General features: G+C 37.2%; 4 protein-coding genes across 4 annotated transcripts in view; 3 read left to right on the top strand and 1 right to left on the bottom strand.

Moving 5' to 3' along the window:
• Positions 1 to 776, top strand: part of LOC145574801 (receptor-like protein 6) — a 3,090-nt gene extending 2,314 nt beyond the window's left edge. Inside the window, exon 1 of the mRNA XM_081632664.1 lies at positions 1 to 776. This exon is cut by the window's left edge and continues 2,314 nt beyond it. Coding sequence (XP_081488790.1) covers positions 1 to 776 — 776 coding nt within the window.
• An 18,248-nt stretch (positions 777 to 19,024) lies between these two features.
• On the top strand, positions 19,025 to 21,015 carry LOC145574791 (receptor-like protein 7). Its single transcript, XM_081632654.1, has 3 exons — positions 19,025 to 20,214; positions 20,327 to 20,526; positions 20,600 to 21,015. The coding sequence occupies exons 1-3, from the start codon at positions 19,025 to 19,027 to the stop codon at positions 21,013 to 21,015; spliced, it is 1,806 nt and encodes a 601-aa protein (XP_081488780.1).
• Positions 21,016 to 23,778: 2,763 nt separating this feature from the next.
• LOC145586747 (uncharacterized) lies at positions 23,779 to 41,167 on the bottom strand. The gene is made up of 7 exons (XM_081643660.1): positions 40,688 to 41,167; positions 39,736 to 39,922; positions 39,406 to 39,656; positions 39,159 to 39,273; positions 38,537 to 38,629; positions 36,069 to 36,212; positions 23,779 to 24,532 (listed from the first exon to the last, which is right to left on the bottom strand). Exons 1-7 carry the CDS (start codon positions 41,074 to 41,076, stop codon positions 24,422 to 24,424), a joined length of 1,290 nt encoding a protein of 429 aa, XP_081499786.1. The 5' UTR covers positions 41,077 to 41,167; the 3' UTR covers positions 23,779 to 24,421.
• Positions 41,168 to 57,447: 16,280 nt separating this feature from the next.
• On the top strand, positions 57,448 to 64,739 carry LOC145574783 (uncharacterized). The gene is made up of 12 exons (XM_081632643.1): positions 57,448 to 57,700; positions 57,802 to 59,112; positions 59,159 to 61,094; positions 61,254 to 61,278; positions 63,035 to 63,296; positions 63,409 to 63,487; positions 63,578 to 63,705; positions 63,781 to 63,859; positions 63,938 to 64,049; positions 64,127 to 64,302; positions 64,376 to 64,490; positions 64,602 to 64,739. The coding sequence occupies exons 1-12, from the start codon at positions 57,448 to 57,450 to the stop codon at positions 64,737 to 64,739; spliced, it is 4,614 nt and encodes a 1,537-aa protein (XP_081488769.1).
• The last annotated feature ends 7,350 nt before the right edge of the window (positions 64,740 to 72,089 follow it).

The following is a 72,089-nucleotide window of genomic DNA, read 5'->3' as shown; positions in this document are numbered from 1 at the left end:
GTTATCTTCAAAGTTTGGTTGCAATGACAGTTTCAACTGAAAAGTTGTCAAACTCATCCAACTCTTTTTTTAGGTTTTATTTTAGGATTGGGTATAATGACTATGGGTTCTATGGTGAGAAATACAATTACGTTGTCACTATTACTAATAAGGGGAGTGAAACGTTTTACACAAAGATATTGACTGTATTGCGAGTGATTGATTTCTCAAGCAATAAGTTTACTGGTAGAATCCCTATGATAATTGGAAATCTTAGAGGACTTCAAGCACTAAATCTATCCAACAATAATCTTGTTGGTGGTATCCCATCTTCTCTAGCCAACATTAAAGACCTCGAGTCCTTAGACCTTTCTCAAAACAAGCTTTCAGGAGTGATCCCTAGGGAGTTGATAGTGCTTAACTTTCTTGAGGTCTTCAATGTATCACACAATCGTCTAGTTGGACCAATACCTGAAGGAGAACAATTTAATACTTTTGACAATAGTTTTTTTGTTGGAAACTTGGCATTGTGTGGAGCTCCATTGTCTCAGAAATGCAAGAAAGACTCCATTCCATCATCACCTCCACAAAAAGCAACAAATGATGAAGAGGATACTAATCTGATTGATTGGATCATCAGATCTTTGGGGTGTGTAAGTGGATTTATAATTGGCTATGTCATTGGGAAGATATATGTAGCTGATCGATATCATGATTGGTTTATGGAGACTTTTGGAAAGACAGCGAGGCCGAAAAAAAGAGTGAGGAGGTCAACACAAAGGGTCAGGAGAAATTGAAAAAGTTGTAGTTGCAAGGCTTCATACCTTTTTGTTTCATAGTACCTAGTATATTTTGCTTATGTCTATCTTGTGTATTATCCAGTCTTATGTCATGAAATATTTTGCTAGCTATATGAATAAGATAGCACCCTATGAGACTAGAGTATTGCTCATAGAGGTTTCCCTAGTGTTTTGCATGATGTGAGTTTTATATATTTCTCATTTGATCTTGAATATAAATCTGTGGACTTAAATTACAGTGAAGAGAAAATTAAATATGAAAGAGTAGTTTGCATGGTATGAGCTTTATATAGTTTTGTTTGCTAGTAGCTTGTAAATATTTCTTATGTCTTATCACTCTCATGTATAATCCTAGTATCATGTAATATTTTGCTAGCTATATGAATACGATAGCAACCTATGAGATTAGAGCGTTGCTTAATCTTCCATATAAATCTTTGGTCTTAAATAGTTATATTGAAGAGAAAATTATACATGATGAAAGAGTTTTCAGTTTCAATCGATCTTATGCATTTATACTGGTGCAGTGGTGCTAGTAGCTGATAGAGTTATGAGAAAAGCGAATGTTGGAAAGCTTAATTATATTGATGTGATTCCATGAGTATATATAGTACATGAGTAAGCAATATAATACGACTAGATACATTGGAGTACTTGTCTAGGAACATTAGCTAAGAATAAGGGATATCTTTGACTATCAATCTAAAGAGTAAATCAAGGGATTGCTAACTATAAACAATATCAATAAATATGATTTGATTAAATCCTTTACACGCCCCCGCAAGATGGACGGCCAAAGGGAAAGTACAATCTTGTAAAATGAATGTTCTTCTTGATTGTTGATTGCCACTTCAAGATGTTGGTGTTTCTTCAATTGAGAGGTGTACGTACCAAATTGAGAGTTAAGAGAGTTTTTTTTTTTTTTTTTTTTTTTTTGGAGGAGTTGCATGAAGAAGTAAAAAGATAGTATATAGAGAGAGAATAAGAAGTTGTTTAATGGGTGTTTTTCACGGTTTTTAAACACATGAACCATTGATTGTAAATATTTAAAAATAAATAAAAATTTGCTAGCGTATGCTTGCAACAAATGGGAGGGAAAAAAATATAGAGGTTCCGATCCTTCACCACCATTGAAGGCGAGATAGAAAATATTAATGGTGGTGATGGTGGTTTAGAACAGAATGTTATGTTTCTCCATAATGGTTTTGGAGAGAATTTCGTATATGGTAACACATGGTAGGTAAACTACGGGATATCGAAAAAGGTTTGTTTCTCCATGTAAGGGGTTTGGAGAAAAAAAAATATATCAATGGCATCTCTTGGTATATGAAATACGGGGTGCCAAAAAGAGTTGAGTGAAAAATGTGATTTTGGTTTGAAGCTTTCCGAGAAGAAAGTTTGATATGGTCACCATCATTTGTCGGCGTCAACAAAAGGTTTTGATAGTGTAACCATGGTAGTAGCGGAAGCAAGAAAAGATGGATCAAAAGCTCATGATACCATGATAAAGTTATGAGAAAAGCGAATGTTGGAAAGCTTAATTATATTGATGTGATTCCATGAGTATATATAGTACATGAGTAAGCAATATAATACGACTAGATACATTGGAGTACTTGTCTAGGAACATTAGCTAAGAATAAGGGATATCTTTGACTATCAATCTAAAGAGTAAATCAAGGGATTGCTAACTATAAACAATATCAATAAATATGATTTAAATCCTTTACAGTAGCACCATCCCACCCACCTCTAATTTTTTTTCTTTTTCTTTTTTACACCTCTATTATTGTTGGTTCCCAATAGATATGAAAAGGTTGTTAATTTGTTAAATGAAGTGAAGTCAAATACACGCTCATCTCTTCTTTAATGATCATTCACACAGATTATTTATGATTACTTGTGTTTGTTTTGTATTAGGATTTCCAGTCCTTTTAATGCAAACATTTACATGCAGTAACGCGGCACTAATTCTTAGCAGCAACTATGATTTTGTACATAAAGCCTAGAAAATTCGATAATTTTTTGAAATTTTTATTTTTTTTATTTTTTTTATTTTTTTGTTAATTTGATAATTCGGGGTGTTAATGTGTTATTGTGGATTTGGGTATTATTGATAATTTAATGATTTGATAATGTAGGGTAGGACTACTAATAAATTTGTTTTGATTTGTTTGCAAGTAGAAATAATGTACTACAGTACATAAAATGCATGAAGGAATCAATAATTTGGTACGTCAAGTTGTTAATAAATAATAACATAATGGACTCAACGCCTATAGTTTATTTAGCAATTTGGAATCATCAATTGTAATACCCTATAAATTTTTCTACTTTAAGTTTTGGGACGAAACTTGTTTTAAAGAGGGTAGATTGTAGTACCCTAAAATTTTCTATTTTAAGTTTCGGGGACGAAACTTGTTTTAAGGAGGGTAGATTGTAATACCCAAATATTTTATGATTTTATATATTATATTTTATAAAAAAAATTGTTATTTTTATTTATTAAATAACTTTTCTAATCTCATATTTTTTTTATTTTAGAGTTCGTAAAGTTTTAAAACCCTATCTTGTTTAAATAACACTGTACAATTCAAAACATATATAAACTATTTTAAACCCTAAAAATATTCTTAACTCTTAAAAGATATTTTATTAAAAAAAAAAAAAAAAAAAAAAAAAAAAAAAGGCTTGCCATACAATTTGGTTTGTGCAATTGTGTGTGACTTTCATAATCTAACCCCAATTTGATTCTTCTTAAAAGTTTCTTTCCTTTTCTAATCTCCATGATAACATTTGAGCAATCAATAATTACTTTCTCCCAACTTGCAATTAATGTGCGTGAATTGTGAAGGTGGAGTGCCTTGCCTAATTTTTGCCTAAGGTAATCACGTGATCTTAATTAATTTTTTTTTTATTTGTTTGATTATAAATTGTTAGCATTAATTCTACTCCGTATTGTTATGTGTAAATTTTATAAATTATGAATTAAATATGATCATGATTTATATGTATATGATTAGTGTGGTATTATATGATTTAATTGTCGCATTGATTGATTGTGTTATTTCTAGGGTTTTTAATGTTGTTGTTATAGGGAGTATTGTTTTATCGAGGTTTTAGGGTTGTTAATGAAGAGTATTATTTTTGGGTTGAGATATGATTATATTTGGGTTATTAGTATGTGTTTTAAGAGTTGAGATATTATGAATCGAATTGTCATGTTAATTGGGAACATGTGCCATTATTGAGATACTATTTATTGTTTATGAATAATTATTTGATCGGTGTATGAGATCAAAAGGTTGAGGATCATTATTTTGTTATTGGTTTGAGGCTCGGCGTTATAGACCTTAGTCCTTGGCATGTTGGTAATGAGATAATGATCATGAGTTAAGAATGAGGTACAATCTTTATTATTTATTTTTCTATGGTCCCCTACTGTGGGAATTGGCCCGTATGTGGTCTAGTTCAAGATGTTTTCCGGTTATTGGGAGTATTCAAGTTTTTATACTTGTTGGTTTTATTCGAATTACACATGTCCAAGGCTAGTTATAAAACAAATAGCATGGCACACTTATGGGTTATATGAGTTAATTGAGTAAAAGTTCGTATTATTATTAGAGGTTGAGTTGATAAAGGTTATTTTTCATAGTACAATGTGTAATGTAATTTCGAACTACATTGTTTAATTGAGCTAGTATTGTCTATTATTCAATTATACTCTATATTCTGATATGTGGTGATTACTTAGCTTTTGCTGATGCGTGTGTTATTTTGTTTTGCTACTTGTATTTGCGGCCATGTCTTTTTCTTATGGTGGCCCTGCGACGATCTATTTCAGGTTTATCAAATGACCGTAGCTAAGGAGCTCAAGTGTTTCGATTAGTTTGTTATAACGAGTTTATAAAGTTGTACAAATAGCTCACTTAGAGTTATTGGGTTGTAATTATTGGGATTTTTGTAAGTCTTAACACTTGACAGGTTGTTGAGTGTGGCGGTAATACCTCCGATTTAGGTGTATACTTACGCAATTTTATTTAAAGCTTGTTTATTTTTCCTTTAATTCTTATTTATTTTCAGTTAGTAAATCGGGGGTGTTACATCAATGTGATTTAAATCTAAGAAGAAGACCAGTATTATTCCTATAAATGAGCAATTATATTGTGCTCTGATGAAAGTCATACTCAGATAACTACTATTTTACCGTGCTTGACCTGCTAGTCTTTTGCCTGCCCCAACTTCAACGTTTCATATTTTTGACTTCACCTTACATTTCTTTGCTCATCTTTTCTTCTAATTATGTATTCTTTCTTGCTTCCCTTGGCTAATTATGTAGGAAGAAGTAGTTGACTGGTTTGGGGAAAAAAAAACTAAAGATGTCCTTGTTTTAAGGACATTGTAGCGAGTTTACTTCATACAAAAGAATTTTATGCCCCATCTTCCACGATTTTTTTGCCCTGCATGATCTTTTGTCTCCTTTGCTTATCTGATCCAAAGGCGCAATAAGGCGAAAGTGTTTGGATATTTATGCACTTTCACTTCACAAGTTGTAACAACTACTTTTTTCACCTTGATCATCTTCGACAGTTAGTTGGAAAAAGTTGGGAACTACTAATCAACTTGTTTTGCAAGTAGATATAATGTACGAAGGAATCAATAATTTGGTACGTCAAGTTTTTATTGAATTACAGCATACAAGTCCTATGAATTAATTTGCCTATTTGATTATAGACTATTTCTCCAACCCATATACAAATATCTGACAACGTAAGACAATTTTTTGTCCTGTTTTTCACATTCCTCTTGTCTCTGATGTTAATATTGGCTAATTACTAATTTACTATTGACTAAATTAATTATCTTTGGAAGCCATTATTTTTGGTTCTCGCGGCCCAATATGAAGTAATGTTGACTAGTTCATAACAAATTTAAACTCGCAACAAGTTACTGCAGTTAGGAAGCTATAGTTAATTGAACTCTACACCCCCATCAGATCAGCAGTATTACTTGATTTAATATGCACTAACCGGCTTTCAAAAAAAAAAAAAAAAAAAAAAAAAAAAAAAAGAATCAGATCAGCAATAGCAATTTTTGAGTTTTTCTTTGCTTAACATTTAACCATTGTCTCCGTTCCGAAATGAGACCTCTCATAACTTAGATTACGTGGGAAACATTGATGAACCAGCAATGCTACTAAGTATTCTTCTAAGGTCGCTCTCTATTTTACTGAAGAGGTTTGGAATTCTTACTATTAGATACTTGTATATCGCAATGCTCAAAAGTCAAGTTTAATATAGCAAAATAGAAACTTGATCACTTGGTTGCTCAAGCTAAACCAACTGAGTAGCTGACTACACACTGCTGAATTATGACTACTAAAGCTTTCTTGATAAAAAAAAAAAAAAAAAAAAGGTTCATGAATTTCTTGCATATCGTTCAGTTCATGTGTTTGGATATTCGTGAAACTCAGCTAACAGGATTAAACCTACGGTGTGAGAAATACTTTGCTCCAACTTGTAATATTGACACCTCCAAAGAGAAGTCAATTAAGTCTCTGTTTTGTTCTTTCCTTATCTTCTCTAGATGGTTTCGTTTTCAATGATTTGTGACAAATGCTATGCCTCGTCTTCCCCATTAGTAGACTTGTCGATTGTGATCCTTGGCTTCAAGTATCATTACCATATGTGAATTTGTGATCCTTAGCTTCAAGTATCATCACCACATATACATTCAACCAAGTGACTGTCTATGGCTATAAAAACCACTCATTCCTTAATGTGTTATTTGGCATTAATAAAAAAATTATTCACTCACAAAATCAGATATATCACAATGGGTTTGGGATGCTTTACATACATGCTTTTTTCAGTTTTTACTTTTTCAATACTTGTTTTTTTTTTTTTTTTTCCGTGCCTTCTAATTCTAACCAGCCTTCCTTGCAGCAATCGAAGCCACTGTGCCATGATCAAGAAAAGATTGCATTGCTTCATTTTAAGCAAAGCTTTCTTCTTGATTGTTCCACATCATTTTCTGATTTCACATATCCAAAGGTGAAATCATGGCATGATGAATTAGATATTCATCATGCGGAAAATGCCACTGTAAGTGGTGATTGTTGTAGGTGGTGTTTAGGGTAATTTTACCCTGCCACGTGGCCCAATCAGAGGATGACACGTGTCCGCCTCAGAATGGTCCAGAGTGGACCAATCCCTGCTTGACACATGTCACTCCAGAAATAAAGGGAAAAATGGCGGCCTTCAGGCCCAAATCCCGAGAACACCGCAAAATGCTCAGCCCACCAATGATTAGGGTTCAGTGACCTAATCAGGGGCACAATTTCCAAAGACCCTATAAATAGGGAGATGTCCCTCATTTTGAGGGCACGTTTTATCATTTATTACACATTTTCTCTTTGATAGAGACATCCTGAGCTTGGAATCCGAGCAGATCCCTACCTAAATTTCCGCACCTTTTTTGTCCCTTCAAGTTTCTAACTTGTGCGTCGGAGGCAGAGCACCACCCAACTGGTGTCTCCGTTTATTTTACAGGTACAGCTCACCCCGGATCAGTATTCGTGTTTTAACTCTCCCGAGGGACAAAAACACCCAAAACATTTGGCGCCGTCTGTGGGGAGAGTACCTCGAAGATGGTTCAAGAGTCTGTACCACCCCCTAACCGTCTGGGCGATGACCCAGAAGTTTTTACAGACCAGGAGGATGAGGATCCTCAGCTCGAAACCTTTACAGCCGAGGATGGCTCGCTCAGAATCAAGAGCATCCGGCCCAGAGATATTCTGGAGCGGGGTGCCACCCAGGCGGGTCCAAGCCGACCCACTGGGCAGCCGGAAGGGGAAACCCAAACGGCCGCTGGATCAGCCCCTGTCACCCGAGACGAACTCATGAGATTCATGACAAGTTTCAAGGGTGAAATTAAAGAGCTGATCACCAAAAGCCGGGCTGGCCCAAGTAAAGGTCAGTCGGCGAAGAAGACTCCTCCAGAGAAGGGGAAGTCAGTCAGAAACCGGCAGCCCACTCCTCATCCAAAGGAGAAGGCAGCCGGGACCATTGATTGGTCAAAAATTCTCCTTCCTAGGAAGAACACCAATAACACTCGCCGGACTCAGCAGCCGGTGAGAAGTAAAAAATCAACTCTTGATGCCCGAGAGATCATAAACCGGAAGAGAAACCAATCGTTGTCTGAGTCGGCTTCAACGTCGAACTTTCCAGACAGCTTCAACAACATTTCTGCAGGGAGTGCACCCTCCTTGCATGAGATCCAGACAGGCGGTAATACCGTCCATTCTGGCCCTCACATGATTGGAGCTGTACCGTATGTGCCTACTCAGGCTTACGGACAGTATCCCCCTCACTTCATGCAGCCGACCTTCTTTGGAGGTCAGGCGGCATATCCAAATGTCCAGCCATTGGACTGGCAGCTTCGTCTGCTGCGCCTGGGTGAACAGCCTTCTGCGTTCACCCGGGAGATAACCGAGGCGGCCCAGCCGGCCAAGGTTAAGAATGTATTGGTTGGTACCTATGATGGTACCACCAATCCGGAAGACCACCTCATAGCATACACCAACCTCATGTATCTGCAGGGGTTGGATGATGCCACTTGGTGTCGGTGCTTCCCGGCTACATTGAAGGGCATTGCCCAACAATGGTTTGGCAATTTGCCAGCCGGGTCCATCGATAGCTTCAGGAAGCTCGCCTTCCTGTTTGCTTCCAACTTCTCAATAAACATCCCTGCTAAGAAAACAAGCCTTGATTTGAGCACTGTTAAGCAGGGAGAGAGAGAAGGGCTACGCTCATATGTTAGGCGGTTCAATCTGATAAGAATTCAGATTCAGGGACTGTCTAACGAGGTAGCTTTTACAGACTTTTTCAAGGGTCTGAGAGACGGGTCGACCTTTAAGTTTGACCTAGTCAGAAAAGGGGCTTTCACCTTACAGGCGGCCCTGAGGGAGGCGGAAAGCTACATCCAAGCTACCGACCTCTGCTCGCCTGGTAACCAGTCGGACTCCAAGAAGTCCGACAAACAGAAAGACAGCCGGTCAGCTCAGCCGGCCAAAAACAAAGAAGAGAGCAAGAAAAGAAAAGAAGTCTGGGCGGTTACTAACTCTGACCAGCCGTCCCAGAAGAAAAAGAAAGAGTTTAAACTGTACGTCTCCAAGTACGAGTTTAATAAAGACTACAACTCCATCCTCATGGAGGTAAAGGACCGGCTGTCCATTGAGAAGCCGAATCCTATGAAGAGTTCTGTCCAGTCACGGAACAAAAATAAATTCAGTTAGTTCCATGAGGAGGTCGGCCATGACACCAACGACTGCTTCAGTCTTCAGCGGGCGTTGGACCGTCTGGCTGACAAAGGGTTGTTGAAGTCCTACATTTCTAAGTCCCCAGCCGGGGCAAAAAAGAAAAACAAGGGTCAGTCCTCCAAGACTACCCCCCAGCCTGCTAGTAGCTCGGATACCGATAAAGAGCCGGTCTACACAATAGCAGGCGGGTTCTCCTGTGGTGGCCCTACCATCTGGGGCACCAAGAGCCATCTTCGAAAGATGGACAAGGATGATGACGAGCAGGCGTCTGCAAGCACCTCCTTCCCAAACGTCTTGATTACTGAGAAGGATAGGGGCAGAGTCCGCCGTCCGCATGATGACCCGGTTGTCATTGAATGTAAGGTTGCCAACCAACTGGTTGGACAAATCCTTATTGACACCGGCAGCTCATCAGACATCATCAGCCTCCGGTGCTTGCAAAAGCTGAAATATAACGTCAGCAGCATGCATCCGGTCACCCACCTCTTGGTTGGTTTCGGGGGTGGGATGGTCTACCCAGCCGGAAGAATTGACTTACCCATCCGGCTGGGAGAGAAGGGCCAAGGACGACATATTGTCGTCAGATTCTTGGTCGTTGAGGAGTTGACCGCTTACAACATTATCCTTGGTCGGCCGACCCTCAACGTAGCCAAGGCAGTAATCATCCCATCTCTCATGCTCATCAAGTATGAGAGGGATGACGGCACTGTGGGTTCCCTGAATGGGGATCAGAAGACGGCCCGAGAGTGTTATCTCTCAGCCGTCAGAGACACTGTGGCCCCAGACGGCCAGGAACCAATAGACCTTGACAATGTCAAGGATGCCGACCCTGCGCCGGTCCCACCAGCAGCCGGGAAGAAAAGAAAGGCACCTCTGCTGGTGGAGGTGAAGAAAGAGAAAAAATAGCAATCACTTACTGGTGAACGGTCAGATGAGCTCCGCCCTCAACCGGCTGGTGAAAGTATTGATCTCGTTCTGGATGAAAGCCGTCCAGAACGTACTGTGAAGGTTGGGACGGTTGCTCATGCTACTTTGGGTGCAATTTTGCACCTTCTGCTGAAGGAATTCCAAGACATTTTTACCTTTGAAGTGGAAGAGATGCCAGGCGTCAGCCCGGATCTCGCTGTCCACAAACTCGCCGTGGACCCCAAAAAGAAGCCCATCCGGCAAAAGAAAAGAAACCACGGCGAGGAAAGAAGTCAGGCGGCAGCTGCCGAAGTCAAAAAGCTGCTAGACGCAAGGTTCATCCGGCCCTGTAATTTTCCCGACTGGATGGCCAATGTGGTCCTTGTTAAGAAGCCGAATGGGACCTGGCGCATGTGTGTTGATTACACAGACCTCAACAAGGCGTGTCCAAAGGACGGTTACCCGCTCCCAAAGATCGACAGTCTGGTCGACTCTACAGCCGGTCACGCCTTGATGAGCTTTATGGATGCCTACTCCGGCTTCCATCAGATACCCCTGTGGAAGAAAGATCAAGAGAAGACGGCCTTCGTCACTGATCAGGGGTTATTCTGTTATACTGTGATGCCGTTTGGCTTGAAAAAATGCGCCTGCCACTTTCCAACGGATGATTAATACGGTCTTCATTAATCAGATTGGGAGGAATGTGGAGGCGTACATTGATGACATGATAGTCAAATCCAAGCTATAGACGGATCACCTTGCTGATCTCCGAGAAACATTCACCACCCTCAGGCGGCATAGGGTTATGTTAAATCCTAAGAAATGTGTCTTTGGTATTGAGTCTGGGAAGTTTCTCGGATTCCTGATTGATCAAAGGGGGATAGAGGCTAACCCTGAAAAGATACAGGAGGTGATAGACATGAAGTCACCCCGTTCTGTCACGGAAGTGCAGAGACTCACCGGCTGTCTGGCCGCCCTGGGGAGGTTCCTCAGCCGGTCAGGCGACAAGTGCCTCTACTTCTTCCAAGCAATCAGGAAGAAGACCAGATTTGAATGGGGGGAGGATGCTGAGGCGGCATTCCAGAGGTTGAAAGAGCATTTACATTCTCTACCTAGGTTGGTCAGTCCTTTACCTAGGGAGACGTTGTACATGTACTTAGCCGTCTCAGATCATGCCCTCAGTGCCGTTCTCCTTGCTGAGCGAGACGGCGTGCAGCTCCCGGTTTACTTCATTAGCCATGTTCTTAAAAATGCTGAACTCCGGTATCCCATGGTTGAAAAATTTGGCCTTGCTCTGTATATGGCTTTCAAAAAATTGAAGCCCTACTTTCTGGCACACCCGGTGGTGATTTACACCGACCAGCCACTCAAGAGGCCAATGTCTACCTTGGACTCATCCGGGAGAATGTTGAAATGGGCTATTGAAATGCAAAGTCTTGAAATCACTTACAAACCAAGAAAGGCAGTGAAAGGTCAGGCGTTTGCCGACTTCATTGTTGAAATGACCCGTCCGGTGGCTCCGGATAACCTTGATCAGTTTTGGAAAGTGTATGTAGACGGGAGCTCTACTAAGAACGGCTTTGGTGCAGGCGTAATTTACGAGTCTCCTGAAGGGGACAGATTTGAGTATGCACTACGCTTCAAATTTCAAGCCTCTAACAATGAGGCGGAATATGAAGCCCTGCTAGCCGGCATTCGCATGTGTAAGGCGGTAGGGGCCATGAAAATTGACGCCTACTCTGATTCTCAATTGGTCGTTAGCCAGTATGAGGGAAGCTACGAGGCTACTCATCCGGCTATGATTAAATATCTTCAGGCAGTCAAAGAAGAGACCAAGGCACTTGAGGAATTCCGTCTGAGTCAAGTGCCTAGGTCGGAAAACAACCAGGCGGATGCATTGTCAAAGCTGGCATCTTCCACCTGCCATGATACGCCTCGGTCAGTCTTTTGGGAAGTTCTTGAAAAGAGAAGCATCTATGAGGATCCCATTGGAATTTTGGATCGAAGCTCTACCTGGATGGATGGCATCCGGGCCTACCTTTCAGACGGTACACTTCCTGATTCGCCACAGGAAGCAGCCGTCCTGAAAAAGCGAGCTGCAAGCTTCGAGTTGAAAAATGGAGAACTCTTCAAGGCGGGGTTTTTGAAGCCTTTGTTGAAGTGTGTCACCCCAGAAAAGGGGAAAGAAGTTCTCGAAGACTTGCACTCGGGATTCTGCGCCTCGCATATAGGCGGCAGGTCGCTAGCCGTCAGAGCTAGACGACATTATTTTTGGCCCACTCTTGAGGCAGACGCCAAGGAATTGGTGAAGAAATGTGACAAGTGCCAAAAATTTGGCAAACTCATTCACCGTCCGGCTACTGATCTGACGGCCATCCACAACCCAATCCCGTTTGCAAAATGGGGCATGGACATTCTAGGTCCTTACACGCCTGCTCCAGGCGGAAAGCGTTACATCTTGGTGGCTGTGGATTATTTCACCAAGTGGGTGGAGGCTGAGGCGGTTAAAAACATCAAGACCTCAGACGTAATTTCCTTCATTTGGAAGAACATTATCACCCGGTATGGGGTACCTATGTCTATGGTGTTTGATAATGGTCCTCAGTTTGAGACGCCTCAGCTAAAAACTTGGTTGGGAGATTAGGGGATCTCAAGCTATTTTGCATCTGTTGGCCGGCCCCAAGCAAACGGCCAAGTTGAAGCCTTCAACAAACTCATCTCAGACGGCATTAAGAAGAAAATAGAAAGAGCCGGTGGCCTATGGGCAGAAGAGTTAATCCATGTCCTATGGGCCATCCGGACAACAGCAAAAGGGGCAACCGGTGAAACCCCATTTCTCATGGTTTACGGTGCTGAAGCCGTCCTGCCCATCGAACATTACGAGCCGACTCTCAGAGTCATGCTATATGATGAAGAGGCAAACTGGGAAGCAATGCGCCTGGCATTAGACTCACTCCCGGAGCGCAGGGGCAATGCCGCCTTGCCTCATGAGATTTACCGTCTGAGAATGACGAGAGCCTACAACAAAAAAGTACACAAGCGTCCTTTGAAAGTTGACGACTTAGTGTTACGAAAAATGGAGGCAACCGGTAGGGCCAATGAGCTGGGGAAGCTAACCCCAAATTGGGAAGGCCCCTACCGGATCTATGAAGAAGTAAGGGATGGCACCTACCGCCTGGAAACTCCAAACGGCAGGCGTCTGCCTAGAACTTGGAATGTAGACAATCTAAAAAAGTACTACTTCTGAGAATGTAAACTTTTTGTAAACAATGAGTCAATTAATGAAGATTCAGACTTTGTTTGCAAAATTGAGTTATTGTTTGATTACCCATCCGGGTAATACCCAGACGGATTTTTCATTTACCTAACTAAGTTCGATACTTAGTAAAGGTTACATTTGTTTGACCGCCTGGGTAATACTCGGATATTCGGATCTCTTGTTTATTTAAGTTTGATACTTTGTTCATTTAACTAAGTTTGATTATCCGCCTGGGTAATACTCAGACGGATTTTTCTTTTACCTAACCAAGTTTGATACCTGGTAAGATTAAATAATTGCCTGTCCGTCTGGGTAATACCCAGACAGACTCGTTTGTTTAAACAACTAAGTTCGATACTTAGTGTAAATTCAATACTTCGACTACAAACTAAGCACAAAAACGTTTAGTGGATATGCAACCGGTCTCAAACAAGACCAGAGGTTAAAATGGCCGGATGGTTGCTCATTTATAAAATCGCCTGTCCCAACATGGACAAAGGCGTCCGGCGACACCCCTCCGGGTGCAATCGTCGCAGAGAACAGACTATTTGTCGGTTCTACGTACCCATGCAGACGGCAAAAATTGAACGACCAAATTGGTCAACTCATAGCCGTCTGACTGAAATAACCTATGAAGAACGAATAAGTTTCCAGATACCGGATGCCCATAGGCATCAGTCGGTCACCGGCTGAAGTTCTCACTTAGGTTATTTATTCCAAAATTGCACTTCCCACCCCAATTGGGGCAAAAGAGTTGTTCAATGGCTATGAAATCTCTACCAAGACGGACAAACGCCGTCTGTGTAGTGACTGAAACGCCTGTTGGTGTACGGTTGTGCACTTGGTTTGGGGCAATCACTACTGTGATTGATTGACTTACAAACATATCATGCTCTTTGCAGCATCAGACGTTTTCAAGTCAATCAACCAACTCCACTTGAAACCAATCACACAGCCGTCCAGGGGCAAGGACAGCCAGACTATTGACTAGTTAGGCAAAAAATCGCCGCATGCTTTTGATAAGTTAGGCAAAAATGAAAAATTAAAATTTGCACAAAATAAAAATTCAAATGCAAAATGATCAAAACCGACTCAGTCGGTGCATTTCATAAAAGTCCACCCAACCAAACGGTTGTAATGGATCAAATGTTAACCGGACCCCGTCCGGGAGAAAGAAATTGTTAATTAACCCGGCTCCTTAGCCGGTAAATACAAGGATACTCGGCACGCAGGCCGGAAAAAGCAAGTTTTGGCATACAGCCGCTGAATAAAAGAAAAAATAAAAAAGCTAAGATTGGCATACTGCCGCTGAATGGTCACTTCTGGCCTGCAGACGGTGCCTCCTGGTCCTTCTCCTTCTCCTCATCATCTGAGGGTATCTCCTGTGCTTCACCAGGACCAGGAAGCTCAGGCGCGGACGTCTCGTTGTTGGAGTTGACCCAGGCTTCGAAAGAGGCAGGCTCTGGCTCGCCTTGTTCTCTCAAGTACACCACGTACTCGGCATAGCTGTGCGCCAATGCCCAGATGCTGTAATCCGCGTCTGAGTACAAGGCAGCCCAGGCAATCTTCATACGGGTGTCATTGTCAGCGTCACTCTCAGCAACAAGGCGGTTTTGCTCCGCCTCTAGGGTTGCTGCAAAGTTTATCTGAGCCTGAGCAGCCTCCTTCTCCAGCCTCTGAACCTTGGTCTTCAGTTTGGTGTTCTCTTCGGAAATACCTTTAAGTGTGCCAAGGTCCGTCTGGGCCTTCTTGAGCGCCTCAGCAGCCTTTTTGGCACTCTCATCCGCCTTCTTCTAGGCCTCCTCCGCCTCCTTCTTAGCCGTCTCAGCATCCGTTGCCCGCTGCTTGGCCGTCTTCAGATCTGACTCCAGCTGCAGGATTCTAGACGCCTGTGTCATAATTATTGCTTTAGTTTCAAGTTCATTTACGATAGTCGAGTGTAAAGGAATATTATGAGCGTCTATGGCGGACTTATTGGCCCTTTTTACCTCTTCCCGTTTGCGGGAATAAGGACGTTTGAGGCAGTCCACCCGCAGCATGGCCTGCAAAAAGTCAGGCGGCATAAGTATTACAGGAGGGATAAAACACTTGGAAAAAATAAAATTGAATTGACAAGTTTCTTACCTCAGCCAGAAGGGATAGAATGCGTTCAATATTGAACGTCTCTATCCCAGGGATATTGTCCTTATCCTTCTTCCGGACGGCTTCCAGCATGGCCTTGGCATGCTTCTGGACGTCTGGCCAGCGGGGAGATTGATCTGCACCACAATCAATACGTGATGATTGAGAAACTAAGGCATCACCTATTTGTTGCCGACCGTCTGAGGATGATGTCTGTTGGGAGTGGGATTTCACCCGTAAAGGCCACCCCAGCTCTAGCGGGGACTCAAAAGGGTTCTTACCTTCAGAGCCGGCCAAGCGGGAACCGCTTGCAGGCGTGGTGAACCCCGCGGCTGCTGATAAGGGGTTGACGAGATTAAGGCACAAGCTGCCGCCTATCTACTCGTTTCGCCCCGCTATCCGCATCTGCTGATGCCCGGCTGAGGCGCCAGGAGTTGACGCAGAGGTGGCTTTTTTAATTTTGTTAAGAACGGCGGGGTTCTCCTCCCTAGCCCGTTTGAGTTGTTTCTCAAACGACTTTCCAACCTCTCCTCCCTGCAAAAATAACCAAAGTTAAGGTTAGCATCCGGGAAAAATGATTTTAAAGGATCAACTTATGAAAGGGTCAGGCGTTTGTTACCTTGGCTTTGACCTCAGCCGCAGCTTTCTCTGCAAGATCTTTGCGGATGGTTGCAGAAGACCGCTTGGGAGTTTTCTCCGACTACAACATGTTTAATGCTTCTTCTGCAAAAAAGAAAGAAATTGGTCAATATCATAAATCAATTTCGATAGAAAAATACTACAGACGGATATAAACTCAGGCGCATACGTTTTGTAAACATGTGCCCTAGCCCGCAGGCGGCTAGGAAACACTCATCCCTGAACCAGGCGCTCTTGGGGATCCAGTTCTTGGGGACTTTTATTGTTTCCCCGGTTGACAGAGTTGCGTCTGTGAGGCCGAAAAAGTCTACCTCAATTATCTTGTCAAAATCTTCCTCTGGGATCCGGGGAAGAGCGCACTTCCTGCCCAACAAGTCGGGCTTCTTATTGTACAGACGGAATTCATAATTCTCCCGTCTGGTTGGGGCTGACATCAGGTAGAACCTGTGCTTCCAGCCATCGAACTTTGAGACCTTGTCCAAGGTCATCATATACTGAGGCTGCGTGGTTAGAGTGTACCACGCCCTCCAGCCGCCTGGGCTTCTGCTAAGATAGTGCATACTAGCAAAAGCCTCCCAGCCGGGGTTAAGCCCCTGGAACTCACAGGCGGCAACATACCCCAGAATGTTTGTCCAAGAGTTGGGGGTAAGTTGCCAGATTCCGAGGCCGTAGCCTCTCAAAATTGCCTTCACCGCCTGGTGAAGGGGAAAGCGGAGACCAGCCTTGAACGCCGCCTCATAACAGCCAAAATAGTTGTTGGCGTTATGTTCATCGTTCTCCCAGGCGATGGTGTCATTCTCAGGCGGAACCCGGATCCTATACCCGTCTCCTAGCGGGTGCATTTGAGTAAAATTCTTTAAGTTTTCCTCCATTTGGATCCGGTCCTTGGAGGAGACGTGGATGTTGAAGGGATCATCCTTCTCGTTCCACTTTTTCTTTTCTTCCTCCTCGCTATCCGGAAGCGGGGGTAGATCGTCACTGCTCTCAGAGGTAGAGGCGGAGCTGTCACTCTCCGTCTCCTCCTCACTTTGATTCAAGGGGGCAGAGGCGGCCTCGTTGCCGCCTTGGTCGCATTCCTCCAAGAAGGAATCAGCAGGAGTTGAAGGGGCGCGCGGAGGGGATCTCTCCAGAGCCGTCTGGCCTCCCTGACTAGACGTTTCTCCCTCAGGCGTTTGGCCGCCTGAGCCTTCGCTTTTGTAATTTGGATCAGTTGACGTCTGCATTGTCCGAGCCATGGTGTCCTGCACAGACACATAACTGGTCGGAATCCAAGGCAAAGGGTGGTCCCAACACCCCGAGACGGCACTCCCAGTCCTAGACTCAGCCGTCCCTGGTGACCGGCTGGACTCTAACCTAGGTTGTGCCATGTGTGTTGGTGATGCATCCATTTATTGCAAGAAATATGTACAAGCGGTGAAAAAAGAAAAAGAGTTGAGAGAGACAGAGATGGTACCTTTGGATGTGATATCTGAAGGAAGGCGGATCCGGCTGGGTTGATGGAGAACAAACTTTCTTGCTTGCGCCTAACTCAAACGGATGACTTATGCTCTCTCAAAGTTTTCTCTCTAGAAATTTTTTGTAAACGTACAAAATCATGAGGGTAAAACAGCTATATATAGAGGGTAAATACGGGGGCATTTCCGTAATTTACTCGGAAGGTGAACGGTTACTCTTTAACGGTAAAATTATCGCCAACCGGAGCGTGACATGTGTCACAGATGCCACGTGGCGTGCCCCGTCACATCTGTGAGGGGCAAATGTTTAGGGTAATTTTACCCTGCCACGTGGCCCAATCAGAGGATGACACGTGTTCGCCTCAGAATGGTCCAGAGTGGACCAATCCCTACTTGACACGTGTCACTCCAGAAATAAAGGGAAAAATGGCGGCCTTCAGGCCCAAATCCCGATAACGCCGCAAAACGCTCAGCCTACCAATGATTAGGGTTCAGTGACCTAATCAGGGGCACAATTTCCAAAGACCCTATAAATAGGGAGATGTCCCTCATTTTGAGGGCACGTTTTATCATTTATTACACATTTGCTCTTTGATAGAGACATCCTGAGCTTGGAATCCGAGCAGATCCCTACCTAAATTTCCGCACCTTTTTTGTCCCTTCAAGTTTCTAACTTGTGCGTCGGAGGCGGAGCACCACCCAACTAGTGTCTCCGTTTATTTTGCAGGTACAGCTCACCCCGGATCAGTCTTTGTGTTGTAACTCTCCCGAGGGACAAAAACACCCAAAACAGGTGGGATGGTGTCAAGTGCAATGAGGAGACCGGTCATGTTATTGGCCTCGACCTTAGTAGCAGTTGCCTTTACGACACCTTCCCTTGTAACAGCACACTCTTTAGCCTTAATCATCTATGTGAGCTTGATCTTTCTAAAAATAACTTTAATTATTCTAAAATTCCCTCTGATATTGGTCGTCTTACAAGCTCACAAATCTCGACCTCTCCCTCTTCATTTTTAAGTGGTCAAATTCCATCAGAAATTTCAAAATTGTCAAGCCTATCATTTCTTGATCTTTCTATATATTAATGGAGATCCTACAGGTGTTAGTGAGAAGTTAAATTTGAAACTTAATGATTTGAGTCTAGAGAGGTTGGTTAATAACTTAAGTTGTTTAACCCATCTTTATCTTGATATGGTTGATATATCGTCTGAGGTACCCTTTAGCTTAAGCAACCGAACTTCCCTAAAAGCTATCTCTCTTGGTTTTTGAGATCTTTTGGGTGAATTCCCAACAAGTCTTTTGCTACCAAAACTCAAAGAAATAAGTTTGATTTATAATCCCGAATTAGGAGGATATCTTCATGAATTTCATTCTAATAGTCCTCTTCGTATTTTAGATCTATGCGGGACAAAATTTTGTGGAGTTGCCATCCTCAATTGGTAACTTAACTGACCTCATTGTACTAGGCCTTGCTCACAATTACTTTAGTGAACTCCCTCACTCTATCATGAACCTAACACGCCTTAATCGTTTATATCTTTCAAACATGGTGGATGTTGGGAATGCTGGAATATTGAAATCTTGGTTGTCTAAGCTAAATTTACTAACTGATCTTATGCTTTCTGAAATGAATTTAGGAATTGAAATCATGCCTACTCTTTCTAACTTTACTAGACTCCATTTTTTGAGTCTCCAAAACAACTTGTTAACAGAGCCACTTCCAAGTTGGCTCATGAATCTAACCCAATTAGGAGCCTTAGATCTACTAGGTAATCAGTTTCAAGGTCCAATCCCACCCTGGATTTCTTACCTTATTAATCTTCACACATTGAATTTGTCTTTCAATGGCACAGTTGACAAGTTTGATCCTTTTTTCATGATCCCAAAGCTTCGTTATTTAATATTGATTGGTGTTAGCCTCACATTTCCTCAGAATGTATGCATCAATTCATCACTTTTGAAGTTGCACATTTTGAGTCTTGAATCATGCAACTTGACTGAGTTTCCAAAATTCTTACGTTGTCAAGATGAGCTAAGAGAACTATATCTCCCTGGAAACATCATTGGGAATATCCCACAATGGTTTGTGAGAACAACTAGGGAAAATCTATTATTCTTAAACCGTTCTAATAACCTTTTAACAGGTTTTGAACAAACTTTGATTTTTCTCCCATGGAATAATTTGAAAATGTTAGATCTTAGTGATAACAAGTTGCGAGGGCCACTTCCAACTCCTCCAAGTTCCATGCTAGTTTATCAAGTCTCAAATAATCATTTCCATGGAGTTCTTTCCAGTCATATATGTCGTGCAACTTCTTTACTCTATCTTGACTTGTCTGAAAACAATCTTATGGGCGAGATTCCAAGCTGCATTGGCCATCAACTTAGTGGTTCTTTGCAGGTTTTAAATGCACGAGGCAATAAATTTAGTGGTGCCATCCCTCCAACATTCTCAAAATCATGTAAATTGAAAATGATTAATTTAAGCCAAAATCAATTTGAGGGTAATCTCCCAAAGTCATTAGTCAATTGTACTTTGCTTGAGGTACTCAATGTCGGAAGCAATCGTATTAATGACACTTTTCCATCATGGTTAAGAAGTATGTCCATGTTGCAGGTTCTTATCCTGAGGCATAACAACATCTACAGGAAGATAACAACCCCATTCCCTAGTTTAGTTGATAATGATTTTTATAAGCTGCGTATAATTGATATGTCCTATAATAATCTTACCCGGTAACTTGCCATCTGAGTATTTTCAAAGTTGGAAAGCAATGACGGTTTCAACCGAAAACTCGTCAAACTCATCTAGTTCATTTTTTCTTATATATTATGTGGTGGGTTACAGTCAAATTTTGACTTATGATGAGACATACAACTATGTTGTCACCATAACAAATAAGGGGAGTGAAACAGTTTACACAAAGATATTGTATGTACTGCGAGTAATTGATTTCTCAAACAATAAGTTCACAGGTAGAATCCCTAAGGACATTGGGAATCTTAGGGGACTTCAAGCACTTAATCTATCCAACAACAATCTTGTTGGTAAATATCCCATCTTCTCTAGCCAACATTAAAGACCTCGAGTCCTTAGATCTTTCTCAAAACATGCTTTCAGGAGTGATCCCTCAAGAGTTGACAAAGCTAACCTTTCTTGGGGTCTTTAATGTTTCGCACAATCATCTAGTTGGACCAATACTCGAAGGAGAACATTTCAATACTTTTGACAATAGTTCCTTTGCTGGGAACTTGGCATTAAGTGGAGCTCCATTGTTTGAGAAGTGCAAGAAAGACATCGTGCCACCATCACCACCGCAACAATTGACAAATGATGAGATGACGGAAGAGGATATTGAGCTGATTGACTGGATCATCAGATCATTGGGGTATGTAAGTGGGTTTATAATCGGCTATGTCCTTGGGAAGATATACTTGGCTGATCGACACCATGATTGGTTTATGGAGACTTTTGGAAGGAGAAGAAGATCGGAGACAAGGATGAGGAGATCAACACAGAGGCATAGGAGAAATTAAGAACCTGAATATGCAACTCCGATGTATTTTCCTACATTAATACTTGTATTGCATTTGTACTTGTAAAAATAGTTGAGTGTTTCTTAGTAGCTAGTATTATTATTGCTTAGGAATTTTTTACAATTACCACCTTCTGTTTAGTCCATTTTAGCAATTACCACCTTGTATTTTTTTTTTTTGAAAATTACCACCCTCTATTTTCAAAAACATCAAAAGTTACCACCTTCTTGCCTCCCAACTACCACATGACGTCATTTTGGTCTCATTCTTTCCCTTTCCTCCCTATTTCCCTCACATTTCTCATTCCTAACTCGATTCTCATCCCCCCTGTCACTTTTTTTCCCCCAAACAATCAAAAACACTTCAATTCACTCCTCCAAATCAAAATTGACCAACAATTATTGGTGATTTGGGGGGAAAAAAGTGAAAGGGGAGATGAGAATCCAAATAAAAATGAGAAATGTGAGGGAAATAGGGAGGGAAGGGAAAGAATGAGACCAAAATGACGTCATGTGGTAGTTGGGGGGCAAGAAGGTGGTAACTTTTGATGTTTTTGAAAGTTGAAGGTGATAATTTTCAAAAAAAAAATACAAGGTGGTAATTGCTAAAATGGACATAACAGAAGGTGGTAATTGTCAGAAGGTGGTAATTGCTTATGGGTAGATTTTGTTTTCGGTGCTTTATCTTTTCATGTCATTTTATCTTCAATAAAATGCTTTGGACACACAATAAAGAGAAAAACAGGTGAGTTGAATTTACAGTTTCAGTATTTTTTTTAAAACCATTTGCAGTTTTAGTATTGTTGCTGAATCACTCCTCAATAAAAAAATGTCCTAAAAAACTAAAGACAATATAATGCAATGTTTTTTTTTTTTTTACACTTGTTATTGATTAAGTTTCTTCAAAAATTATAAGTCACTTCTTTTTTTTTTTTTTTGGAGAAGAAAATTATAAGTCAATTTGATGGATGTAATTGTATATTGCTAAAGTGACTCCAAAGTTTGGCAAATTCTAGTTAATGGCCTTACTTTATTAATTAGTGATTAACTAATCAATAATAACTATTTATAAAAAAAATACAACAGTATTGACACATGTCGTTTTCTAGTGTGTCCTTAATATTTTATTTAAAAAAAATTGAATAATTTATTTATGGAAGTTATTTAAAAAAGGTTCGTATTTATCAGCCATATAAATTATCAATAATAATATTTACCTTTAATCTCCTATGTTGTTACAAAACAACAAAAGATTACTCTAAAATTGTTATGTTATAATTTCCCCAAATCTTAATTTATGCCTTCAATTTAAAATTATGCCCGAACTTGGATTATAAGTTGTTTAATTTTTTTGCATAATTTTATATATGAACTATGTCCGACATTGTACACTGCTTCGCATTATATATCGATTTAGCACCACTATCAACAAAATATATATTAAACAAAGGAATTGAGAGGTGGAATAAAAGCAATTATAACGATCAATTGCACTTATATGGGTAATTTGCCTAAAAAATACGAGTGGTGGAGCATCATTCAAATGAGAACAATGGGCCAATGGGCCAGTGGTGAATTGGTATTTGACTTATACACAATGGGCCAATGAGAACAAAAGCAATTAACTACTACCTCCATTACATGTTAATTATGTACAACAATTTGACATAAAACAGAGAGGGAAAATGTCTAATCGTTGCACAGCAATTAATCTAGCATCTTTTCGTCAAAAAAAAAAAAAAAAAAAAAAAAAAAAAAAAAAAAAAGTCTCCAATTAGCTTGATTTTGTCTGACATTAACAGAGAATGCTAATGGTAATGATGAATATTATGTACTAGTTTTGTGCCCGTACAATGTCCGGGTTATTTATTGATTAAAGATAAAAATTTTAATCTTTATGTCAAATTTTAAAATATACCATTGGATAAAAAAAATTAGTTTATTGATGTGCTTTTGTGACGATTTGCTATCTAGTAGGCACCTGTAATGACTAATATTAATATTGGTGGAAATTTTTGATTTAATACATTAAAAAAATAAACAATTAAAAAATTAAATAAGATAAATGTTGAAAGCCCATTGGGTTGACCCGAACCCAAAACTTTGGGCAAGGGTTGAACATTTCTTAACTCATTACCTAAAGTGACTCAATCCGAGATGATTCATGACTCAACCTTAATTGACAGTTGTAATAACAAAATTCTATTAGTTGTGAAGTATATTATTTTAACCGATTAGTATATATTATAAATAGATGTTTAACACTTTAAACTAATTCCTTCGCTCTAAAAAAAATATTATGACATAAAAAATTAAATTTATATGATAATTTTTAAGAATTATAATCTAATAATTTTTTTGAATAAAATTATAATTCAATTTGTATCTCTGAAATATTAGTGTTTTATCGAAAATAAAATTATAAACTTAAATTTTATCCTAAAATTCTTTTTTTTTTTTTTTTAATCTTATGAAGTCTATTTAAATTGCTCCAACGTGGCGCAACATTTGGCGAAAAGTTGGAACGTCAAGTATCGTAACGTCGTAACCTAGCTAAAAGTTTAGCTTTATATATTAGTTATATGATGTATGGGTTACTTTCCTCAAAGTTTATCTACTTTGGTGCAACTTGATTTGATCTGATTATAATAATATGAAGCTCGCTTTTCCTCAAATAAAAGAAGGAAAAAAAAAACAAACAAACAAACAAACAAGAGGTAGGTTGTATACCCTAAATGTATTTTATTTAACCATACCAACCTAAGAAATATACTATATATATCCAAACCTACATGAACACTAGAATACAAAATTTATTTTGACACAACACTAGATTGAGATTTTTTTTTTTTATTTCTAACACTAGATCAGGAAACCGTTCGTAATACTAAAATATTATGAACGGTTTCATGATCTAACACTAGAATATACGAAGTACATTACTCGTAAAATATACTTGCAAAACAATTGAATTCGTGAACTCCACCAAATTGACAGGCATTGACTGATTTATCATTAATATAACATCAATCTGAATATGACTTGAACCGTTCCGAAAACAAATGGAATGACTTTTCACCTGAATATAGTTGAACTTAATTGACATCTCTACAACAAAATTTCAGCAGAAGATGTAAGGAAAAGGATCACAGAACCTTCTTGAGTAGCAAATGACGCTAACGGTGAAAATCATCTCCAAAGTATTATTGATGATCATCCTTCATCATACTCAAACTAGAGTAAATCTCCAGTGGCAAACCAACAGATATGCACAAGGCAGCCTTCACGTTATTCTTTCTGATCGAAAAGACCGTGATGGTAGAAAATGACTTGCTGCATCAACTTTTCTCAACCAGGCTAAGGTTAAACTGTAAAAGAATGACATAGTTGGCTTGTGTGGATTTTTCTCAGCCTGACATCTCAACATCTTTATTTTCTTGGTCACATTGTGAGTTGATGGATCCTAGCAAATCATCAATCCTAAGAGGAGAACGCCGAGCCATGTATTGAAATACAACCTGCAAAAGTAGTGACCTAATAGTTAGGAGACAACAGTATCCAATTTTACTAAAAATCAATAGATTAACTCTAATACCTAGGGAGCAAAATCATCTTCACAGTTCTTGAAGTGGCAGAAGATTTGATCTTCATGTAGCCAAAGTAGAAGCATTGCCCCTTTCAAGGGCCTTCCAAATACAGTAGAGAAATACAAAAGTATAAACTTCAATTAACATTTATAGTGAACTTATAAATCCTAGGGCTTTGTGGTAAACTGGCAATATATTATGTGGTAAGCTCTGAATGCTTAGCGCTTCAAAGCAGAAAAGTAGGCCTTGGAAAGGTAAAATAGCAGTGGTAGAGAAGGATCAGTTCTTCCAAAATACACTCTCTCCTTGGACAAAGAGCAGGCGACACTTGGTTGTAATGTCAGCAACACAAAACAGGAAACTGATGAAGGTCTATATCTCATTAAAATCACATTATTCAAGTTTAACTCTATAAGAAGCAAAGTGAGTAAGAAATAGCACATTCTTTGAGCCCAAAGTCAAAGCAAAGTGACAATACAGAAAAGTTGGGCATGCAGGAACAGCTCTTGATTCCCAATATGCCAAAAATATAAACATGAGATGGAGTGTCGCACAATATTACCAATTTGACTTCATGGTGGCACTTTTTATTCCTCCAGACCCCAATGTAATAGTTTTTTCAGATAGCTAAAACATTTTTTTCCCCTTGCCATATCCTTCGTGTCTCAGTGTCTCACTTGGCAAAACATAGAGAAAATCAGGAAGAAATGGATATTAAATTGTCAAAATCAGATTAGACTCATGAGAGAAGCTGGAATGACATAGATTTTTAAATTCTCAACAGCCCGTATTAAAATGAAATATTGATGAAATTCCTCATCCCAAGTATTGACATGTGGAATAACAACCGAAGCTACACCCTAAAAGAATAATATAATGATCCCCCATAGAGTGGTAACAACATTTTTAAGACTTTGGTGATATAATATATAGAGAGAGAGTATAGGATGACAGACATGGTGGTCCTTCTAGAGGGAGGCATGAGAGAGGAAAGATGAGAATAGAAGAGAGCTTACCCATGTCTCGTGTTCCTTCACAAAACCAGAATTTCATTGGAGGCAACAAATTGTGGGAATCATGGGTCTTGCATCTTAGGTAAGCAGTGAGGTTTAGATGGAGGTATAATTGAAAATACAGTGAGATAATTAAGGATTTTTCTTCTCCTGTTTACTAGCCAAAGTGATTATAGGCAAGCTGGGATACAATGTACTTATAAGTGATGTTGATGTTTATTAGTTCAAAACTCTTAATTTATTGCTAGACTTTTGGCCCAAGTGTAATTACTGCACAATCTGATGAGAACAATCTACAGGTAATCTTAAGCCCAATGCATGATGGTTTATTATTTGTAAATGTGTATTTCTGTGTACATAGCAAGTATTCAAATGTAATTCATACTTACTTCAAAAGTCTAAGAACTTTTAACATAGCTAAATAATTGATAGTAAATGTAATTTGTAGATAATATAATAAATTAATAAAATAGTAAATTTAAGGACATTTTGTGAGAAACTACCTTTTAAAGCATTTTTTTGCGAGAAACTATCTTATAAAAAAAATGTTGTAAAAAACTACCTTATAAAAGCTAAATGTTGTAAGATACTACTCTTGGTCGGAAAGTGAGAATTGACTTAATTTTCCGGCGTTGACCTAGTCATGTGCCGGTCACGTGATGTTTAATTCATCTTTCCCCATTTTCCCCCCTAATTTTCCCCGAGCCTATCCATATAATACCCAAGATGAATTAAATGTCATGTGACCGGCACATGACTTGGTCAACACCGGAAAAATTTAGTCAACTCTCACTTTCCGACCAAGGGTAGTATCTTACAACATTTAGCTTTTATAAGGTAGTTTATTACAACATTTTTTTTATAAGGTAGTTTCTCGTAAAAAAAATTGTTTTAAAAGGTAGTTTCTCACAAAATGTCCTAAATTTAACTACTCCCTCCGTATTTTATTACTTACTCCACTTCTCTTTTGTGGCCGTATTTTATTATTACTTCCTCCATTTGCTTTTTGGAAAATTTGCAAATTGCAGCCAACGTTAATATTTTGCAAATTGCAGCCATTTATAAAAAAAATTGCAAATTGCAGCCAAAATTTGTTATAAATTGTAAATTGTAACCCAATTCAATTTTTTCATCAGTTTGCGTGTCGAAAAATGTTCGGTTAAGATTTTAGAGCAACTCCAATGGTTGGGAAAAGGGACTAGCTTGCAAATATTGAAATTCTTAAGCTAGTAGCTACACCATTGTTGCACATCTTGATGATTAGCTTTGGCAAGCAAATTAGCTTTGTAGAGCTAATTAGCTTGGCAAATATTTGTTAGATATAAAATATTATTAATTTAAGAATAAATTAATTTACAACTAGCTTAACCATTGGAGCAATAAATAACTCTCAACTTTATTTCAAAAAAAAAATGATAAACTTAGTTTTTATATCATAAGTGCAGGGTATCCGACTTTCTTCCCAAAAAAAAGAAAACAAAAAGAATTAAAAAAAGAAAATTAAATAACTCTCAACTTGAAAATTCAAAAAAAAAAAAAAAAGAAAAAGAAAAAGAAAGAAATAGAGGCAAGTTTGACAATTTCCCCCAATAAAGAAAAAAGAAAATAAAATTTGAAAATTCCCCAAAAAAGAAAGTAAATAAAAGAAAGGAATTATAAAAATCCAAAAGAAAGAAAAAAAAAGATAAAGGGAAATTTTGATGAGACAACTTTCCTCATACTATTAAAAAAACAAAAAGAGATTAAATTCATCCTTAAAAAATTAAGGCTCCGTTTGTTTTGATGAAAAACATTTTCTTAGAAAATAATTTTCTCATTTTCCATTGTTTGGTTAGAAAAGGGATGAAATATTTTTTCCAAAGATGGAAAATAGTTCTCCCATGAGTAAAAATGTTTTCCTTTTATAAAAAAGGCATGCCACATTTTCCTCCATTCTTCTTACATCCTGTTAAAGCTCTTGCAGCGAAAATGTGACTTCTACTAGATATTATGAAAATATTTTGGAATTGCCAAATAACCACTATGAAGGAAATAATAGATATAAAAAAATAAACTTTCTTAATTCTAATAAACTTTGACGTGAAAAAAAAAATGATTGAATTCAATTCTATATCTACCTCGAGACATTTTATAGTAACTTATAAGCTAAATAAAGAAAAGACAATTAACTCAACATGTTGGAAACAACCTATAATATTTTTCTCATCCCCTTCTTCTATGTCTTCTCTTCTCCTTTCACTTTATTTAACCCTTCTTAAATTAGACATAATTAATTTAGTAATTAATTATATCCACACATATTCCCACAATTCTCCACCTCGTTCATAATTTGAAATAATTCAAAACATTGAACGAACAAATAGCGTAAGTTGTATCCAGTTGCACCTTTTTACAATGACTGCCTACATACCCTTAACCGGGATCAAACCAATCGTAGTTCCATTTATTTCTCCATGTAATGCCTAACATGGGACAATATTTAGCAATTCCAAATAGTGTTGGAACTTGCTTTATGACACAACTTTGGTTAAAATGTCTACAGGGTTTTCATTTGTATGCACCTTCATAAGAGAAATACTTCCTTTCTCTATGACATCCTGTACAAAATGATACCTTACATCTATATGTTTGGTATGAGCATGACGAACTTGGTTCTTAGCCAAGTGAATAGCACTTTGGCTATCACAATTTAGATTCACACTATCCTGCTTTAACCCCAAATCATCTAGAATTCCCCGCAACCACAATGCTTCCTTAACTCCTTCTGCCATAGCCATATACTCGGCTTCCGTCGTAAATAGAGCCATTGTAGCTTGAAACCTTGATTGCCAACTAACTGGAGCACTGGAGCACTGTGTATTTTAAACACATAACCAATAGTAAATTGTCTTATATCTAGATCACCGGCATGATCTGAATCAACAAAGCCACTTATTTGACATGTATCTCCACCAAAGCATAAATCTGCGTCAGTGGTGCCTTTCAAGTACCGTAATATCCATTTCACTGCTTCCAGTGTGCTTTACCTGGGTTCGCCATTGTAGACACCCAATTGTGTCTCCCCAAAACCAAACCCAGTGCTGAATACCTTTCATGTCATTTGATTATCGAACGAAGTAAAAGTGTGGAAAGTCTGAGAATGTTTTTATTAAAAATTTTCTCTTTCTGTTTTCAAAAATATTTCTTTTCTTACTCTATTTTAGGGAAAATAGTCAGTCCAATTTGGTTTGGTCCATGATATGGGTCCAATAATAGTGTAGTTGGATTGGGCTCAAAAAGAATTTTCCAATGATATATTATAAGCCTAATTCCAATGAATTATGAGGAAGTTATAGATTAAATTAGATTAGGCCCAATGATTTTAAACGTGGCCAAATGATCTATAGGAGGGCCTATTAATTATTATTCCAAAAATGATTAGTATTGATTTTAGTCTTCCAGGAATATCTAGAAGGTTCTTTTTAATTCTAATGAGGTTGGGATTGATAATTATATTTTAAAGATGTTTTATTTAGAATAAAATATATTAAATCTGATTTCGAAAACTCGGACGCATAATTACATGCAACCAGTTTGTAAGGTAATTACGCGTGGAAAAGCGCGTTGACTTTTGGACCAGCGCGAGACGAAAAAGTCGTCGCCCTGACCTTCGTCACCTAGCCTTCGTCGTCTGGCTAGACGACACGGCTTTGGCTTCTGTCATTTGCGACACGAGGTATTTTATTCCAAATATGATTTTTTTCGATCCTGTGCTATTTTTCCTATAAATAGGGGTCGTATCTTCCTGTTTTCAAATCATCAATACCAAGAATTCTCTATTCTCTCTCTCTAAAAGCTAGAAGCTTTTTTCTCTCTTCTTTTTCTAAACCTTCCCTCATACAAAATTCCTCACTCATTAGCTCTAGAAACACCTAGCCAAGTTCGAAATTGTCTTCGCCCTAGACGTAAAAGGTTTGATATTTCTGAGATTTGGTCCCAAATTCCTATTTCAATTATTTAATTTAATTGTTTTAATATTTTTTTCTTGAAGTTACTACCGTGTGTATTTTGTTATTAGAAAGAGGTACGAGGCATCAAAGTAAGTACTTTAATTGTTTTATTGATCTTTGCTTAGATTATTATTTTGATTCCTAGTATCATGTTAGGATGTTTTATTGCTTCTTAGTATCATGTTTAGGGTTAATTAATATTTCTAATATCAAGTATGATTATTTTGATGTTTCCTATTTCTTTTTAAATATCATGTTAGTATCATGTTACGGTCTTTAATGTTTAGTGACATGTTAGGATTTGTTATTAATCATGTTAGTATCATGCCTAGGATCTTACTAATAATATTATGCTTTACATGATTATTTTAATTATGATTGTTTATTACTATGATTATTATTGTTATGATTATTATGTTGCTTGATATTATATTTGTATATTATTGGTATTGCTTGATCACGCCTTTTATGCATGTTTAAAGGGAATTTGTACTTGTAATCACGCTTAATTAGATAATTAATAATTTTATTTAGGATTAATATGATTATAATTTAAGTGATCGTCAATAATAGATTTATTTGTGCACTAATATTCAACCAACATAGACTAAATAGGTTTATGATTAACTTATTGATTGTATGTTAGTCAGAAAGCGCACATGAATACGAGAAGAATAAAGTAGAGGCCTATTTGAGGGCAGGTTCAATCTTTTTTAGGTTGGATTTGTACTTTCATCTCCGAACTTCCGGTCATGGTTGCAGACTTATTAGAGTTAACGAGGAACGGTTTACAAGTTTCTAAAACTTGTTGGCGACTCTTTTACTCTAGCTTGTTTCCCTTCGGACGCCACCATGCTTAAGTGTATGATCACAATGGGACTCTATTGTGGGGTGGCTACTAACATCAATCTGAAATATTCCCTACAGACATGAACACTTACTGCTTGTGAAATGTACGGACGTGTACACACCGTGGCGTACATTAAACTGCCTACTACACTAGCATAAGGTACATAATCCATGTAAACCTTATCTTTCGCTGTAGTGAGAGATTGTTTACCAGAGAGTAAAATGTGGAGCCAATGGAGTCACCACTGACTTAGCACCTTTCATCCCAAACCTTTCTATAACCTGCTCATTGTAGCCTTTTTGGCTCAAAAAGCAATTTTTGGTTTAACCTCTCTCTTCTAATCTCCATACCCAGTATTTTCTTTGCAGCGGCCAAGTCTTTAGTTTCAAACTCTTCACCGAGTTGAGTTTTTAACCTATTGATCTCCACCTTGCTCTTAGAAGCAATAAGTATGTCGTCCACATACAATAGGAGATAAATATAATCACCTCCACGAAGTTTGCGAAAGTATACACAACAATCTTAGTTACTTCTAGAATATCCTTGTTTTAACATAAAAGAATCAAATCGCTTGTCAAGGAGATTGCTTTAATCCATAAAGTGATTTCCTTAACCGACATACCTGATTCTCTTTACCCTCAACCTTAAATCCCTCGAATTGATACATATAAATTTCCTCATCCAAGTCACCGTGTAAGAAGGTTGCCTTCACATCGAGTTGTTCCACAAGACCTCCATGAGCTACAAGACTCAATAGCACCCGAATAGAAGTATGCTTTACCACCGGAAAAAATATCTCATTGTAATCAACACCTTCTTTCTGTGCAAATCCATTGGCTACTAACCTAGCCTTATACCTTTTTTATCTAATTTGGAAAGATCCTCTTTTCTTTTATACACCCACTTACAACCAATAGCAGTCTTTTCCACGGGCAATGGGACTACCTCCCATGTCTTGTTTATATGAAGAGATTGCATCTCTTCTTCCATAGCCACCAACTCTCGCTATCCTTGTCTTTGATAGCTAGTTTGAAGTTGACCGGCTCATCATCCTCCACCGAGAGTGCATATTCTACCAAGTTTACCTCCTGTAATGCCTATGTTTGTGTAACCCAAACTTGTTAACTAATTTATAATTCCTCTTTGGCTTAGTGGATGTCTGGTGCTGCTGTAGTACATGCGCATTTTCCTGTTGAATCTCCTCATGATCCAGATCTTCATTCTCCTCATCTTGAGAAATACTGGGATGCTTAACCTGAACATGACTAGAATCTTGTTGGTTTCTAGATTCTATCTCCACCACTTGAGTATTTGTGGTCATTCTAACATCACCATCATCAGGCACCATAGCTTTTGATAGAAGCCACCATATATTTTTCATCAAAGGTCACATCCCAGCTAATTACAAATTTAGAATCTTCAACACTCCAAAGACGATAGCCTTGAATCCCTTTTGGATACCCCAAAAATATTGTTTTCTTGGCTCTTTCATCAAGCTTATTATCCTTGACATGATAATAAGTCATGCACCCAAAGACTCTTAGTCTCGTATAATGTGCATGTTCCCCTCACCACACCCTATAAGGGTGTCACCATTTAAATAAGAATGTGGGGATTGATTCACTATATAACAAGCTGTAGCAACCGACTCCGCTCACCATTCTTTGCCTAATCAAGAATTAGAGCGCATACACCTTGCCTTCTCAAGTAGTGTACGATTCAGTCTTTCCGCAAGTTTGTTATGTTATGGTGTGTCTCTTACCGTCCAGTGTCTTACAATACCTCCTTGATCACAAAACTCCTTGAAAGCTCCTTCTGTGTATTCGGTACCATTATCAGATCGTACAATTTTTAGCTTTCGACCTGTTGTGTTCTCAACCAGGCTCTCCACCGCTTGAAAATGTCGAATGCCTCATTCTTATGCTTAAGAAAATAAATCCAAGCATATCTAGAATGTGCCATATCCTCGTGCATTCTATTTGTTCTTTACTTCCACCAATTCCACCGGCTAAATCCCAAAAGAGGATAAAGATTACCGTGACGAATTCCCTTCATCACTACCAAAGAACCACAAACAACTTTTAAAACTTCATTCTCCAAGACTATTTTGCAACCATTTTTCTCTAATAACCTAAGAGAAATAAGGTTCTTCCGCAAATCTGGAATATGTCTCACATCCTTTACGGTGTGTTTGGATTGAAGGAGATGGAGGGAAAGGAAAGGAAGGGAAATAGAGAGATGAGATATTTCATTTGGATAACAAATGAGGAAAGAAGGGAATTGTGGGAGAGAGAAATTGATCCCTCCAACAAGGAAGAGATTTGGAAGGAAAACTCACCATTCTTCCTTCCCCTCCCTTTACCTCCCCTTCTACTCGCCTCCCTCCCTTTCTTTTCCTTCCCCTTTATTTATCCAAATACAGTATTAAGGCTATTATTGTTCCATCATGCATCTTGACTCGGGTAGTCTCTAACCCGACAGTCTTTCAAGCATGATCATTTCCCATCAGAACAGGACCACCATCCAAACTTTGGTAAGCTGTATTACACTTCCTGTTTGGGCACATATGGTGCAATGCACCTTGATTAAGCATCCATTTACCGAATATTACATTGCATTGTTCTGAAACTGAGTAACAATAATCATCCTCGTCATTTGAGACAAAACTAGCTTCTTGTTTCTCATGTTGTTTTCCTTTGGAGTTGTCGTTGCTATTCTTCTTGAATATTACCCTCTTATTTGGGCAATTAGCTTTAAAATGACCAAGCTCACCACATTTGAAACATGGCCTTTCCGCAAGAGGTTCAGATTTTGATCTAAACTTTCCTCCCTTGCCTCGCCCACTTTCATTAGTCCTTCCTCTTGTGTTCTCTTCCATTACTAGACATCATTTTGCTTGTAGCAACCTTTCGAAGGTCATCCGCTAACAGCGATGTTCTAGTCTCATCCATGGTTAGAGTATCACCCACAAGCATCAATATTTGAACCAGATTTTCATATAGGATTTCGGTAATGAAAGCAATAACATGAGTGCTTGGTCTTCCTCATCGACCTTCTTGTCAATATCCTTCGAGTCAATCCTATCAAACTTATTAATATACTCCCATGTCGAGGTGCCTCATCCATCCATCTTGCATGTATATAATTTGGATTTTAAGTAGATCCTATTTGTTAGAGTTTTTGGCATGAAATTAGTCTCTAACTTTGTCCACACGCCAGCGGCTGTTGCTTCTTCATTTACCAAGAATGCAACGTCCCTCTTAAGGCATAAAATTATAGCCGATCGTGCTTCAAGATCTAACTCTTCCCAATCCTCATCCTTCATATCCCTAAGTTTTTGTTCATTTCCCACCAATGCCTTGTGCAACTTTTGTTATACAAGCAAATTTTTCATTTGCATCCTGCAATAGGAAAAATGATTTTTACCATTGAATTTTTCGATTTCATATTTCTCTAACTTTAACCGTTCCACTAGTAGATGCCATTATAATTAATTTCAAAATTAAAAAAAAAATAGCGCTTAAGATTTTGACGTCGGCTCTAATACCAATTGTTAGAGCTCTCACGGCGGAAATGTGACTTCTACTAATAATATGAAACCGATACCTTAAAAAGATAAAAAAATATTTTGGGATTGACAAATAACAACTATGAAGGAAATGATAATATAAGAAAATAAACTTTCTTAATTCTAATAAACTTTGACGTAAATAGAAAAATGATTGAATTCAATTCTACATCTACCTCAAGACATTTTAATATAACTTATAAGCTAAATAAAGAAATGACAATTAACAGAACATGTTGGAAACAACCTATAATATTTTTCTCATTCCCTTCTCATATGTCTTCTCTTTTCCTTTCACTTTATTTAACCCTTCTTAAATTAGACATAATTAATTTAGTAATTACACACATATTCCCACACACCCTTTACCTCTCCTCCTATCCATCTTCTCCCATCCGCTCTTATTTATCCCATCTTATATATTTTTATTTGTAAGGAAAACTATTTTTTTCTATTGTGTTTTCCCTTAAAAATTATTTTCCATGAAAAATCATTTTCCCAATAAAATGTTTTTTATTAAAACAAACGGAGCTTAAAAAAAGGGAAAAAAAAAAAGGAAATAAGTAAAACAAAGATTTCCTTAAGAAAATAAATAAGGAAAATAAGAAGATGGAAAAGGAAAGAGAAGAAAAAAAGAGAGAGAATTAAGCCAAGATACGTAGACAATTTGTCACGCCACGTCATGATTGGCACGACTCGCTAAATATCGTTGTGTCACGGCAAATCTAGGATTGAGTTTGGAATACACACCTCTAGCTCCTATTATCCTTTGTATTTGGATCTAGGATTGAATTTTAGATTTCTAGAATAGAGTTCTTAGGAGGTGTGGGAGTTGTGAAGGTCACTAATAATTATTGGCAGTTCATAGTTTTCCCCCTCCTAATTTCAGAGGGGTTTTCCACATAAAATATTGTTTATCATTGTCTTTGCATACCTCTAATTCGTTCATTTAAATTTTGTTTATTGTTTGTATTTTTGCTTCTACTATTCTCAATAGAAACAGCCAATGAGTCTTTTCCATGAGGAGTATTTAGTCTAGGTGAGTCATTCCTAGTGTTGTATTGATCATAAGATGTTGAATGTGCATAACCGAAATCCAATTAGAAGCTTCTTCCGGGAAATACCATCAAAGGTATTCATTCAGAGTTCTTGTTTGTTGTTGGTGAAGAATCTTGTCTCAAATGTAGGATTTTGGGTAATGTGGAGAGTAAAGAGCTTGACATTAATCTAAACCTTAGTGTTGGAATTTTTTAGTGTCCAACTTTATTCCTCAACTCAAAAGTCCAATCAGCATCAATTTAAATCTCGATCGTTAAGTTCAATATCCTAAATTTTAGCGAAGCGAGAAGGTGAAAGAGAATAGGAAATGGAGGAGAAGATGGGAAGAGAGAATAAAGACTGAACATAGTGGTAATTGAGGCCAGCATGGCTGGACAGGCTGGTTATTGATGATCAACAATGAAAGAAGAGGGGAGGAAAGGGAAGGTTCTCTGGATCAACATTGTTATTAATAACAATTAAGGCAATGGCAGTATGGCATTTAACTGAAATAAATGACAACTGGATGGAATAATTCAACTGACAGCAATGTTTGTCAACATAAAATATAAAAACATAAAAAGAGGGGTAAATTGCGGATAAAATATTTTCTTCATTCATATTCCTTTTTCCCCACTCATTTTCTCCCACATGTTCAATCAAGGATAAATAAGAGTCATACAATGGTTTAATATAATGATGGTAGCTTGATTTAAATTCTTTCATTGACATTACTATACGGCAAGAAGAAATACACGACTGTAACAAATTTTGCTAATTGCATCAATGCGGTCATTTTCTCTCTCAAAAGTAAAAACCACTTGAGGATCATGTTGAAGTTATAAATTAAGACCATAATAATTACAAAAAAAAAAAAAAAAAAACAAAAAAAAAACACTCAAAGGCTTCAGTGGTAATATCAAAATTGAGTGGAAGAGGAATACAGCAATTCTGATTCACATAATGTACAGTCACCCACTTTATAAATATAAAAGCTTATCCAACTGACCTTTGAGTAACTATCAGCAAAAGCGCGAGCACGGTTGGGCTTATCTTGGAATTGTAAATCAGCCTTCTCAAGTTTCCCATCAACGAAAGTCAATCCTCCATCATTGATTGAAAAACGCAGAAGATTACCTGGACTTAATCCTGACTGAAAAAATTAAATCAATGACTGAATTAAAAAATACTTCCAACATCATTATCAGCAACAAATGACTACAGTAGCACAGAAAATAATACAAACAAATGATACATCATTTAACATATAAATGACCACACAAAACAAAATTATCTACAAAAAAACTCATTTTGAATCTGTCTAGCCAATAGAACAGAATTGTTTCTGACAGATAATATTAGATTCTCAGAAGCATCCATGAATGTTCGCCTTCCTTGCCAACAATACCTGATGTGTTAGCGATCATGTCACAGCTCACAGGAATATGCTTGATGTCTTAATAAATTCAAATTATTAGAGACATGTTTTCTCTTTATCTCTTTTTTTTCCTTTTAATTCATTCAAAGATCCATGAGACCATGACTAAGTATCTAATAAGAAATTCAGTACACCAATCAGTGATAGAAGTAATAACTAGATAGTTGTTTTGTATAAGCCTGGCACATATTCGGAAAAACAAATGTTCATAATGTCAAACATCGGACCATAGTAGGCAGCACTTAGGGGCGTTAAGGCTGCTGAATTGGGTGACGGAGGCTTCGGTAAACAACAACAACAACAACAACAGCCTTATTCACAAAATGATTTGGGGTCGGCTAACATGAATTGTCACAAGGAACCGTACACTATAAAGAAAGTGACATAACAAGAATATCATTTGAAAGACTTTGAAAAAAGGTGAGTAAAGTGAGCAAAAGAAAGAGCATCCAAGAAAAATTAAGAGAGTTTTGTAAGAGAACCAAAAATAAATTCAAGAAAGTTTTAAAGGAGTTTTAATTGGTGGAGGCTTTGGTAAAGAAAAAAAATATATCTCTTAGTTTAAATTTGCAGGCATTAAGTTCAATTTAGTTGTTCATTCCTTTTCTACTTTCTCTGTTCCACCTGATTGTGTTTAATTCTTTCCCACAACCACCCCAATTCCTTACCCAAAAAAAAAAAAAAAAAACATTTTCAATCTTCAATAAATGAGCTCTAACCTTTGCTCTCACAGCTCACCACATTTATTCCTCCATAAGCCATCACTGCCTGATGCTAAGAACCCATTTTTCCTGCATCCCACCACGACCTTCAGTTGATCAGCTTGATCCCTCTCACCCACAGTGCCCCACTTTCTAACCCACTATCACTGCCACTGTAGCTAGAGTCCATCAAAACACCCACCAAATATAATATTCATACACAGTAGAAAAGGAGAAATGCAAGATATAATGCAAGAATATTTCATGGTGGCAGCAAGTAAGGACATTGGTGATGATCAAAGTTCAATCCTGCAGGGTTCAAACTTCACCCTAGCGCCCCAAATATGATATTCATACACAGTTGAAAAGGAGGAATGCAAGATACAATGCAAGAATATTTCATGGTGGCAGCAAGTAAAGACATTGATGATGATCAAAGTTCAATCCTGCAGGGTTCGAACTTTACCCTAGCGCCCCCCACCCCCCCCCCCCCCTCCCTTCCCCCCTTACCCTTCAAAAGGGTTCGAGGTCTCTACCACCACTTAATGCTGACCAACCAAGCCCTCATTCATCGAGGTGTGCCTGGTGGCTAACAAAAACATTAATTGGTGCTCAGTTGCTCACCGGACACATAGAAAATCTGAAAATGTGAGAGTGAGAGATTAAGTATAAAGGAACCGTGGGGTGATGCAAGACGGGCAGCAGTTGTGAATACAGAATGCCTAGGAAATGAAACTGAGCACCTAACACTCACAGGGGGGAGCAAAGGAGAATGCCAACTGAGTAAGGTGGTGCAAAGAGCGTACATAGTGAGCAGTAGAAGCTAGAAAGGAAGAAAGAAGAGGAAGGGACATAACTCAAACAACTATTTTTTATTTCATGAACTAACACATAAAAAGGAAGACCAAGTACATTCCCAATTGAAATAAGCATTAATTCAAAGTTCCAATTTTAGAATCATGCATCATCTCCTCTTATCTATCTTTCTTGAATCCTTGCCCTAACACTAATGTGAATCAAATGGCCTCTTTACAGGTATTTTTGGAATAAAGACATACAAGAAACTGGCAAAGTATTCAACTTAAGGCTAACAATGAATCCTCTCTGATCAACACAAATAGGAATAATTATCACTCAATTATAATGAAATTCAACATACAAGCTTTCAACTTTAAGCTAACGATGACAATCAGCACTTTTTCCACACAAAGAATTATTAAGCATAAAACAATTATAATGAAATTCATCAATATGAGCTGATGATTGACACCTATGGTACTATCTTCAACATTAGACAAGAATAAAAGTGAAATTTCACAAGTACCAAAATGCACATACCTTTTGTTGAAAGTCCTGGTCTAGGCAACCAAATACAACAGGAGGATCATCCGAAGTAATCACCTTTCCATCATTTTGTAGCTCTAAGACCACCTGTTCATAAAGATAATTGATAAGTTTTGAAACACAAGTATTTGAATTACTAGTACAGAGGATTGAAACAATTAGCTCCAAAAGATAAGAGGAGCAACTGACTAATGCATCCAACTTCCAATGTTATCTGGACTAATCCCACTCTGTTTTTATGACTCCCCAAGATTGGGGAAGAATTTATTTAATAATTCAAATTCATCCTATTTCCGACCCACTGTACGCATCAGAACAAAGCCTTTCTACATGGTCACAAAGAGTATCTTTCCCCTTAGTATGTTCCTTTCTAAGATGCAACAACAACAACAACAACACATAAAATGACCAAATAAAAAGTTAAAATATTCAGACACTTGCTATTGACTTCCTAGCAAAATCACATCTCATAAATCCCGACACATCAAAAAAAATCTCTAAACAACAAATTCAGAAGATAGAGTTAAAATATTATGGCAGCAACACAGATCCAATGCCATTCAATGGCACTTCTGGAAGCCAAGGGTTAATAAGGTGAAAATTTTCGAATAATTACCTGTTGTTTGCTTGGCACTTCGCCTTTATTATCTGTATCAATAACATATTGGCTACATTTTTCATCCTTCCAGACTAGCGTCAGCGGTGTATTTCCTGGTTGATAGTGTGCATGCCTAAGAAAGGCAGAAGTACCACATAACTAGGTTACTAAGAGATCCTAATAGGTAAATATATGCAGTCAAACAAATGGAAATTTGAAGGTCATTTGAGCAAACAATTCCAGCAAATAGGTAGTAGAGTCTTACTTGTTATAGAATAAGAGACCATCTTTTACATAAGGTACTTGTCCTGCATATGCTGAGAGCAGTCCACTCTGGTCACAGCTGTATACAGGAACTGGACTAAACCGAAACCTATGATATTGTGAAGGTGGTCTACAAGCATCACTTTCAGCAAGCTTGGAATTCAACCAAAAAAACCTAAACTCCGCATTACAATCGTAAAGAGAGTATCCTGCCCAGCATAACATGTCGATCACATAGTAAGTCTGGTCTACCTGTACTCACATTCATCAGATAAGAGAACAAACATACGCTCAGAATCACAAAAATAAATATTAAGAATGACAACCTCACCTCATGGAATATGCAATCAAGTATACAATACGACTGGCCAGATCCAGAATTCCCTTTTGTTCTGGCTCCACAAGGTAGAGCAGATGGGAAATGATGCAACACTATGCCATTACGTTGTCTACTAATTGTTGTCCCATTGGTGGAAACTACAAAGCATCGCTTCCCAGCTGGCCTAGCTAATACAAACCTGCAAAAATATGTATTCAAGACATAATTAAAAATCAACCAAACAATCACGCATAAAAAATCATACAGTTGTAACATCTAATCCAAACAATTTAATTAGATATCATATTGGATATAGTGAAGCCATGCTCATATGAACAAAGTTGAAAAATCAAACTAATAATTTTTTTTGAGGAAAAGATGAGTATACAAATTATTAATTCAATACAATTTCTGCGAAAGCAAACTTTGAAGAATAGTATACAAATAAACAAACTCCGTACAACCACGAGTATCCCATTTCACGACCATGCTATTCTTTCCCTTCCATACAAGAAGGACTAACAAAAATAGAATTCCTGCCTACTCTTTCCTAACCTCATTAACATTTCCAAAGTACTAAAGTTTAAAAATTCAAAACAATATCCAAAATAATTTAGATTCCAATCATTTCATCATTCCAAGCACTAAACCCTAATAAAACCACTTCACCACCACGGCACCACTACTACCAGAATTCAAAATTAAACCCCTATAAACTCATCTATAACAAGGGGTGTTAAAAAAAACCCGACCCACAAGACATTCCACCACTAAACCCTCAATTCTTACAAAAATCCACATTAAACCCATCACACAATCAATTCCAAGTAAACCAAACAATACCCATCAACAGAATCAATTCCAAGTAAACCAAACAATACCCATCAACAGAATTTAACTAAAACATAGAGACACTTCACCCAGTATACAAAATTCAATAAACAAAGCAAAAAAAAACTCGAACCAGTCTTGAGAAAGGCGATCAGGAACATCAATCATCCACTCAGGAAGCATCAACTGACGAGCAAACCATCGCCGAGATTCTTGACCACGAAGCTTAGAAGCTTGGCGAACATCCTTTATATTTTCAAGCTGAGGAGCATTCGGATGATCCTCCTGTTCTTCGGGTTCAGTATCGATATCGATATCGAAAGCGTTGTTGTCGTCGTCGACGGCGGAGGAAGTAGAGGGGGTTGGTTCATTGAAAGAGAAGAGGGTGGAAGCAAGGCGACGAGCATGGGATTGAGCGTCAGCGCGGCTTTGTTGTTGGCGGAGGAGAGAGAGTTCTCTTCTCTTTTGTTGGTCAGAGATTGCTGGGCGTTTGTATGCTCGCCGGATTTCGTGCGTCGGCATTGTGTTGCTACGCCTACTACTGCGTTCGGTTTGGGAGATTTGGTTGGAATTTGAAACTCAAATTTTCAAATACTCCTCCACCCACATTTATCTTCTGTTATAAATGGGTGTTCTTTATTACATGCAACAAATTTTTTTGGGAAATTCTCAATGGTACTCTCAAGCTTTTTATATTTCTCAATGGTAAACACTAAAATATCAAATTATCAATGGTAATCCATAATTTATAAAACTAATTCAGTGGTAACATTAGTTAAGCATTTTAAAAAATATTAACCATGGTTTATGTTTTTAAAAGGAGGAAAAAGAGAAATGTCTAAACTACCCTTTTTTACAAAAACCCACCACCACTTCTTTCCCCTGCCACCTTTGCCCGGCCAGCCCAATTCCCCTACTCCCAGCCGGCGCCGGCTATGCCCACTAAGATCCCCTCCCCGGCGCCGGCGCCACGTTGAACCCCCTACCTCTTATCGCTGCAACCACTAAACCACCCATTCCCCAACAGCCCAGCACCACCGCTTTTCAACGCCCCTGGCGTCGGCGCAACCAAAACCTTCCTCGCCGTGCTGAACACCGAACCACCCAATCCCTTCGCATAAATCCATCTACCTCCCCCCACGAAACACCCTAAAACCATCAACCCACCTTCGAAAAACCCTAATCGGCCCTCCCCGACCATTGCTAGGGTTCCGGTGGGGGTTTTTCGAGAGTTGGGATGGTTTTTAGAAAGTTTAGGGTTCCGTGGAGGTAGGGAGGAGCTGGTGGTTCGTGGGCACCGACGCAAGGGGGTCTGGGAGCAATCGGCGCCGGGGAAGGGGGATCGAGGTTGGGCTGGGCTTGGGTGGTGGCTGGCGGTTGACTAGCTGTGGTGGCTGGCGATTGGGTGGCTGTGGTGGCTGAGGGAAATTGTAATGATTTTTTTTTTAATTTTTTTTAAAATAATTTAATTGTTAAAAAAATAAAATAAATTCTGATTTTTAAGGATATTTTTGTCATTTTGCCTTTAGTTAACTATAGTTAGGCTTAAAATTGTAGATTAATTTCATTAATGTCAGCATTTTATTAATAACATAAATTGTTGATTACCAAAGATAATTCGAATTTTTGATGTTTACCATTGAGAAAAATAAAAAGCTTAAGAGTACCATTGAGAATTTCCCAATTTTTTTTCTTTCCTCTTTTAGTAAAATTTAAAGTGTAAAAAGATCGTCTTACTCTTACTTTTTGTTTTAATTTTGTTTAACTTTTTTTAATTACAAAAACTTTTGTATACATCCGGTTTACACTAATATTAGTGTACATCGAGTAGTATAAGGGTAACTTTTAGCTAATTTTAGGGTAACTTTTTGTCTTTTCTGGGTAACTTTAAACATAATACAATTTTTATATAAATCAACAACAAGAAAAGTTTTATAAAGGTAATTTAATTACATTCAATCACTAATAATTGATTTTTAGTCATTTAAAATTTGATTCTATACTAATAAAGCGTAGATAATTTTTATTTGAATTAGGTTACTTTAACTCATATTGGGGTAACTTTTATTCATTTCAGGGGTAACTTTTAATCACTTTAGGTTATCTTTATAATGGATGTACAATAATTATTGTACACCCGATTTTTTTAAAAGTTTGTGTGTTAATTAAACAACGGATTAGATATTTAATCTAATTTATATTATATGAGATTAATCATTATCATATATGTTTATAAAAGTTTAATTTCTCTTTTCTTCTTCTAATGTATTGAAATGAATATGTTAAAGTAATCATAAAACAGACATTTAGAAAAAATAGAATTAATATAGTTTTGTATGTGACTAAAGAATTTATTATTAATACCTTTTCATCAAGAAATAATATCTCAATACTATTATAGTCATTTGGATTATCAAAGCTTAGTGGTTTCCATAAGCGTATTATTCGTATCTTAATTAATTATCATATTTTTCTTCACTGAAGGTATGTCTTCAATGAACTCATAATGTTGTGCAGACATTCTCATATATCCTGCATGATTAGAAAAGTGTCTACCGAATAATCATAATAATTGACATCAATATGAGTAAAACTAAATTACAAATTAAAATATGGAAGAAAAATATTTTCATGCCTTCAAATACATAAAACACACATTGAACAAAGGTAATATTGAAAAAAAAATGCAACATATAAATATATATATTAAAACAAAATGTCCATCACTTTGAATGATTATTGCGTGTTTTATTTACACTTAACAGAGGGAATTTAAGATAAATAGTGTTTTTTTTTTTTTACACTTATTAGGCATTGTGGCCAAAAGTCAATTTTTTTTCCCAATCAGTTAGTCACTTTTGGTCATTGGTAGTTATCATATTTACAACTCTTTTTTTTTCTTTTTTTTTAACAAAGCTTATTTTTTGAATTGATATATATAGATTATGTTATGCAATTTGATAGTTCCGTATTTATAGGCAACCAACAACCGTAGTATGCATTATTATCTAATATTACGTACAATACTTTATCTAATACTCCGTACAACACTTGTAGTTTTTTTCTTTTAAAAAAAATGATGACATCATACAACAAAATGGTGGGAAAATTTTTAATGAGGAAGCGACACTTAGGATAGGAAAGGGGGTGTAAGATGTCAGCAAATTTATGTTTTAGTAATAGTTAATAGATATGGGACCACTTTCTCTCTCCACTTTCCTACTCATTTTAACCCACTATCACACTTAAACATATGAGACCACTTTCTCTCTCCTATTTTCCTCCTTTTTACTATTTAGTTAAAGTGTTAAACCCACCCAAACTCAATTAAACTACACTAAAAGTTTTGCCTAGGAGTCCGTAAAAATTGTCTTTGGTACAAATAATTGTGGGTGAAGGGAGTACAATTTTGTTAGGGAGGTGATACACGTAGACTTAGTTTATGACTTTATATGCCACATAAACATCCAAAGAAATTGCGACGCGTCAACGTTCTAAAAGAAGAAAGAAAGAGAGTTTAGCAAGAGAGTTAAGCGGTAAAAAGGTGTGAGATTCCTGCCTAAGAAGAGAGCAACGGTAAAAGATGAAATTATGACGCCATTTTGTTAAAAAATATTACTTCCTCGACCAAGGTATGTTATGTAGTTTTAGAAACAATTTCTAGGGTAATGGCCAATGAAGTTCTAGTCATTCGTTGAATCGAAACTGAAGTAAGAAGGTCAAAACTTTATTGGGCGACATTAATGGTAAGTTTTTTATCAATTGATCTGATCAGGTTTACAATGTATAATTGAAAGTTTTTCTCTTAATTTCACATAGTTGTAGCGAGTAAATTAGGAAATATGTTATATTTGATGAAAATGGTTTTTACAAGAAAATATAATTGGTTTGAAGTTATAAGGGTTGAAGAAGATATGCTTTTAGTTTTGTAATGGAATTCCAATCCATGGATTTATTTTTGCTAAAATTTGGAAGCTTTTGTTTTGTAGTTAGCAATGTATAATGTCTCATGAGTTTTTAAAATTATTTTTAAGCAATTTTAATGAGGTATTAATTTTTTTAGTATAAATATAATTATAGTTAACAATGTATAATGTCTCATGAGTTTTTAAAATTATTTTTAAGAAATTGTAGTGAGATATTAATTTTTTTAGTATCAATATAATTATAGTGTTATATGACAGGCTAAAGTCGTATCACCTAATCAAAAGTAATTCCTAAATCCTCTAACTAATGTAGATAGGGAAGTAGGGTCGAATCCACAGGGAAACTAATCTTTCTATTCCTAATTAATTTAAGCAATCTAAATTATCAAGTAACAATTTAATAATATGGATATAAAACTAAACTACGGAGATTAAGATTAAAGAGAAAACAATGAATAAAGGCCTAGGGCATAGGTTCACCAATAAATAACATTCCAGGGTAAAACATAATAATCAATCATCAATGCATCAATTAATCAGATCATAAAGGGCTTTCGCTACGTATTACAATCACAGAATTAATCTACTGGTATTAAATCTCATCTCTCGAATCTCGACTTAACCATTTATAAATTAACCTGCCTACTATTGAAACTAGACCTAAACATCAATTCTCATTTCTTGAATTAATATTGTCAAACTCATGCATAAAAGATCAGGCCTAATCTAGTCACAGAGCATTAAATCAATTAATAGGAAATTAATCAAGCATTGATAATCAACAACAATAAATTACCCCTTCATATTATTTATGGATCCCCACAAACCCTAGAAAGGAAACTACTCACACATAATTAAATCTAAACTAATCAAAGCAATAAAATAAGACATGATCGAAGGGATAAAATAAATAATTGAGATTAAGAGAAAAGAAATCGTTACCAAAGTAATCTGGAATTAAGAGTTGAGTTAAGAACAAAGTTGTAGAAAGAGAAAATCTAAGAGAAGAATTAATAAAGAGTAAAAGAAGATACTAAACTTGCTTAACGGAAAAGTATTAATATTAAGCAAAAATCCTAAACTAAAACAAACTTAAACTTTGTTGAGTCACTTAAGGTTTTGAGTGATGACAAACAGCTTACTAGCTGGTTCTTGTTGGTTTTATATTATATCAACTGACATTTTGAACAGGAACAGCTATCCCAAGTACTTGAGGCAATATGAAGTCCTTTTGAATCAAAGCATTCAAGAAATCTGTATCAGAATGTTCTATCAAGGAAGGCCGTCAAGACTTGAAGATTATGAAGTCTCTTAGATTAGGATAGTTGATCTTTGTAGTCTTTATAATGTTAAGTGTGCATGGATGTTTGTACGTGAGCTATTTGTATCCCTTACTTAGAGTATTTAGTGTTGTAGAGATCAGGAAAAGTTGACCTGATCCCTAGGACATTAACAGGTCAGGAAACAGCTGCTTCGTAGCTTGTTTCATGAACCTGGACATTAGTTCAGTAAATATTTTCTGGAATATATATTTCCTATCCTTAGAGAATATTTACTAAACTAATTGATTCAGTTTATGCAAAGTTGGAGATGAATTATTTCGCATATAACTTAGAATATATTATTCTACCCATTTATGGAAAGTAGAATAATATCTTAGAATATCTCTTATTTACAAAATAAAAGATATTCTATTTACCTAAGTTATGATCTGAAAAGATCACGAAAGATTTTATCTCCCAACCTTATAAAAGCATAAACTCGATCAGAATTTCGAGTGAGCTTTTCTGAAAAAAAATTCTCTATCTTTGAAAGCTCGAAATACACTCTAAGGGAAATAGTTAGTTCATCTCTTACAAACTATTTATGCACACAGTAAGAATTGTTTTGTAATTATCTCTTGTAAGCTTTGAGTGGAAGCATTTAGAGGGAAACAAAGGGTTTGTATTGAATCACTAAGAGGTTAGTGATTGGGTAGCATTTACGAGTGTGAGTGCAAGTGCTTGTGAGTTCAAGTGCGAAGTGACACCTAGAGTTAGGTGTGGGGATCACGAGTGTGATCATTTGTAATTGCTTTTGTTTTTCAGAGTTGATTAATAAAAGTAATTAGGGTAGTGGAGGACGTAGGCTCAGAGTTGAGCTGAACCTCGTTAAATCTTTGTGTTGATTATTTATTGTATTTTCTGTTTCCGCTGCAGGACCAGTTCATCACCTGGTCCCCCTACATAAATAGAAGAAAATCCAATAATTCCTAACACTGCCCTGTACTCAATTCAACCCCCCCCTTCTTGAGTACCAGCTGCACTTTCAGACGCTAATCATCTCCTAAAGCTGACACGCGCCCGATCGGGCGAGGCACCGCCCGATCGGGCCCGCCTTTTTCTTCAGGTGAACGTTTCTCGCGCCCGGTCGGGCGCGAGTTCGGGCGCCAGCTTCTCTTCCTCGCCCGGCCGGGCGCGCCTTTGGGCGGGATCTCTAATGGCCGGGCGACACTCTTGGGCTACTCCTTGGACTTCGATTGAGCTCCAATTCTTCGGGCCAATCCGGATTTCCTCTTCGGGTCTTGAATACTCGATCCAAATGCCCCGGTATCTCATATAACGAGCCCTTAATCACCAGTTCGATGGCTCTACCCGGTCCTGGGTTATAAAAACTGGTCGTGTTTCTCCAATGCTCGTAAATACTCCATAATATCTCGGGAAAATGCTCCACAAGTGCAAATCCCTGCAAAAGTCAACCAAATCTACGTAAACACTAGAAAACACCAATTAGTAACAAAAGTGGCTCTAAATAGCCAAAAACACTACTAATTATGACCAAGGGATGGAGGTAAAATACTATATAAAATGGACACATCAGTATAATTATGTATTATTAGATGTACATAATATAATTATAGTGGGGAATAATTTATGAGATTAATTGTGCTATGCAGGGTTGGGTTGTAGTGTAATGGAAAATGTGGAGGGATATTCGAAAAGAAACATTGATCTAAATGAGGTGTTTGAGTACTATGAAGAAGAGCATTAAGGAATAGCAAATGACCCAGAAGTTGGAATGACCTTTGTATCCGGAGAAGAGTATGCCTAATTTTTGCCACAACTATGCTTTCAAAAAGGGTTTTATGTTATTCACTGAAACTAGCAAACTGATGGATGAGTACAAGAACGACAGTGTTACTCGAATAGGGGTAGGGAAGTATGAGACAATGTACCATATGATGCAATAAATAAGATTTAAATGTAAAATGGGGGGTGTTAACAAATCAGAGCAAAGGGTCAAGCGTCACAGGATGCAAAGTGTTTATTATGCTCGTTTAGTAGATGGGAAGATGCAGGTACGTCGTTGTAAATTGGATCACAATCACCCTATTGATCCATCATGTAGCCGTTTAATGGTGAATTGTAGAAATGTAGATGAACCTATTTGTGAATGAGTCATGAATTTAAACAAGGCAGGGATAATTATTAACAAATTTTTTAATGCCTTGTTAGTTGAAAGCGGTGGACATGCGCCCAATTTGGATAAAACTAATGAAATTGATAAGAAATTGAATGGAAATGAAAATGGAGAAGGACCTGTCTGACTCCATTTGTTTTGAAAATGAAAAGGGTCTCATAATCTGTTTGAAATCGGAGTATGAATGGAGGCTTGAGGTTTGTAGTGGGTGCAAGATGTTTGGTCATAGGGTTGATAAGTGCTAAAAAACTACAAAGAAAAAGGTGTGGGTGCCAAAATCCAGCCTAAAGCAACTCAACCTCTTGTCTCTCAACAGATTGAAGAGAATCAGGACACTTAGAGAATATATATTACAACATGAGGGACATTAGGAATATTATCAACCTTGAAAGACGTTGTTCTAGGTTTCAAGGGGATGTAGTTGCGTTGGAGAAATATTTTCGTGTGCAAAAGGAATTCGATAGTACAATATTCTATAGTGCAATACAAAGAGATGAAGAGGGGAGATTAATGAATGCATTCTGGTCATATGCTAGAAGTAGGGCATCTTGGAAAGATTTTAGTGATATAATTACGTTTGATACCGATACCACATTTTCAAAGAATCGGTATGATTTAAAAATTTAGAGTTTTTCACAATAAAAAAAATTTAGAGTTTGTTAATTAAAAATAACTTTTCTTACTGAAAATATACTTTTGTTACTTTCAATATAGTTTTTCTATTTGTTCGAATTGTTTAGTTGTAATTATAATGTGCATAGGTCATATAACATAAATATTGATTGAAATAAGAAGTGTTTAGTGGTACAGATTATAATGATTTGATTGTATAATGTTGTTGCATTTTATTGAAAACATATGTCAACCTTGTTTATATGTATTTATTTATGGTAGGTATCATATGCCATTTTCTCCGTTTGTTGGGGTTAATCACCATGGTAAATTAATAGTTTTTGTCTCTGCACGTTTTCCACACGAAGATTCCGATACATTTGTGTGGGTTTTTAGGCAATGGCTAGAATACATGGGCAAGCCACCTGGCCTTTCGGTTTGACAGATGAATGTAAGGCAATTGAAAAGGAGGTGCATATTGTATTTCCTAAGGTTCCTTATAGGCTTTGTTTATGGAATTTACTACATAATGCTGCAAAAAGGCTTAGAAGTCATGCTAAACGGAAGGAGATTGATGTGGCAATACGAGCAGTTGTGCATGACTTTCTTGATCCCAAAGAGTTTGATGAGGCTTGGAAACTTATCATACAAAAGTTTGGGTTGCAACAAAATGCTTGGATGAATGAAGCGTATTAAATAAGAGATCGTTGAGCTCCTGGACATTGGAGGAACACATTTTGGGCTGGAATGTCGTCCATACAACGAAATGAAGGAATGAATAGAGTTTTTAAAACATACTTGAGTTTGAATTTAGGGTCGACTCAATTTGTGAAGCAATACGAGGCAGCAATGAAAGAGAAAGTTGAAGAGGAAAAAGTCATGAACTTTCAGTGTGTGACTAAGCCCCTTAATGTGGACAAAATAAAGTATCATAGTTGAGTATGCCTCCCACAAAGCCTATACTAATGCAAAATTTAGTGAGGTTAAAGAGGAGTGTAATGGTCTTAAACATGTGAATTTTAACAAGACGGGTTGCTTAGGATCAATGTCGTTTTACAAAGCCGATCATAAATTTCCTACCCCAATCTGGAGGAAAAGGTGGAAGTCATTCAACTTAACTATAGATGTAGTGAAATGAGACTTTTGTTGCTCGTGTAAGTTGTTTAATTTTAAGGGAATTCTATGCAGGCACATAATCCATAATCTTTAGGTTGAGGATATTGAATTCATTCCAGAGAGGTACGTCATGAATCGATGGAGGAAGGATGTTGTACGAGAGTATGAGGATGTTTGAGTTTCATACCATGATCTAGATGAGTCAGGGCGTGTTCAGAAATTTTGTGAATTATCTCGAAGGAATAATTATCTAGCTAGTCTTACAATGCACAATGAAGACAGTACACTTTCAACATGTATAAGGAAGCAACACTCAATATCTGAAGTATGTTGGAGGATGCTATAAGTATTGACAGGAATAACATCGATAACAATGGTAGTTGGGATATGAATGATAGAAAGGTTTTTGGGAGGCGTAGGTTGAGGCCTAAGGAAAAAACCAAAGACACCTTGTTAGGACTACGGAACTAGCAGGTGAGGATTGTACAAAAAATCATATAGACAAGCACCATACGGGGAGGGAAAACAAAGGAAGGAAAGCTAATTCATCTGAAAAGGGTGCGCAACAAAAGAAGAAGAAAAAACTTACCCCTGAGGAAATCGAGAAAAATGAGGTCAGTGAATTTTAGTCATGTACTTTGCATTTTCTTGTCATAGAAGGAATGTAATATAGTATGTAATTTTAAATGGTTCAGCAAATTATAAGTGACACATTTGGATCAATGGCTTCCATGAGGATACAAGATGGCACAATGTCAAAATCGGCAAAGGGTGATTATGTACCAGCAACATCGAATTACAAGAGATCAACAACGATAGTGTCCAACTTAATTGGTCTGAACTTATCGTTGAGACTCTTGGCGTCATCAACATTTAGACATGGGTGAATAAATGTATTAGGAGACTATTTTAAAGACAATAGAAGAGTATTATATGTATGATGAACATAATAGTAGTTGATTATATTATTATTAGTATGAATATTAGTATTGTAGTTTTAAAATTTTAGTTTTAGTTGTTAGTGTAAAATGTTGAAGGTTGGAGTACGACATACTTATGTTCGTTTTTTTGCTTTGTATCAAGTATGTGCTATTATTTGGTTTAAAAAATTGCTAGAAATATTAGTCTGCATTAATTTTGGATTATCCTAGTTTGGGTTGTGTGGTGTTGTAAACTGGAACACGTAGCAAAAAATAGATTGACCTATTTTGATACTGTTTGAAAGTAGTGCAAGTTTTTATTTAGTAGGAAATTCATAAAATAAGTAAGATTTTGCAAAGAAAGATACAATACATGAATAAGACACAAAAGATTCACATGATTGTTAACAATAAAGATGTGACTTGACTTGTCACTGGTTCACAGCCTATTTATTCAAAGTGACAATCATATACAAATATGTTAAGAGGGTGATGAGATATAAAATCCATAACCTCTAAAAGCCAAATTCAAGGGTGAAGGTAGCTTATTTTTTTGCTTTTTCCTTAGGAACAGTGTAGTTCCGGTTATACCCTTACTTCCTGCCTATTTTTATTGCTGAAATCCCTTATGAACAGTGTTTTGACGTCCATGCCCTACTTCTTTTTATTGATTTTTTTGCTTTTTCCTTAGGTACAGTGTAGTTCCGGTTATACCCTTACTTCCTGCCTATTTTTTTTTTGCTGAAGTCCCTTATGAACAGTGTTTTGCCGTCCATGCCCTTCTTCTTTTTATTTTCTTTTTGATTTTTTTGTTTCTGATTATCTGATAATATGTTTTTCGTTTTTTCTTTAAAAAAAAAGAAAACAGGTTGCACGTGGAGCTGTTTGGTCATGTATGTGATGAGCAGTACACATCATCCTAAATCCTAATCCTAAACAGAGAGGCCTTAAGTGGATTGTTATGGAGAGGAGAGACATTAAGTGGATTGTTATGGAGAGGATCTAATTGTTATGGTTAATGTAGTTATTTGTTGTTGTACTTCTTAATTTTGGATTATTATAGCACCTTGTAATAAGAAATTGTAGCTGATTGTTAATGAACTTTGGTGGTTTTGAATTCGTACTTTGAACACTGTTACTTTAAAATTTCAGATTGTGTTAGGTTGTTAATTTGCTAATTTTGGATTATTATAACACCTTGTAATGAGAAATTGTGGCTGATTGCTAATGAACTCTGTTGGTTTTGAATTCGTAGTTTAAATATTGTTGTATTAAAATTTCAGGTGGTGTTGGGTTGTTAATCTAATTATTTGTTGTTGTGCTTGTTAAGTTTGAATTATTATACCACATTGCCATGAGAAATTATGACTGGTTTAAAATAAATTCTTTTGGTTTTGAATTCGTAGTAGTTTCGATTAATGATGTTGTTATGTTGTTAATTTGGGTATGTTGCAAGGCTTGAGCTTTGAATTAGTTGTGGTAGTTTGTAGGACTTTCAATTAGCTGTAAATTTTGTTTACAGTAGTTATTTTATGAATTAGTCAGGAAATTATTTACTTAAGTTTTATTTAAAATGTGATTGGAATTTGGTTTGAAATTAGATGATGGATTTATGGTGATTGTTAGTGTGAAATTTGCTGAGCTACGTGGGTTGTAGTCTATTGCCTGTTGGTTAAAAGGTTGTTACTTGGATATTATAATGATCATCTTAGCTCACTCTATTGCTCAGGGGATTTAAGGGTGGGTGCGCATGCTGCTCAAAGTTGTGGTTGACGGTGTGGGTAATGATGCCTAATCCCTCTTAAAGCATTTTTGGCTCGCAGGTTTAGGTGTTCAATTCAGGACTATATAAAGGGTCTTGTAGTGTTGATTTTTAATCAACAAAATAGAGGCAGTTGAGCTAGAAACACAGGAGGAGTGGAATAGGAATAGGTGAGGAACTTAATTAGCTTATCTTAATTAGGTGGCTTTCTGGTGTAAATTCCATGAAATCTACATGAATTAATATATGATGGTCTTCATTTGTATGCATGATTGCAATTTATTGTATTACCAAAATATTGTACTAAACCTTGGGAAAATTACATTGGACATTATACATAAAGATCATGACAAAGCTATTGATAATTCATAAATTGTACTATGTGGATTTATAACATTGTTCTTTGGTTAGCCTGATGGGAGTAATTTTGAGGCTGAAATTATTGCAGTGATACTTTTAGATTGTTTTTCATGTTTTGGTGTTGAAATTTAATGTCAGTGTTGTTAACAGTTTTAGTTCTATCATTTGAAGAGAGTGGTTGCTAAAAAAAACAAAATTTTGTTTACTCATGGTCATAATACAGTGAAGGGGAAATGAAAGGGAAGACGAGATTAGATAGTGTGGTATTATGAGCTAATTAGTTTAAGTGTTTGTGTTAGGATTTAGTGTGGTTTAATATTATTAGGTTGGTTGATTGGGTGTTTAGGATAAAATGCTATGTTTGTGGTTGAATATGGATAAGATGAAATTTTGGCTTTAGATTAATTGGTTGTTTGTTGATGCCTTGCTGTTAATGCTTGTGGATGGTGATTAATAATGTTGGTATTTTGAGTGGTTAGTTTATTTTAGTTTTTATGGCTTTGTTTTGATTTCTGTTGTGAGTTGTAAACAAGTATTGATGAGAATGGGTTGCTAAAAAGAATATAATTGTGTTTAGGAATGGTCATGATACAGTCAAGGGACAATTAAAATGAAGCCTGGATTAGATAACGTAGTATTATGATCTAATAAGTTTGAGTGTTTGTGTTAGGATTTATTGTGTTTTTATCAAATTAGCTTGGTTTGGCAGATGTTTAGGATCAAGTGTTATTATTGTGACTAAAAATGGATAGAATAGATTTTTGGCTTTAGAGTAATGGATGTTTGTTGATGGTTTCGTGTTAATGCCCATGGATAGTGATAACTGGTGTTGGTATTTTTATTGATCTGTTTATTTTGGTTCTGATGATTTTGTTCAGATTTCTGATGCAGGTTGTAAACAAGTGTTGTTGATTGCTTTGTTAGTTGTAAAATTTGTTGTGAGTGCTCATTTTCATCTGTTAATTTTAAAGTTTTAATGTTCTTGGGAGATGTCTGTTTGGTATGCTATTGTTTGGTTTATGCATGTGTTGCCATGATCGAGTGTGTTGCTGCTATATGTTGTTGTTTTGCGCTGCTATTATGCTTGTTTCATATGTGTGTTTGCCTTTCGGAGTTTGTTGTATAGTTGAACTATGCTGTTTGGTGCTTTAAGGGTGTGTTCTGTTTGTTGTTAGTTTAGATTATATTTTAGCTAGCTTTAAAGTTGTGGTATGGTGACAGTAGCAATAGCTTTGGTCATGGATTAAGTACATTTGTAAGGTCTGGTAGGGTGTTATGAGTGATAGGCTGGTTCCGTGACCAGCTGTCGTTGTGCGATGTAGCTGCTTAGGTTCTGATGGTCTAAATTGGTTATGCACACAGGTAATGAGGCCAGGAACGTTGAAAGTGCCCATTTCGTTTCAGTGCTTGCTGAACCAGGTTATTGGATTCCTGAAGCTGGCAGCTCCTACTTACAGCTTGACTAGCATTACTGGGAATGCTGTTACCCTTACTTTGATTACTGACTGTGTTCTTTCCCCTTATATTTTTGAGGGTGGTCCTGTTGTCACCCTTGATGCCTCTCGGGAATTTGCCGCTGAACAAGCTACTCGGTTTTTGCGAGCAGAGTATGGATTGCAGATACATGATCTAAGTTCAGAAGCCAAATATAGGCTTGATCTATGTGCTTTCCTTTATGAGATGAAGCGTATAGCTATTGATTCATTGAACAAGCCTAAGCCTCCAGAGAAGAACAGGTGGCCTGTCCCACCAGTTAGGCCACATGGTGACAAATACATATGCATTGACTACATTGATGTGCTGCGTGTAGTTGCTGTTGCAACTAAGGCAAGGGTTTCTGTAATTGAAGTGGCTGAACTTGCTACAGCAAAGTGGGTTGCTTGGCTGACAGTATATCCTCCTGGTAGCATTGATATGGAGTGTATTTACAGCCAGGTGGTGAGTAGTTGTAAGGCTGCAAAGCAAGATGCTGCAAAACGAGCTATTCAGTTCTTGCGTATCTGTTACAATGTAGACATAATTGATTTGAACCATGGCAAGGGAGTGTATTCTGGTATAAAGTGTGCATTGTCTAAGGAAAGCTACATGTCTGTTAGGGAGCGTATCATTGGGAAGCAAGGAGATCTGCATCTAGCTCCGTACATTGGTGGGGATGATTGCTTAACCCCCCGTTCTGGTTATCATAAGATCCCAACTCATGCATTACCTCCAGCAGCTCCTCGTAAGCCTAAGGCATCGTCTTCGTTTGGTGAACATGTTGTCCAGCGTTCTGTTCCAGTTCCGGATGGTCTGTTTGTTTCAGTACCTGAAAACCTAGAAGTTATGTTTAAGAGTAGGAAGATGTAGTTTGATTTAGTAAGTTTTAGGTAACTTGGTTGGGGCTTAGTGGTCTTTTGGTTTATCAGTATCAGCTTCTTGTGTATTATTTTGGCTTACAGCTTATTGTTGCTGATTTAGATTGAAGTTGTTATTGTCTTTCTTGTAATGTTGTGCCATGGTATGTAATGTTTATCTTCAGACAGAACCATTTAATGGTGTGTACTTTTGTTGGTCTGAATGGAATGAATTATGAAATGACCCTCTTTCTGGTTATATTTTTGTGTTTGCTACTCAATATTATTAGCCTCCATTTGTTTGTTATTTTACAGTATGTGTATTTACTTTCATAACTTCAGCCTATCATGTGGTGCAGCATATAGGATTCAGTTAATTTGTATCGTTCCAAGCTTCTGGCTTAGTTACTTCTAATATATGGGTATGTGCTTAGCATGTTTTAAGGTAGATAAGTATTTTGAAATAGTTTGATAGGGAGCTATACTTTTGTTTAGAAGATGAGATGATTGTTTGGAAGCAACCATTGCAGTGTATATTGTTGGTCCTGATGTAGTGCACAGGCACATTACAGATACTTTTAAAGATGGTCGAAATAGTGTGAGGCAGTGTGCTAGCAAACGATCATGTGTTATTAGTGCACTTTTAGAGCCAGATAAAAATAGGTTGGGTTTGGTTATTAATAATGTGCCTATTGCTGTCATTTGTTTGTATATTCATGGGTTATGCTTGTGTATTTAGTGAGGTAGCTGATGGTGGTGCAAGACAGGCAGGTAGGGGCAGTGGTGGGACTAAGGCAAGGGTTGGCAACAATGCAAAAAAAAAACATGTAACATTTGTGGTCAAGCTAATGGAGGGTCAGGGGCAAAGTCTAGCTACACTTCTGTGGAGTTGGATGGTAAGTATGTTTTTTCTTTTTGAAAGGAAGTATGTTTAGAGTTGCTTAGTAAACTGGCAAGCATATGCTCAGTATGTGAGGAGACAAAAAAAGGACTTTACATTTTAGAAAAGAGATGTGTTTGCAAGAACTATTAGATTATTGTCTAGGAGATTTCACTGCACTGTGAAATGTTGATCCTCATGCTTTGGTAGGGTCAATTATAAAATCGTTTGGAACCAGTGGGGATTATGTGAGGCAGCGTTCTACTAAACGTTCACGTGCTTTAAGGCCTCTTCAGGCTGCAGATAAAATCAGGTTGACTAAGGTTTTTAATAGTATGGTTTTGTGTTGGTTGTGCACATGATAATAGCTTATTTTATGAATAACGTGCTGTTATTAACAGTCATGCTAAGCAATCACAAATGCTCAGCAAACAGAATAAGAGAAACCCAAGTAAAGCTCATAAACCGAATCATCCACAAAAAGACAGTAAGCATGATGTTCTTGTGATGGTTTTGAATTTTCCATGAACTGTTTGTTGTGTTTAACGTAATTTTGAAAACAGAGGGAGTGATAATAGCTGTCACTTATTTAGTGCGGATAGATGGACTTTCAAAAGACAATTCGATTAGGTTGGGATAGCTCTATATCCTCTTTTTTTTAAAAAAAAATATATTATAGAATACAATTATGAGTTTTTCACTTTCTACGTGTTTGTTGTGTTTAGTGAAGTTGGTGAAAGTAGTGCACAAGGTGCACGAAGGAATAGCAAAAAAAAAAAACTCAGCCCAAGCCAAAAGTGCCTAAAGCTCCGGTTCAAAAGAAGAAGAGTAAGCTTGCATTGGTTGCTTATTGTTTTTGCTTGTACATGTATATTGCACAGTTCTGAATGCCAAAACAATGTTTTTCCAGAAGAACCAGCTGCTGTTATTGGTCAGCCTTTGCCACTGACTCCTTTACAATTGGAGAATGTACATTATTGTATAAAGTGCAGGGCTAAAAAGTTCCAGTATGAATGGCTCCATTTTTGTTGTGGAAATGGAAGTATTCAGATTGCTGTGAATGCCTTGCCTGTTGAACTGTATCGGCTCTTTAAATCGCAGGATGAGGATGCATTACATTTCAGGAAGTATTCTCGCATGTATAATAATTTATTTGCATTTTGCTCTCTTGGTGGCAAATATAATGCAAAGACTGAGAAAGGAATCTATGTTTTCTTACTGCATGGTCAGATTTATCACAACTTTCCTGATTTTTTACCAGAAAATGAGAAGCCTAAATACTTGCAATTATATTTTTATGATGCACAATTTGAGGCTAAACATAGAACAGAGACTTTTCCTGAGGTTAGAAGAGACACATAGTTGAGATTTTGATGCGTGTCACAAATGCAAACCCATATGCTCGCTTTTTCAGGTCATTAAGAGAGCTTACCATAACTCATTCTACACAAATAGCCATTAATCAGAGCACTGTGTTAGATCAGCGAGTGTATAATGCACCATCAATCGACGAAGTAGCAGCTATATGGCCAGACAGTACGTCTTCCCATATATTGTTGTGACAGGCAGGTCCAATGATCCTCATAGGATATATCATTATTATGGATGCTATGACCCGTTGCAATATCCTCTCTTGTTCCCATATGGTGAGTGTGGGTGGACTCAAGGTATGCAGAAGATTTATAAGAATTCACAGCAAGAAGCCTTAATGGACATTGATCCTATTGATTGTTGTGCTGTGCATTCAGAAGAGAGTTTTATAGAAGAAGAGGCGAAACGTGAGTTGTTAGTTGCAGGCATATTTCTCCTTTAAATGACTGCTTTTTAGTTGTAAATGCTATATATGGAGTTTAATTTGATAGTTTGTTGAAATATACAGGTGCAGCAGACTCGTCAGGAACATATAAGAGGCATATTTCTCCAAGGGAATATTATGCATACAAGCTGCAGATTAGGCCAGGCAACATGCTTCTTCGTGGAGGTAGATGCTTTCAGCAATACATTGTTGATATGTATGTCAAGATTGAAAACACTAGGCTTGATTTTTTCAGAAGAAATCAGCAAACAATCCGAGTAGATCTGTATCAGGGTATTCTAGATACTGTTGAGGATGGTGAGAAAAATGCTAGCAATGTTGGGCGGCGTGTTATTCTACCACCAAATTTCATTGGTGGACCTCGTGATATGAAGAAGCGATACTTAAATGCTATGGCTCTTGTGCAGCGATTTGGTAAGCCAGATCTCTTTGTCACAATGATATGTAATGCTAAATGGCCAGAGATAACGGCTGAGCTTTCTGAGGGAGAAGTTGCAGCTGATCGTCCAGATGTCATTGCCCGTGTTTTTAGATCAAAGTTAATTGCTTTGAAAAAACAAATAACAGAGGAAAGGGTCTTTGAGAAGGTGGCAGCCATGGTATATGTTGTTGAGTTCCAAAAAAGAGGCTTACCACATGCTCACTTTCTTATTATCTTAGATCATGGATATAAACTTACTGGTCCTTCAGATTATGATCGGTTTGTAAGTGCAGAAATCCCTGCAACTGATTCTCCAGAATTGCGCAAAATTGTTCTGAAACACATGATGCATGGCCCTTGTGGTAATTTACACCCTAATTGTGGATGCATGAAAAAAGAGGTTGGAGATAATGTTGTTTGCAAATACAATTACCCTAGATCCTATATTGAAGAAACCACAACTAATGAAGATGGTTTCCCATTGTATAAAAGAAGGGATACAGGAGAACATGTACGGATACGTGGTGCTACTCTTGACAACAGATGGGTTATTCCTTATAATCCGTATTTATCAATGTTGTTTGACTGTCATTTGAATGTTGAAGTGTGTTCCACTATTCAAGCAGTGAAGTACCTTTATAAATATGTTTACAAGGGTCATGACAGGGTCTCTTTTAATATTGGTGAGGGAAACAATCAGGGTATTGATGAGATTGATAATTTTCAGGCTGGCAGATGGGTTTCTCCATGTGAAGCGGCTTGGAGAATATTTGGTTTTGACCTGTTTAAGATGACTCCGTTTGTTATGGTGTTACCGGTGCACTTACCTAATATGCAAACAATTTACCTCAGATCTAATGAAGATCTTGATTCAGTGATTCAGAATGAGAAAAGGAGCCAAACTGCTCTGATAGAATTTTTTAGGCTAAATGCGCGCATTAATGGGGGCACAGGTCTGCGATATACTGAAGTTGTTTCAGAATATAGGTGGGATGGCAGCAAAAAGACATGGATTAAAAGAAGTTACAAAAAAAAATGTTGGGAGAATGGCTTTCGTGGTTCCTGGAGAAGGGGAACGGTTCTTCTTGCGGTTGTTGCTTAGTAAGATTATTAGTCCTACGTCGTTTGAGCATGTGAGAACTGTTAATGGAGTTTTGTATCCTACTTTCCAAGAAGCTGCAATTAGACAGGGTTTATTTCAAGAGGACAATGCCACTACTGCTTGCTTGGAAGAAGCAGCTGAAGCACAAATGCCTTCAGCAATGCGCCAGCTATTTGCAACGCTGCTTATATTTTTCCAGCCAAGTAATCCAGGTGCACTTTGGGATCGCTTTTATAGTTCTTTATGTGAAGATTTCAACTATAAGTATCCAAACTGTCAATCTAAGGTCAAGAACTTAACTGTAAGAGAGGTTGAAAGTGGTTTAGAAGCCATGGGCAAGTCATTGGAGAACTTTGGGCTGGGTCATTTGATAGAGGAAACAGATGATAGAATCCGTGTAACAAGAGATATTGAAGATGCTTTAAAAGCACCAATCCCTCCAGAGTGCCTTGATTGTCGAAGCAAGTTAAATGAGGCTCAAGCAAGTGCATTTAACAGTATTCTGAGTCATATTGAAGATGGCAAGCCTGGATGTTTTTTTGTGGATGGCCCAGGAGGGACTGGAAAAACGTTTTTGTATAATGCTCTATATGCTGAGGTTCGTTTGTCAGGGAAAATAGTGCTGCCAACAGCAACATCAGGAATAGCAGCTTCTAACATTCCTTCTGGGAGGACAACACACTCTAGGTTTAAAATACCTTTAGATTCTGACTTATCTATTGCTTGTGATGTTCCCAAACAAGGGAGCTTAGCTTCTTTAATCAAGGAAGCTGCTCTTATCATTTGGGATGAAGCTTCTATGGCGCGCAGAGAAAATATTAAGTCTTTAGATTTGTTGCTGCGTGATCTTTGTAATCCTGACATGCCTTTTGGTGGAAAAGTGGTTGTTTTGGGGGGAGATTTTAGACAAGTTTTGCCTATTTTGCCACGTAAAACTCAAAGAGAAGCTGTAAGGGTGAGTGTGGTCAGTTCTCACATATGGCCCCTTTTGATTAAGTTTCGATTAACAGAAAACATTCGAGCCAAAGAAGACCCTATGTATTCATCATTTTTGTTGTCTCTTGGCAATGGACAGTTACAATCAACTGAAAAATCTTATGTTCAGCTTCCAGAGCATATTATCAAATACTATGCTCCTGATGAGGACCCTGTTTCTACATTGGCTATAACAATATTCCCTGAAATTAATGTCCCAGGGATTGATAGCAGCATATTTAATGAGAGAGCAATCATCACACCCATGAATGAAGATGTTGATGCCATAAATGAGCACATGATTGGCATGTTTCCTGGTGTATCTACTACATATGTGAGTTTTGACTCAGTTCTTGATGATAACTGCACAATATATCCTACTGAGTTTCTAAATTCACTCTGTCCGGGGGGAATGAGTCCTCACAAGCTTGAGCTGAAAATAGGCAGTCCTGTTATATTATTGCGCAATTTAGCACCATCTAAAGGCATGTGCAATGGAACTCGTCTTATTTGTAGAATGTTTCTTACTAATTCTATTGTATGTGAAATATCATCAGGCCATTATAAAGGCACGTTTTATTTTGTACCTCGAGTGAATTTGAGACCTTCAGCTTCTTCTAAGTATCCATTTCAGTTTGAGCGTAAGCAGTTCCCATTAAAATTAAGTTTTGCAATGACAGTAAACAAGTCTCAAGGCCAAACCCTGAATCGAGTGTTGGTGTATCTTCCATGCCCATGTTTTTCACATGGCCAATTATATGTTGCTCTTTCACGTGCTAAACGATCTGCTATGGTTATTGTTTACATGCCTAAGCCATCAGCTGCTATTCTTAAATCAAGTGTTAAGAATATTGTGTCGTATGATGTTTTGCGTCTAGAAAATATTATATGAAGGTCGTTTTCCAGGTAACCTATCTGCATTATTGTTACTGTCGAATATTTAGATGAAGCCAATTTATTATGTTGTTTGTTATTCTGTTTTAAAAACTAGCTGAAACTAACATTGTTATTTTGCAGCTACAATGAAGGCCATTTTGCAAAGGTGTCCTTGTTTGTTAAGACATCCATCCTGTGAAAGTTATATTTGCTATGCTCAGTGTTCTGTTGAGAATATGTCAAATATTTAAGACATCCTCAATATAATAGGAAGAGTAAGTTATTTAGATAAAGGCAAAAAAGGAGGAAGGTGGTAGGCAGGTTTTTGTACAAATGCTTATTGTGTTGGAGTTTAAATAAAGTAATCAATGTTATATCTAACTATCTTGCTTTAATACATTACTGTTTGTTGATACAATTTACATATAAATAGTGTATTATATAATAAATAACCAGTTTGGGTTACATTTTAAGTGTGTTTTATTTAGAAAGCATACAAGTAAAAAAAAGTGCAAAAAAAGAGGTCACATTTTAAATAAAAGTTGTCACTTCATATGTCAACATAAAAGTCAAAGTCATGCTAAGCATATGTCTCAATAATTTTTTTACAGCTAAGTAATTATGCTACTGCACAACTTGAAGTATAAGAAACCTACTTTTATGAGTTTATCTAGGTAATATGAATATATCTTTATATCCAGCGGACATTACATAGCTCTATTCTTTTAGCCAATCAAAATGCTACAGCTATAATATTGAGCTAATTTTAAGGTTTCACTTGTTCTATTTAAAGATTACTTCTTTCATTCAGAACGTACTCCTGAAATCTTCTTTATAGTTAAGCTTCTTTGCAGATTCTTCCCTCTGATATTCAGCTGCTAAGGTCAGTGCATTAATGGTTGAATTCTTATGCTCTATAATCTCTTATTTATTGTTAATATGCATTTATTGGAATGCTGTGTTAGATTTCATTTGCTGTCATGTCTTAATCTATATGGTTGTTGGTCTGCCTTACAATGTGCAGCATATTTGTAAATGTGGATGTCATTGTTAGATTATGAGAATAATAGGTTTTACCTTGACTTTTAATATTAAATCCTATCAAATAGCATGTCATATTTAATGTGCTTTAGTATAGTTCAAAAGTTTGAGTATTGCCTAATATCTTGTCTATTGTAGAGTGCATACACTTATGATTTCCTCTATTTATTATGTTAAATATGCTATGCATCTTTTTTAAAAATACTTCCTCTAGCATATCTCTCTTGGACATCAAATGTTACTATCTGGTACTTGTTAACACTGCATCCATGTTTCCTGTACTGAGATGACATGATAGTTAGTGTTAAATATTGGTTTAAGTATATCCCTATGCTAGATTTTAGTTAGGATCTTTTGTAGAAGGCAGTCTAATTTCCATGGTTAAAAATTAACTAACCTGTATAACTTGCTATATTTAATGTGCTTTAGTATGGCTTATATTTTGTTGACTATTATATAGTGTCTGTACTGCTGGTTGTGTATACTATGACAAGTGTGTTACAAACTTAGTTATTTAGCGCTTATTGTAACAGCAAGTCTACTGAAATTAGAGTGCTATTGTCTTAGACTTTTGTAAACAACATGAATTTTTGGATTAGTGATCAACTATAACAGATAGCTAATAATAGTGTTTTTTTAACATGACTCTATATTAGATGAAACCTCAATATGTTCCTTTGGACATATTAACTCCTAAGACTAAGAAATATAAGATCAAGGTTAAAGTCAAGGAAAAGTCACCTGCGAAATACCCAGGCACCAAAAAGGCTTTCTAGAAACTTGTCTTTGAAGACGACGAGGTATAATGATATAATGATACGGTTTCCAAATTAAGGATTATAATTAAATTCTATCTGATTTTTTTGTTGCTGTATGTATAGGGCAACAAAATCAGGGGCACATTATTTGATGATGAGATAGAAAATTTTGAACATATCTTAGAGCATGAAAAGGAGTACATCATAGCAGATGCACCAGTTAGGAACACTAATGCATTGTATCGTCACAAAGAAGGTGACTACTACTTGTCATTTGGAGGTTCAACTGCAATTACGTCATTGAATCCTAACACTGGTCCTGTTTTACCGAAATACACTTCTATTGCTGAAGTTCCACCTACAAGTAGTCCTGATGATCGCTTTGGTAAACTTTGCTTTGTGTATTTCTTTATCTCTTGCAGTTATTCTTTGAAAACTTCATTAACTTATTAGTGATTTTGTTATTGACATACTTGGAGTTGTTGTCTTTTTGGAAGATACAAAAAAGAAGAAATCTTCTGGTGGCTATGAATTTGATGTGCGCGATGTCATTGTAGTTGATGACAGTGTACAAAAGTTAGTTTTATTTCTTACATATATATATATGCATATTACATCCCTTTTTGTTTAGTTAATTGTGCCAGCAATAACTCATTGCAACTGCAGGATTGGTGATGGCCTTGTCATTTCTTTGTATGGAGACCTTGGTACTAAAGATTGTGCTCAACTATCAGCTTGGTGTGAATCCTTTATGATAGTTAGCTTTCGGCATCTGCAGCCAGCAACCCACACTGGTTTGGTTCTTTCTTCCTGATGTCCTTATGCTTCATAGACTATCAGTATTTCTTTACTTATACTTTGTGCTTTAGGGTTCTCATTGTCATCGTCTATGTCAACCACTATTGATCCTAACCCCAGTGGTCCAGAAGTGAATGCATTAAGAGCTTGGTAAGTTAGTACATTGCGTAGATGAAGTATGTTTTGTTTAGAATGATCACTACTTAGTTTGTGCTTTATCTAATTCAGGGTACTGGAGAATCAGGATCGTGTTACTGATCACATGGGACATCATCTATCACAGAGAGATGGGAGCAGTTCTAATGTTATTATGGCTGTTAAAGATGTCACCAAAAAAACAGTAACTATGCCTTGCCTTATAATTTATTTGAGTCTAATTCTTTGCAGAATATTTTCATATGTGACTGTTGCTTGTAGTCAGGTACAACTACTGCATATGAGCGCCACTGGATTCAAGTAACAATTCCAGATATTAAGCATGAAGACGTAAATTCCTACATTGGTTGTAGTGGATGCAAAAAATGCTGTGATAATGTGGATACTATCAAATTCTACTGTGATGTATGCAGTGCTCAATGCACTGCAGAGAAGAGGTATATAATCTCAATTATAAATCATTTCATCTGTAATGCTTTAGATATTTAACTAGCTATAATTCTTTCTCAGGGTTAGTGTTACATTTACTGCAATGGATAATACTAGTAGTATCCGTTTAACTGCATACGGTAAGCAATGCGAGGCATTGCTTGGCCTTAAAGATGCAGAACTTATACAGAAAAAGGTTAGAAATTACTTTAAATTCTTGAAGTTGAGGTTACTACATTGCATTGTTGTATTTAATATAATTGTATGTTATTTTTATACTAAATAACAGTTGTGGTCTTATATGCAGATGACAGAGTGGCCTGAGTTTGAAGCCATAACTGCTGGCTTAAAAGAGAAACCCCTTAAGCTTGAGGTAGGTCCAACTGGTGCAATCAAGAGGGTAGGCTATCTTAAATGGATTTTCAAATCTGTTGAACTGGAGTGAAGTTCCAGCTAGGTAGACATTGGGCTTCCGGTAGGAACGTGATTCTTTAGGATCGACTACTTAGTCATTTTGGGTGTGTTCCTACTTGACACCTTTTGCAACAATACTAAACTTTCAACCCTTATTTCATATCCCTGCCTAACTCCTAAATTTTTTGTGACTTTGAATTACTCTGAAGTTGCTATTCGGTTGTCTTTTGGATTCTTCTAGGTTAATTGTCCATGTTTGTATGTGCCTAAACTTCTACTGGAAAAGCTCATCCTGACTTATGCTAATATTATCCTTATTTGATGGTTTTATGCAATGTTTACATTTATCAATGCACCATGGTTAATCATTAATCCAGCTTTAAAAAAATGAATTTCATTATGTTTATTAACCTACTTATTTCCAAATTGGCTTGATCTAAATGGATGCCTATCAGATAACAAATAGATAACCTTTTTTTAAAATTGATGATCTCAAACTTGGCTACATGAATGTCTAAGCAAGTATTTATTACAGCATAATGTTCCACATAATTTGCCAGTACCTATTATTACACCTAATTGGATTACATATGGGGAATATGCTTACATGCTGCTGCCTTATACTAACCTTAAGACTTTACCAGAACCAGTAATTAGTGAAGGAATTGTGTCTTCGATAAGTGCAATTACTAGATATATCAAGGATCACTATTATGGAGATAATAAGTTCATTCTATTGGGGCGTCATCCTCTGTTGCTAGACTATGAGAGATGATCTTTGGGCTAGTTAAATAGTCCAAAGCCCTTTAGAATGGATCCTATAAGGTCACACACAAGGGTAATGGGTTAAGCAAGTTAGAGGCCCATTAATGGGCCTCATGAACATTTAACTAGTCATAAGTATGATTGGGCTAAGTGTAGTTTGAGTGGGATTAGGAATTGGGCTTTGACTTGGACTATTATTTAGAGATATGATCTATAAATAATAGTCATGCCTAGGTTTGATTGATGAAGTCACAATTAACATACAATGAATTGTGAATCTAAGCAACCGTCATCCAAAGTCCTCTCTCCTCTCAAACACACGGCCCTCTCTCTCCCCTCTCACCCACGGCCGGCCACCCTAATGGTCCTCGTGGTGTTGCGCGGTGGTCCTTGGCTAGTTCGTTGTTCGTTCATCTCCGTAGAAGGTCGATTAAAGAGTTCTCTCGCGACTAACTAGAATTAGTGGAGGTCTTAATCCGTGCCCGTGGACCAAGTAGAGGAATCACACTTGAGGTTCTTTATCTCCCTAGTTCTTGCTCGATCACCGGTGGAATCACGCTTCAAAGGTATTATTCTTACTTTTTATGTGTTATATATGCATGAGATCCTTGGTTAGGTGCTATATGAATATGATTCATGATTATTTCCGCTGCGTAGTACCTATAAACTCCTACAGTGGTATCAGTTAGCCTCTTGCAATTACATATATTGAGTAATAATTCTTTGATAATCCACAATTTTAATTCAATTAGGAGGGAGAATAATTTAATTATGGGTCAATTGTTATTTTAAATGTGATTTAACAATAGAGAATCATTAAAGGTGTTTAATTTGCTCCATATTAACCTTGAATTGATCCGTTTTTTTTGCCCTAAAAGCTTCGAAAATTTCGAACCCCAAGAACCCTAATTTTCGAAATTTTCGAAAATTTAAACCCTAATTTGTGAAATTTTGTGTTTAATTTTTGATTTATTTCGATTGTAATATGTTTGAAGAATTTAATCTATTTGATTACATGTTAAAATTATGAATTTTCATGATCAAATTATTTAATTTAAGTGTTAAATTAAATTGGGGATTAATTTCATCAAGAACCTTAATTTCAAAATTGAATATGATTTAGTTTTGGAATTAATTGGACCACATAAAGTTTAATTCAATTTTACAAAAATCTGTTTTGTTTTATTGAAAATAAAAAAAAAATAAAAAAAAGGAAAATAATTTCAGCAGCAGCAACCGCGGCTGGGTGGCGCTGCCACGGCGGCTGCCGCTGCTGGTGGTCTGGAGGGAGGGGCGAGGAGGGGCAGCAGCACGGGTCAGAACAACAGCAACAACAGCACCGTGCACCTGCAGCGCGGCACTGCTGCTGCTGCCCTGCGCCGCTGCGAGCAGCGTACACCTTGCGGTGTACGGCCACCGTGGCTGGCTTCGGCTGGCCACACCACGGTGGCTGGCGACAGCTTATTCAAAAAAAAAAAAAATTATTTTATTTTGGATAAAATCAGATTTCAAATTTTAAAAGGATAAGTTTTAATTTTGAAAAGATATTTAACAAAATTAAAGTTGTTAGTTTTGTTAAGTTTGGATAATTATGGAGCAAAAGATTCTATTTGGATAATGATTGATTAAATAATGTGATTATCCCATAATTATTTATGGATAATAATTGATTTAAAATATGTGATTGGTTAGTAATTAGGATAGAATTTCCTAAATTAATTAGGATAATCATGGAAAATAAATATGATTTATCTTCCATAATTCAAATAAGATTTGATTCTATCTCATACCTAAATTAAAATATATGATATTTTATGATTGGTCATGAATAATATATGATATTATCTAATTACGGTAATTAATTAAAAATATGAGATATTTTATGCCATGTTTCCTCAATTATGATCATTCGATGTTATAGTTTAGGAAAGCATGATGAGTGATTTATTATGTGGCACTTTATAATATATGATATTATTTATTGCTATATATATAAAGACTAGTATGGCCCATAGATTCTAAATACGATCTGCGCATCGTTTCGTATTTTTGTAATCTAAATACGGTCTGCGTACCGTTAAGTATTTTTGTATTTTATTTTATTTATTTAAGTAGTAAATGAATAGAATAGTATTACAGGTTGCAGTTAATCCAAGAAATCCATGGAGTAAAGGCCCAAAGGAGCAAGATGGATGAGATCCATGAAAGTTCAAGTGGGAGCCTTTTGCTTTATTAGTTTTTCTCAGGATTAAGGGGCCATACTATGTCATGTTTTATTTATGCATTAGTAGATTATGCATGTTAGATTTTTTATGTTGATTGATGATGCGTTAGAGTTCACTAAATAATCACAACATAATAAATCTAGATCCCAGTAATATTGAGGCAGCTATTCCAATTAAAAACCCGATGAAACCTTTGACATTTATGATGGGTCATGCCAAAGCTAGGCATCATAATTTTCATTGGGGAGTGGGGGTAGGACAAATTCTACACTTTTAATTGGTTATACTCAACAGGGTTACCTAAATATAAAGTTTAGAACCCTGAAGCTAAGGGTAATAATTAAACATGTGATGATTAATTATTCAACCAAGAATTACAAGAGTTGTAATCAGTAAAGAGTTTACTCACCTTGAAAATGTAATGGTTGATGGCAGGGCCAAAGTCCGGTCAATTATTGCACAAATAAAGGATCTTGGAATCATTTTATTCAATAGGGATCATTTAAAATTGAATAAATGCTTTAAAGTTACCAATAAATTCTAAAATTGCTTATGGTACTTTAAATTTGTAAACATAATTATTGAATTTTGCCTCGTTTTGTTTTGTTTGTAGATGAATAACCTATATGACAACACAGATTTACCAATGAAACTCAATTTAAGGCTAAATCTCAGAAACTACAGGCAATGGGAGGACGAATTGAGAAGTGTTCTCACAAGCCACAAGCTTGAAGCTCGTCTGTATGTACCCATTGGGAACAAGTGTGCTCTAGGTCAGGATCCTGAAAGGCATGCGAAATTAGTTTCGGATGCACAAAGGGTCAAGTACCTAATACTGGAATCTATTCCAAATTGTTTGGTTAATAGGTTCAGACGGTATGAGGTGACCAACTTGTATCAATTCCTTTGTGCTATCTGTAGAGGAGGCATGGGGGCATTGGGTAGTGGAGGTGTCAACGATCCTAATGTAAGAGAGGTTGTTAACTCGATCCCTCAGATTTACTATTCCTGGGCTAACAGTTTAAGGTATGAGACTTACAAGATACATGGTAAGATAATGGCAAAGAAACTCTTACCTGGTCAGTCAGTAAGGAACCATGTTCATGAATTGATTGATTTAATCAATCAAATGGATATCCTTGGGAAACCTATCGATGATGACTCTGCGCGTGACATTATCTTGTTCTCGCTCCATGATGGTTTTGACATAGTAAGACTTTCTCATAATGATGAGGGATCATCAGCAAATTTGATCAACATCTTACTTAACCATGCTGAAGAGTACCTGATAAGGAGAGAATGCCAGTGCTTCTATTGTGGTGGATGGCAAGTCCATACACCAGGTTGTCCCCATTACACACCAGTGAAAACAGAAGGTAAGGAGTTACTTGATGTTTTTGTTGTAGAGATTAATCTTACTTCATCCTCCACTTGGGTATTCGATACCGGTTGTGGTGCTCATATCGTTAATGACGTGCAGGGCTTAAAAGGAAGTAGGAAGATAGATCCAGGGGAAGTAACACTTCGAGTAGGAAATGGAGCAAAAGTTGCTGCACTTGCTATTGGGAGTTATCATTTGAGACTTCCTTCTGGACTTATTTTAGTACTTAATAACTGTTATTTCGTACCCAGCATTACTAAAAACATTATTTCAGTTCCAGTTTTAGATACTGAAGGATTTTCATTTGAAATAAGAGACAAGCGTTGTTTTATTTCGAAAGAAAGTATGTTATATGCTAATGCTAAGTTAATCAATGGCTTGTATGTTTTAGAATATGCAACTCATGTCTACAACATAGATCATAAAAAGCAGAAAACAGATGATTCAAACCCAACTTACCTATGGCATTGTAGGCTTGGTCACATCAACCAAAAGCGCATCCGGAAATTACAAAAGGATGGACTCCTTTATTCCTTTAATTATGAATCATTTGAAAATTGTGAGTCATGCTTGCTTGGTAAAATGACCAAGTCACCCTTTACGGGTGTAGGTGAAAGAGCAAGTGACCTTTTGGGACTCATACATACGGATGTGTGTGGACCAATGAGTTCAAAGGCTAGGGGTCAACATAGATACTTCATTACTTTTACTGATGATTTAAGTAGATTTGGATATGTTTACTTAATGAAGCAGAAGTTGGAAGCCTTTGAAAAGTTCAAAGAATTCCAGAATGAGGTACAAAACCAACTTGGGAAAACAATCAAGGCATTACGATCTGATCGTGGTGGTGAATATTTAACCCAAGAATTTGATGAACATCTAATTAATTGTGGAATAATTTCACAGTTAACTCCTCCAGGGACGCCACAGTTAAATGGGGTGTCAGAAAAGGAGGAATAGGACCTTACTAGATATGGTTCGATCCATGATGAGCTTTACTGATCTTCACATATCATTTTGGGGATATGCATTAGAGGCAGCTGCGAACATACTAAACAGAAGCCCATCCAAAGTAGTTGAGATAACACCATATGAGTTATGGACTGGAAAAGTTCCGAAATTGTCTTATCTCAAGATTTGGGGATGTGAGGTCTATGTAAAACGTTTACAAAGCGACAAATTACACCCAAAATCAGACAAGTGTTTCTTTGTGGGTTATCCTAAAGAAACAAAAGGGTATTACTTCTACAATCGCGAAGATAACAAAGTGTTTGTTTCTCGCGATGGTGTCTTTCTAGAAAAGGAATTTCTATCTAGAAAGCCAAGTGGGAGTAAAGTAGTTCTCGAAGAAATTCGAGACGAGCAACAAATGGATGTGGATAACACCACATCAGAGGCGAGGGCACATGAATCGATTAATCATGCGTCGGAGCAAGCTAATTCGACTAGCGAGACTCCTATCGTCCCACTTGAATCTAATTCATGCGAAAATCTTCAAGGAGTTGGAGAGAAAATTTCTACTGTTGCTCCTACCCCACGTAGGTCTGCCAGAATCAGAAACAAACAGTTTGTTGAGGTTCTGTTAACTGAGGATTCTGAAATCTTCCTATTGGAGAATGAGGAACCCACAACCTACAAGAAAGCTTTGGTGAGCCCCAACTCAAATGAATGGCTTGAGGCCATGAAATCCGAAATGGAATCAATGTCTGAAAATGCTGTGTGGACCCTGGTGGACTTGCCTGATGGGGTAAAACCTATTGGTTGCAAGTGGGTTTACAAGATTAAGACAGACAAGGATGGAAATGCCTACATCTATAAAGCAAGTCTGGTAGCAAAAGGATACAAACAAATTCATGGTATTGACTATGATGAAACCTTTTCTCCAGTAGCAATGCTTAAGTCCATTCGGATTCTTCTAGCGATTGCTGCATTTTTCGATTACGAAATTTGGCAGATGGATGTCAAAACCGCCTTCTTGAATGGGTTCTTGATGGAGGAAGTGTATATGACACAACCTGAGGGTTTTGAAGATCTAGAAAATCCTGGAAAGGTATGCAAACTTCAGAAATCCATTTATGGATTGAAGCAAGCATCAAGGAGTTGGAACCTTCGTTTTGATGAAGCAATCAAACAGTTTGGTTTTCTCAAAAGCGAAGAGGAACCTTGTGTATACAAGAAGTCCAGTGGGAGCAGTATAGTTTTCTTAGTCTTGTATGTAGATGACATACTCCTCATGGGGAACGACATACCAATGCTTGAGTCAGTCAAGGACTGGTTGAAGAGTTGTTTCTCCATGAAAGACTTGGGTGACGCCGAGTACATTTTGGGAATCAAGATTCATCGAGACAGGTCTCGAAGAATGATTGGGCTGAGTCAAGAGACTTATATTGATAAGGTTCTTGATAAGTTCGAGATGTCAAAATCCAAGAGAGGATTTCTCCCCATGTCTCATGGCATTACGCTCAGTAAATCTCAATGTCCGGTTACACCAGACGAGATGAGACGTATGGCAATTGTACCTTATGCTTCGGCGGTAGGGTCAATAATGTATGCCATGATCTGTACAAGGCCGGATGTTTCATATGCTTTAAGCATGTGTAGCAGATTTCAGGCAAATCCAGGAGAAGCACACTGGATAGCTGCCAAGAACATCCTTAAGTACTTGAGAAGGACTAAAGGAATGTTTCTAGTATATGGTGGCGAAGATGAGTTGGTTGTCAAAGGTTATACGGATGCGAGTTTACAAACAGACAGAGATGATTTTAAATCCCAGTCTGGATACATTTTCTGTCTGAATGGAGGAGCAGTGAGCTGGAAGAGTTCAAAGCAAAGCACTGTCGCAGACTCTACAACAGAATCAGAGTATTTGGCTGCTGTTGAAGCAGCTAAGGAAGCAGTTTGGATAAAGAAGTTCCTAACTGAGCTTGATATTGTACCAAGTGCTCAAAATGGAATCGAATTGCATTGTGACAACAATGGCGCCATTGCTCAATCAAAGGAGCCTAGGTCA

Source organism: Chenopodium album, chromosome 2 (assembly GCF_948465745.1).
Source record: "Chenopodium album chromosome 2, dcCheAlbu1.1, whole genome shotgun sequence".
Taxonomy (NCBI): Eukaryota; Viridiplantae; Streptophyta; class Magnoliopsida; order Caryophyllales; family Amaranthaceae; genus Chenopodium; species Chenopodium album.
Note: the sequence above shows the minus strand (reverse complement) of the source record. Positions and strands in the feature narration are given on the sequence as shown.

Excerpts from the sequence above, each read along its gene's own strand:
- LOC145586747 (XM_081643660.1), bottom strand. The coding sequence starts at position 41,076 with ATGCCGACGCACGAAATCCGGCGAGCATACAAACGCCCAGCAATCTCT. Across the intron at positions 39,274-39,405 it reads GGTCTCTTATTCTATAACAA|GCATGCACACTATCAACCAG; the intron begins GTAAGACTCTAC and ends TGCCTTTCTTAG. Across the intron at positions 36,213-38,536 it reads ACCAGGACTTTCAACAAAAG|TCAGGATTAAGTCCAGGTAA; the intron begins GTATGTGCATTT and ends TAATTTTTTCAG.
- LOC145574783 (XM_081632643.1), top strand. The coding sequence starts at position 57,448 with ATGGCCAGACAGTACGTCTTCCCATATATTGTTGTGACAGGCAGGTCC. Across the intron at positions 63,706-63,780 it reads GCAGCCAGCAACCCACACTG|GGTTCTCATTGTCATCGTCT; the intron begins GTTTGGTTCTTT and ends TTTGTGCTTTAG. Across the intron at positions 64,303-64,375 it reads CAATGCACTGCAGAGAAGAG|GGTTAGTGTTACATTTACTG; the intron begins GTATATAATCTC and ends ATTCTTTCTCAG.
- LOC145574791 (XM_081632654.1), top strand. The coding sequence starts at position 19,025 with ATGGTGGATGTTGGGAATGCTGGAATATTGAAATCTTGGTTGTCTAAG. Across the intron at positions 20,215-20,326 it reads TCCTATAATAATCTTACCCG|TCAAATTTTGACTTATGATG; the intron begins GTAACTTGCCAT and ends GGTGGGTTACAG. Across the intron at positions 20,527-20,599 it reads ATCCAACAACAATCTTGTTG|GAGTGATCCCTCAAGAGTTG; the intron begins GTAAATATCCCA and ends ACATGCTTTCAG.